At 33.6% G+C, this 72,089-nt stretch overlaps 1 protein-coding gene across 1 annotated transcript; it reads left to right on the top strand.

The window, feature by feature from the left end:
• The first annotated feature begins 18,780 nt into the window (after positions 1-18,780).
• Positions 18,781-36,490, top strand: LOC137924482 (lachesin-like). Its single transcript, XM_068767867.1, has 7 exons — positions 18,781-18,811; positions 19,787-19,989; positions 27,839-27,940; positions 28,470-28,578; positions 32,710-32,821; positions 33,988-34,166; positions 36,140-36,490. Exons 1-7 carry the CDS (start codon positions 18,781-18,783, stop codon positions 36,241-36,243), a joined length of 840 nt encoding a protein of 279 aa, XP_068623968.1. The 3' UTR covers positions 36,244-36,490.
• The last annotated feature ends 35,599 nt before the right edge of the window (positions 36,491-72,089 follow it).

Below are 72,089 nucleotides of genomic sequence, written 5' to 3' on the forward strand. Positions count from 1 at the left end.
ATATATACATTGTGTTGTATGTTATTCTTTTTTATCCAACTAAATAATCGAAGTGACTTCTGTTGATTCATCGCAATGTATATACACTCAAAGACGCACTTACATTTATGAGAATTCATTGTTTTTCTTGTGAAAGTATTTCTCATGTTAGTGTAAGAGGCAATCTGACTAATTGTTACTTCTGAAAGGGAGATTGTATGTTGTTAACTACTGCTCCATAGTACGCATTGTTGGTTTCCATTACAGAACATTCTGTTTGAAATTTTTTGCCTTATTATTTAATATTATATATATATATATATTTATGACCTCCATTTTAGGGACCTCTAGTACGGGGTGTACTGGAGGTCTGTCCGTTCTGTTAGGGGTGACATGTGTAAGCAGGGATATGATTTACAATAAATTTTTCACCTTTTTTTGTTTCCTCCTTTGTCCTTTTTAAGATCTTTTATTAATTCCTCTGTTATCTTTCTCATTCTCTGCCATTTCTTTCCATTCCTTATTACCTATAGTAATTTGCCTCTCTTCTTTCGCCTTCCTTCCATAATACTGTAATAATTTTATATTTTTTCTGTGTTATATTCCCTTCTTAGAGAAGATTTGTGGTCAATCAAATGAACTCAATGCAAATGGTATCTTAATGCTGTTAGTTACACTGGGTATGAGGTGATACAATGCTTGATGAATCTGATATAGTCCAGCTGATTGCGAATCGAAGCAGCAATGGACAGACCACATAGTTTACAGGATAAAAGACAGCCCTATCCTTAACGTTCTGAGTGAAGACCACGTAATGGAAAACGTAGCGAAAAATTTCCACTGACAAGTTAAAGTTTTCGTGATATAAAAATTCACTAAAGATATTTTTAATCACATAAAACCTTTTTTTATTTACATGCGTTTACGAATGAAATTTCAAATATTGTATATACAAAAGGCAACATGCCTACATAATAATAAGTCTCAGTGGATCAAAGCCTGTAATAAAAGCAACTTTTTATGAGGACACTGTAATTTTATATCACGAAAATAATAACGGATGTCATTTTGCAAATATCTCTATTCTTACAGAGATTACCAGAGTATTCAACGGTAGACGATACTTTGTTGATCTTGAAGATTTAATATTACCAGAGTGAAACTTTTTTATTACATGAAACGATACTTATCCTCCTATATTTCACTTGTGACACATTTTTATCATCGTTGTTATGCAACGAAGTTGCCGGGGCCTAAGGGACAGGACTTTTTATCATAAAGACGGCTGTGATCATATACACCATGATTGCATTGCCGGCGAGTGAAAGTAGTTCTCTTTATTTCATTTAAATATGTTAGGATATTGATGAGGATATTTTTTCTCTGAGTTGCTCTTACTGTAACCACGGGAAGAGACGGTGGTACTATTCCACGCGCCAGTACCACCACAGCTGGTAATTCATCACTTGAAACACACTTGTTACTACTAAATACAGAACAAAAACTTCTCCAACTCTGAGCCTGATTGAAAATTGACTCGGGAATTTTCTAGATCGATTTAGAAATAAAAGAACAGTAGACGAAGGAAAGTAAACGACTTGACACATTTCTTTGACAAATTGAAATATTTGTGGGCGATGAATGTCATACCCGAAGGGTCTAGGGTGGCAACTACAAGCCGGTGGACGCAACTTGGGTAGCTCCCCCCCACTAGGTAGACCAAAATAATTAAGGTAGCGAGATGTCCCTGGAAGCGAGCTGCACAAGATCGATCATCGTTGTGATGTTTATGTGAGATGTGTGTCTTTCATTGAGCGTTCATCGACTAAACTAAAAATGATTATGATGTAAATTACTGTTTTACTTTTTTTTTAATAAATAGATAAAATGTATAGTGCTTTGTTTCAACTTTGCCAAACGAAAAACCCGGATGAGTAAGACAAAGATCGACTAGGTTTGATCTTGTAGAGCGCTCTCTTTATCGCACAGTACTTCATCAGCTTCGTATATGATATTGAGATCAACAAATAAGGTGAATTTGTTTATAAATTGTAAATTTCTTATTTATTCTTCCAAATAAATTTCATTTCCTTCAAAGTAATCCTCTTGTCGGATAAAACATACTTTCGCCAACACTTTTTCCAATCATCGAAACAGAGGAAATAGTCTTAGTCTTGATCTTCTTTGTTTCGGTTTTTATCTACTCAATCATGTCAAAACGGCGTCACCGTTGGCCTTTTGAGTTTTCTAACTAGCCGAAAATCATACGGACCTAATTCAGGTGAATACGGTGGTTGTGGAACGATATCAGTCGACTTTTTGGCAAAAGAGTCGCAAATACCAATGCAGTATGGCATCGAACAATCGAGACTTGACGCGTTTCAAATACAAAACATCATTCAAAATGGTCAGCTGTACTAAATATACTTTTGACAAGCAGACGCTTAGCAAATTTTATAGACAGACCTGACAATCTAGAAAATAAATTACCTGTCTTACTAATATTATCATCACAGATTTTGAATTCCGTTTAGTTGTACTCGGCGATAAATATTGCAGATAAAGAATACTTTGGAAAGAGGCAATCGGCTAATTTCGGGATCATAGAGCACTATCTCTGTCCCACACTACCTATGCGACGTTTTGTCAGTCGTTGTATTTCGTGCGACAGAGATAACGCTCTACGAAGCTGAAATTAATAGATTATCTCTTTCCAAATGTCGATGAGCAATATTTATCGCCAGGTACTATAGGAATTTATTTTTCAATTTTTGGAAATAACTTATATAAATACATTGAGCTAATATCAGAGTATTTAATGGTATTCGAGTCTTTAGAACTTCAAATATTCGGTACTATAAATAACAGCCAAGCTTTTGTTCCAATATTTACTGTCTTTAAACCATTGTTCCGATTGTCTGTTAATATCAGTTATTGGAACTTCTGTTCCAATATTTAATGACTGTACGGACAATCGTTTAAACAGTAAATACTTTGAATATGTAAGCTCTGATAAAATAGAGATATCGTCTGAAAGCTTTGACAAATAATGAGAACTAAAATGAATTGGTTCAATGTTAGAGCATAGATGAATAGTCCTTTGTGTCAACCCATAACACTCCCCAAAAGGTGTAGGTGTGTGTGTGTGCGTGCGTGCGTGCGCGCGTGTGTGTGCGTGCGTGCGTGTGTGTGTGTGCGCGTGTGTGTGCGTGCCTGCGTGCGTGCGCGCTCGTGTGTATGTGTGTGTGTGTGTGTGTGAAAGAACTTCTTTGTGAGAAGTAGCAATCCTATATAAATAATGCACTAAGCGTGAATTATATAACATTGTGTTTCGATAATCGTACCCAGGACTTACGATCACAATTTTTAATCCTCTACTGCTTGGCTACAACTGATTGAAGGGTGATTAATACAGCCTCTTATAAAAGGTTATGTAGGAGATTGATATGCTTGAAAAATTGATCGTCTGCTCTGCTCGTTCAACGGATGGACGTTGGGGACTAAAGATTCTCGACGTCCACGAGCTGGTAGACGCGGCGTGGGTAGGCCCACTAGTGGACTTGCAGTGGACGTCTAACGGCTGAAAAGAAGAAGAAATATGCTTAGCATTAGAATCGTGCTGATGTTTACATAAATATAGTCAATTTATAAAAGACTTGCCAGGATCTGCTCGATAGATTCAACATTTCAAACCTCATAAGGTTTCATGTATGAATACATAATTAAAATTATGTTGTATCAAGGTATTAACATGAAAGTGATAAGCAAAGCCTATTAGATATATTAAAGGTTTATTACAAAGGTTCTATAATCAAAATACAAAATCAAATATAGTACGGAAATAAACAGAACTTAGATGACAATTTTTTCTGTGATTTATTAAAATTTGAACATACGAAACAATTTTTACTCCGCCACTTTTAAAAATGTGAAGCGAAAATGAGTATAACTAACTTTGTTGATCTTTCATAATCAGTTTTTTTTTTTTCAACAAGAAAAACTCGCCTGCAATAAAATTTCAAAAAATTCCTTCGAGCGCTCTCGGAAAGTTCCAGAAACACTCCGTTAATAGCTAATATACGATTTTAAATTATACATAGAAGCAGTTAGAATTATATATTTTGCACTTGGCTCGTATATAGGAGTCGAGCTAAACAAAATAATAAAACACAGTACAGCCTGAATGTTAAATGGGTTGGATGTTCCACTTTTATATTTTTATTTAGTGCGATGACGTCATCGTGACGGTTCATACAAGTCAGTTGTGATATTAGTCGGCGAAGCGATCGTAAAGCTTTATGACTGTGTACGTGCCTCTAAATAGTGCATTTACTCAGACTATATTTCATTTCGTATAATACTAAAGACAATGACAGATTATAGTGAACATTTTACTCATACCTAGTCTATCAACAGCCTTATGAATTAAAAACTAACGATATGTTTATGTCATTGGCCTATATTAATAACAGCGAAAATTGATTTTATTCGCTATTGTTACTTTTTCGTTATAAAAAAGAGATTGCAAAAGTATTATATGTGTATATATATATATATATATATATATTACCACTGTTATAAGTATTTGTACAGAGAGAAAGTACTGAGTCTTGTATGCATTGTCTAGTATGCCTTGACCAATGTATATTGCTAGATCATTATTTTAATTCACGCGTAGGAAATTTCTTAACATCGCTCTTTCAGGTACAATGGTCTGTGTCGATCTGACTCCTAACTCTATGATACATTTCAGCCTCTTCTTGTAGTGCAGTCAACCATCTACACTCTAACCAGGCTAAAAAAGCAATTACTCACAAGTACAAGACCTCCTCGGCCTTCCGTTATGGAAATGGTCTTGGCTAAACCGCAAACCTTATTCGGATAGGCAAAAATTGTAAATAAACAAATAAAAAGGAAAGAAAAGTGAAGTATGAAAGATCATCAGAACGTGAAGAATGAAATTTTTTGTAAAGAATGTGAGAAAAAAAAATTGCGAGGGAAGAAACGAGATAGAGCAATAAAAGTGCCAAATTATTTAAATCCGCATTGTAACGTCTCTGTGCCAAACAAAGCAGGTCAAACGAGATTATAAAAATCGTAATTCGTATGCGAGCCATTTAATCGCAGAGGTTAGAGAGGCATCGTTATATCGAAACTTCTCTCTCTGCAACGCTCCTGTAGAAGCAGAGACAGACGCTCTTTTCTCTGCTCTACAGCTCTCTCTCGCTATATTGTACTCATAGAGGCCACGCAAGGAAACCGCTTCAAGCCATAGATAGATTTAGAGAGCATCGCCTTAATGATGGGCGACGACAACCTTCGCCCATCATTCCTATCGTTTGCTCGTAGGGTGGTGAGTGACACTGTCAATAGAAACAAAACAGTATAGATAAGTAGGTACCTAATAAACTGCACATAAAATAACTAGTCAATTAATAATAGGACAAATAGAATAAGAAAAGTGTAGTAATGTATTAAGAAAGCACAACCTAATGAAAACTGTAATAAAAAATTGAATATGTAAGTAATAAAATAAAGAAAAAAATGTACCTAGCCACCTAAGAGTAATTAGATGATGGAAGGAAGGCGAAGAAAGCAAGAAGGAATGAAAACAAAATGAAAGATATTGTGATGGATTTAAGGTAAGAATAAAAGAAATTGAGAAGTATGACAGTGAGTGAAGAATAAAGATGAAAAATCTGAAAAACTTATTTGTAAACAAAGACCCTGTTCCCAACTAATTAGGGGTACGAGAAGCCTCCAATAGCGGGGGCCAAAAAAAACCGCTTCAAGCCGATCGTATGCAGCTCAATCTCTTTCTGGAGATATAGGTTCACTTTTAGCTTCACTTTAGGTGACCAGTTCATTATTACTACTGCTTCTTGTCTAGATATAACTTAAACCAGTTTGACAATCCATCTTTACCTTTAACTGTGCCTAAATGTTTACCTAATACTAAACCTTACCATAATACCACAATGCGATCGCCAACCTTGCTGCCAAGAGTGTTGATAAGTTATATTCTCTTATAGATATCTTTGCAGAGAAACCACTAAGTAAATATAGAAATGAGAGAAATTTCACTGTGTCTTTTAATATTTGGCTAACATTTTTCCTTATCTCCTGTCTGATATGACTCTCCTGCAAGTCTGACTTGCTTTAGATTTACTTTAGTCTTTCCATCTGATAAACGATTTCGTCTGTCATCTCTTGGATACAATTTCGATACCGTTTGACTCTATTTTTCTATTATAACTTTCATTATCCTTTCTATTTACATTTCAAATATATTCCTGGTAGTATATCTGTTAGTATTGTGTGCCTTAGATGTTTCTTTGCATTTAGAAATTATTTTTCTTAGGGCTTCAGATAATCTCTTTTTTGTATCCATAGGCACAGAAATGTACTTGTATCTAACATTTTAGTTTTCAATTTCTCATTTAAATTGTAATTACTTTAAAATACGATTGGTAAAATTAATTAAACAGATATACAATGCTTAAAAGATAATGATAACTGAGATATGAAATTTAATAAAGATTATATTTATAAACGTAGAGTAGTAAAATTAAATTACTTTGTGACGGAATTATCTAATTAAATATAAGTTAGGTTATGTTAAATAATATCTAGAATGTAATGTTCTCAACTCTTTACGGTTCTTATGTGTATTAAATCGTTTGTATAATGCAGGCACGGAATGTACTGCAACATTTCATTTGCATAACAATCCACTTCGTTTTGCATTTGAGTTACTCGTATGATAATGACTCTATGCTTTTTTTTTTCTTTTGCGTTTATTATCTATCGTTATTCTTAGCCAGCCGTAAAGAGCAATACGAGAGTTTTTTAAATTACTTTAATGGTCTAGAACATTAAAGACATATTTCTTTGTCGTATTTACAATACAATGTCGATTTTTTAAATTGTTTTACTTTCAACACCTTTCAGAGAACCTTTGATGAAAATCTATTATAAATAATTTAATCTCTACTCTTGATTGTTTATCGAGTCCAAGACTAAATCAGCTGCCAAAAGGCTGGGTGTAATGGAAAAGGTTAGGCAGTATTTTACACAAGAACAGCTCTAAAGTCTTTAGTTAGTAGTAGTCCGGTCACGTAGAGAATATTGTAGCCATCTATAAGATTGGTCTGCGAAGTTCCAGCTCAAATCTTTGGACTCCATACAGAGAACAGCCATGAGGCAGATTGGTAACGATGCTTTGGTAAGCGCTAAGTTACAAAGCTAGGAGCACCGGCTAGAAGTTGCCGGCTTATAGTATTCAACAAATTAAATTTTGGAGACTGTGTCACGAAATTACAACAAATAATTCCTCCAACTCTTTTCTTTTCTCAAAAATCAAGACGCATGGATACACGACATCCATACACAGTTGAAATTCCTTCCACCCTCACTAAGCGATTTGCTAATATTTTTATAGCGCGAACAGCCAAGGAGTGGAACAACTCTCCGACGTCGTTGTTTCCAGACAATTACCACGTGGCACTTTTCAATAAAAGAGTGAATAAGTTGCTTCTAGGCAAGCATGTAGCATCGTAAACCATATCATCGCTCAAGATCAAGAGATACAGAGGTCAAATGCTTTGCCTATAATGAATAAAAAGAGATTTTTTGAAAGTACTTAATTGAGTATAATTCAAGTTCTAGTCAAATTTTTGTTCGAAAAAACCTAATCGGAATATTAAATCGATTTTTCAAAATCGATGAGAACTAAAGAAACATGCTTTTGTTTATTTTGCGCTAGACTGTAATCATGCCTTTAATCAAAAACCTTCTAAATGTTTCGAGAACGCAGCAGACTGTCTAACATTCTGCATATTGGATGTCTTGTTAGTAGTAGTTGGATTATGTATTTTTAACATTTAATAGATATCGTCTCGAAAATTTTTATCTAGGAAGAAATAAACAGGAATGGAATAAGTCAAAAAGTATAGAAGAACGATAGACAAAATGCCAGGCGAAATTAAAATCTATCGAAGGTTCTAGAATGACTTTCCAGATGTGCAACCGAACATCCAGCCAGAGTAGAACAATGAAGTCTGTCAAAGGAGAAAGAAAAACTATGGGTAAATATTGGAAGCGTTACATAACAGGAGGCTGGTGAAGGCAGCGAGGTGCTCTCTTTGAAGAGACCATGGTAAACTAATAAACCTCCCGTAATACTAGTAAACCTCTCCATAGATTTACTCGTGATCGCAGTCTTCATTCAAGAGCCTTGAAATTAAAGGTGTCATCAGTTTTGTATCCTATATAGCCTGCAACTCAACTTGCAAATCGGTTGGACAATATCTGATACTTACTACGAAATATATGTATAGATACAATAAGAACATATTTGAGGCATTACTATATTTTTTTAACATGGCCACGTTTTTGGAACACCTCGTGTCTCGTCATATTGAGGAAGGGACTTTTTTAAATATTTTTATTTCAGCTTGTGTCTTTTTCTTATCACTTTTCTCTTCCGTTCTTCATAATCTCTATTACTCTTCTTCTACCGTTCCTCTCATTTTATTTCATTCTCTTACCATTCATTTACATTCCATTCACAAGTCGCCACCCTTCCTTTACCAAACCCGACTTGTATATCACAGTACAGTTTGAATTTTGATTTTTCAGAACTCTTACACTGTTTTGTTATTTATATATTTTCTTTATTCTTTTTAACAATTCATTATCTTGTCCTTATTCTTACGTCTAATACTATCAAGAAGCGGAATATATCCCAAAATTAACAGTTAATGTTGAACCCTCACAAATATCAACTCCAGTTCATGAAGATACTCTTCCTGACGAATTTTCTCTTAGTCTCGTCGAGTACGTGGAAAAGAAAAAGTTCTGAAAAAATCGATGAAACTCTAGTTAACATTCTTAGAATTTTAATATGTAAAAATTAAGGTTATACTTTATAATTTTAAAAAATGTAAAAAGCTACGTTACAAGTAAGAAAAGGACCAATATTTAGCTACTTCCGCACATGCAGTAGTAGTCGTGCAACAAAGTGCACCGCCCGCCAGCCCGCTGATAAATGCGCATGCGGCAAGCAATGCGAATTACACATCTGCCACCGTTAAATCACTCAACACGTGTTTCACCCCTCCCACCCCGGAGCATGTTCAGGAGTTAGTTATGTTATGTGCGGAAGTGGCTAAATATTGGTCCTTTTTTTACTTAGGATGGATTTAACGCCTGATTCCATTAAATATTAAAGAGCTACGTCACATTTTTACTTATCACCACCTTAATAAGTTTTCGGCAATGCCTTAAAAAGACGACACTCTTTGTCTCCTATTACGGCGATTTCAATCTCCAGGCATCACAATATCATGATACAGATTGTAAAACAATTGCCGTCCAAGGCATTTTATAGCACGTCGTTAACTTTGACGTCATCGATGTTATTTCGTGAACAAGATCCAGTGTAGTTACATATATTAACTGCCAATTAAATTTATTTTTATATTACTTAACTGTTTACTTATATGTATTGTATAAATATACATGGTTAAACATAAGTGGTAGCTTAATAGAAGAGGAATACGACTAGAATTGACACAGCTGATAAACAAGTTTCCAGAGGATGTACAGCATCCCCTGCGTATCATAATAAAAACAGTAAATCTCCAATCACAGCTTCCTCCTCCCCATAGTTGAAAAAATTACAATTAATTTTAATTTACCATAGAAATATGATATATAGAAATGAAATGTACAAACAAAACAAAATAAATTTCCAAATATTTTCCTCAAACAGAATACTAAATTGAATAATAGAAAAAGATTCTATATAATCTTTATTCTAAAAAGAATTCTTAATATAGAACAACGTAGTCGCGAAGAGTGTAAATTTTAAGCAGAAAAAAAAAAAACTTTTTTTTTAAATGTTTTAAAAAGAAAATGGAGGGTCTTTCAAATGATACGGATCAAACAATAAGACGGAGCGTAATAATTGTTAGAGCTCCATTATGCTCTTTCCTTTTGAGATCAAATTCTGAATTGACAACCATTTATTCGGCGTTTCACTTTTAAGAATAAATTAATTGAAACTCGATGGCTGTTTTATTCGATTTAAATCCATTAATTGTTAAAAAAAAAACTCTTTCATAAACCGGAGCTTGGTTTGTTTCGTCAAAATACTCACAAAAGCCTCTATTTATATAATAAAATATCTAATAAATTTGCTTTTAATAGGGATCGTAAATACACAATTGACGTTGATGTAAAATCTCCTTTATTCAATTTCAAAGAACCAAGATATTTCGTTAATAATGAACAATCTATCTTCATAACATAATTTAAGAAAAGATTGTATGTATCTTTTAGACGAGCTTCTATAAATATCTAGTTTCTATTTTGTTGGTATAAACATAATAATATAGAAATTTACGTAACCTTTCATTACTAAAACTGATTGGATCTTAGAGATTCACTTTTGTTCGACGTAACGTTATCAAAAAACTTTCAAAGCGATCGAAAATTGTGTCGAAAGACACGAGGTCAAAGATACCTGCTATGCTTCAAAACCTTTCAGATTGAGAATGAAATTTCAGGAATGGAAAAAGGAAGAAAGGAAGGAAAATTCAGATGAAATTTCAGGTTGAGAATGAATGTGTCTGGTATTATTATTAAAAAAATACTTAATCATATTGAACTATTCTGGAAGTTTTTTTTTTCTTTTGAAAGTATCGGCAAAGGTTTCACGTTAACAAAAAAAACCATATCCTTTATTATGATATATTTCAAAAGCCATCACTCGTGCAAGAAAGTTCTCGAATGTTCACCAAGCGTTGATAGATGTATCGGTAAGATCGATCTATATGTGCATCATCGATTTAACGCCATCTATTGACTTATTGCTTACCTAATAACTGCCGTAGTAACATAATGTATATAAAATAAATGTCATGCCGGAAAGTTTTTTATGTGACGATCACGAACCTCCCAAAGCCCTCTACTAGATGAACTGACGACATAGCGAAGATCACGGGACGTCACTGCGGATACATGCAGAGCAAGAACGGTAATCACTGTGATCTTTATGGGAAGCTGACGATATAATGATGATTTACTTTTTGTATACTGTTTGAACTCACTCAATCGTACATTGAGTAGTTGGAGAAGTTTGTAGTTAACATAGCAAAAAATACCCTTTTTTACCAATGCCGGAATTTTTTCCCTATTTTTGAGTTGTATTTAGATGTTTTTTTTTTTAATTACGTCACTGTTTATCAGTGAGGCGATGCTGTTCTCATTGATCCTTTTTACTAGCAGGAGCTCGGAATCACATCGAAGTCCTCCGAATGCGACAGTTGGCCACCAGGTTCACCATGGATTGGCCCACCCCGGCTCACAGAAGCACGAGGATCTCTCCTTGAGCATAAACCAGATACTCAAAGAAGCTCCCGTGCCCCGTTATCATCTGGGCCAAGACCGTATCCATCTCTTTACTACGAAGCACGTGGTAAGCCGAGACGGCATCCGGGGAGAATTTCTGCGTTGGCGATCCCGTTATTACTTCCATGTAACTCCTATTCAACTCGTATAGTGTATATAGTAACTGTTTTAGTTATTCAAAAATAATTTAAGATCTATGCGGCTAGAATTGATTTCTGATTAGTCGAATTGAATGAAAATAAGTAGTCTGAAGGTATCTTCTTTCAAACACATCTTTTCTCTTGATAAGTTACGGATTTTTTCTATTTTTATCGTTAAAATTCTTTCGATTTAATATGAATTGGCTAAAATGCGTGATTTTGAGTTATCACTAAAGTTGTATCTTTTCTTATGTTTGATTTCAAAGTGTCTTCTTTGATTTTTGAGAAGTATCAGTATTTAATTTTGCAATATCGGATGTTTTACTCCATTACCAACAGCTGAAATGACTACTTCTCATTTGAACCACTTATATTAATGATTGAGTAATTTTAGCTAATAATAAACTTTATTACATTACAATTTCGGTCATGTATTGGTTATACTAGATGTTATAATAAACAAAAACAGCCTTCCAACCCTTAAACGGTATTAAATCATCAAAAAACTCCGCTATTCTACTGCTGAGCTTTTAAAACTCTATCTTCTGTAAATATCGAATTGCTTCAATTTATAAATGGAATTGAAAATCGTTACGAAAGTTTCCCGGTTCATTGAACCTTAAAAAGGTAAATTATATTACCTTTAGAGTTTTAAATGTCGAATGTCATTACGCTAATTGAGAGTTCACGAACGGTCTGTTTGTGTGACTTGTAATTATTTTTACGTATTAACGAATTAGCGGCAAAGGTTCTTTGTACGAAAACAGCTTTGTGTAATTACATCTTAATGTGTATAGACATAACAATTATAAGAACGACAAGGTTTCTTTTATACAAAGCAATTCATGGTTACGAAAATGTAAAAAATATTTTCTCGTGTTTTTATTTTCCAGGCTTAAGATTTACTTTATTTGATGAAACAAATAACATCGCATTGTTGGAATAACACATTGTTTTATAACTTAATAAGAGAAGTGGACATTTTTTTTATCTTTGTCAATTAGGAACTGTGTTTAATCAACGCGCGAAATTATTTTGTGTAAATAATATTAAAGAAATGTTAACCTATCAATGGTTTTAAAGACAAGTCTGAACTGAGAAATAAAATAAAATATAACTGTGATCAAGTAGTAATGTGAATTTTGTTTATAAAATGCAAATTCTTTGTTTAATCTTCCAAATGAATTTTGTCTCCTTCAGAGTATACGTAGGAATAAAGCACTTTTGCCAGCGGTTTTTCCAGACCCTTAAACAGTCGGATTACCATTTCAAGGTCCACCTTGAACGTCTGCCAACTATGTAGTTGGGAAGAGAGAACAGTTGGTCGCTCAGGCCTTAAGATTCTGGCGTGAGGATCACAAACCGGTAAACGCAGCGTAAGATGTTCACCCACAAGATGAACAGCCGATTTTGTTAAGATCATTGGAAGATTGGAAAATGGGCTGATGTAATGAGGCCTCTTTTCAATGTGTTCACCTTCAACGACCAAACTCCTGTCCCTACTAAACTAAAATTGCAACCAGCATATCAGTACAGCTTTAAAATCATTTTCTAGAAATAACATCGATTGACTAGCAGGCAATGCCAATTACGCATTAAATACTCCATTACACAGATAATAAAAAAAAAAACTAAAATTTAAATAAAGAATTGAGCTGATATTCACTTTTGACATATCTAAACCTTTCTGTTGGTTATACAGAAATTTCACCATTATCCATTTCTCGCATATATAGTAAATTTACACGAGATATTTAACACTGTTCCTTTCTTAGTTTAAATCTATAATTTAACGTAAATTATTAACTAAATATTTTTATAACAAGAGTTTTTAGTTGACCCAAATATGTTGAATCTTGGTTTAACTCATTTACATGATTGATATTATAATGTTCACATGAAAAACTGTAAAATTTGATTTTAAAAGAGCAGCTGTTGAGTTTCTGGTCAGCTCTTTTCAACAGAGTTTGGAGCCGGCGGTAGCTTTCTACTTATAATGTTAAAATGATCGAGGATTCAAAAGTGCATGTAAATGCCTACTCAAATAAAGAAATTTTGAATATTTTGGAATTTTCTCTACCACCTCTACTGCATTTAAATTTACTATATAAATATATACAAGTAATTATAATAGATATGAAAATTTCTACTTATCTAGAATTCCCTACATGTTTCAAAAGGTCCCGTCACTTTGTAATACATGAGAACAAGATAAAAAAGTAACAGAGTAACTTTTACTTAATACATTGTTCGTATTAAAGGCAATAAAACTTTTTGCCTTTAGAACTAAATCAAAGAAGAAAAGTAAATACTTCATTAGTTTATAAGTTAAGCAATAAGTGAAACTTTCCGTTAAAATAGTTGGATAAAAAGATAGTACTGTTTAAGCTTGATTTTCACTGTTAGCGATAATAAATTTTACAGGCTCAAAATTGAAGAATACAACAAATTTTTTGTTTTTAATTTTTAACGTATCTACGTATTCCAAAAAAATTACGCGTGACATTTTTACGTTTCACAAATAAAAAAATTGTATAGGTAAAAAAATTATATATAAAAAAAACTTTGCTAAAGAAATTTCAATAAAAATCGTGTAAGATTTATGGGAAGTATTTATATAATGAAAATAATTAATTTTTAATAAATTTCGATCCATAAATACGTAACATATTTTAATGACTGAAATGAGAAATTAAAAAAAATCATTTGTAACACCGCTACTTTTATTGCTGATTGTATCAAAAATGTTACCTTCAGTAGATTCGTCATATTTACAGATTTCTAGTACAACTGCTGGGTTTGAAGAATTTATTTCCACAAATACATTTCGATGCTGTATAGATCTGTTTCTGTAAGCATATTATCAAATTAGAACTTGAACAAATGTAGGGATTTGTACTACAACAAAAATTTTGTTTTAAAAAGTATATTTATTCTTATTATTGAATGTTTGAATATTTCAAAATAATGTAAACATTAATTTGGGTATATAAATAATCTCGTGATGAAAGTGAGGTTTAAATGGCTCTCTTTTTACAGGTTAAGAAAGGGCGACAGCAATGTCGCTAGAGGGTCAACGATGCTTATGCGTCGTTGTGTTACTTATTCACACCGTTACAGGAGCTGGAGAAGGTTAGTATTACAATTTTAATCTGGTAATAATAATGTCACAAATGAGGAGAAACGCAGAAAGACCAAGGTTTCTACGCCGCTCTACATGACACGTCTGAAGTTGAAGTGAACGGGGCAAATAACCTGTGCAATCGATAGCCATTGGAGCTGAAAGGTTCTCAGTAAGAAAAGGACCAATATTTAGCCACTTCCGTACATGCAGCGGTAGTCGTGCAACAAATGCACCGCCCACCAGTCCGCTGACAAATGCGTATACGGCAAACAATGCGAATTACACTACTGCCACCGCCAAACTACTCAACACATGTTTCACACCTTAACTCGGCATCTTCAGGAGTTATGTTACACCGATTAGTGCCAAACACAGAGTCTGTGATACGCATTTGTGGCGGGCGGTGTATTTGTTGCACGACTACCGCTGCATGCGCGGAAGTGGCTAAATATTGGTCCTTTTCTTACTTAGGATGGATTTCCGCAAGGTACCGCCTGATTTCATTAAATATGAAAGGTTCTCGATGCGACCAGTTGGACCGTTCACTTAGTTAAGTACACAGGAAGTCGTTGAATGCAGACAGTGTAAGACTGGTCTTTCTGGCGATTGACGGAAGCCTATGTCATGCAGTGGGCGTCTATCGAGCCTCTCTAACATATTCCTAATTAATTGATTACAATTTCCCCAAAGTTCTCTACTATTAAGTTATATCACATATATACAGTACACCTGCCGGCAATCTAACATTACAGTCTCTACCAACTGCGTAATCACCCACCATTAGGCCCTTTTGCTAGATCAGTGTCAATGATCATGTGGTGGTGAAATAAAATAAACGGATGCAATTGAGAAAATCCTAATTTATTGTTCACACGACCACTATACAAAGGTAGGCGCGACGGAGAAAGAGTTTATTATGGCGGGCTTGCGTGTGCGTTGATGTGCGGTTGGACCGAGAGTGAGAGAGACGCGCGCGCCAACCGACCTCGGATCCGGGCCGCTGGCTTACGTCACATCGTTGATGCGCTAGGGCGCGCATGTTGCCGCCGCGGACAGGACAGTCCGACGTAGTGGGACTGTCCGCCATAATCACTTACTCGACGCCGAACGTCCGGCATCGGACCAGGACAGGCTGATGAACATGTCTCACGTCTGGAGTTGATCACATAGCCCCTACGTATCCGACACCAATGACCAATACCCACCGCTCAGGTAATAAGCTAGCTACTGGTATGTATAGTACTCTAACTAAACAACCGTATCCGTTGCGTACCGACTGAAGCCATATCTCTCCAGTTAGTAATAAAAAGACCAGTTGAAAAGTAAATGAAAATAGAAGAGTAAATGAAATTTCCCCGTAGATTAGCTTGTTGAAGTGGAAGTATAAAGCTACAAAGCTAGCAGAACAGATGGCTATTAAAGCCTTAAAGGTCTCTAATTGAAATCACGGACCGGCAAGTATACGACGGCCGCCCACAAGGTGGACAAACAACCTTGATAAAGCTATCGAATGCCTTAGGTTGCTTTTGACCGTTCCTATTTCAAATCTATAACGAAGGCATTAGTCCAGCATTGGACATCTTATGACTAATGACGGTGAATACATTTTATTAATCACTGCTATCCACACTAATCCGTTTTCTACCTTGAGATGAAATAAGATCATTTATACGTTCGTAATATCTCTTAAACGTTACAGGAAACTAAAAAGAATAAAAAACAAAAGTAACATTCTATTCAGTAAGTACAAAGCGTGAAAACTATGAGTTGAAATATACAAGTCTTTTCTTAGGAAACCGGAAGCATAAAAAGCAAGGAAAACATTATCGCAGCTAATATAAACTCTACCATAACATTGTAACATTGATCAGTCTACGCGATGCAAAATAATATAAAATATCAAATTAAATATTGATGTATTTTCATAAATAATTAAAAGAACAAATAACATATTTAAATCAAAGTTATTAATAAAGAAAACATAATAAAAAGGTGCTGTAATAAAACCAAATATAACCATGAATGTAGATGAAAGAAACAAGTGATGTGTGAAAGGAAATCAGAACGCGATGAATGAAAGAAATTGTTAAGAATTAATAAGATTTTTTCCGAAATTGTAACATCCTTGCCTCACAGTTTATAGTAGATTTTAGACTTATTTACTTTCTCTCTTATTCACATTTCTATTCAATTTGTCTTATTTTAGGCAATCAGGTTTCAGTAGCTGTCTACCACTATCATGACGTCATCCATCCATGGCATGTAGGCTCGTTTCTATCCGAGTCTTGCCTTTCTAAGACCATTCGCTAGTTCTTATTTCGATGCATTAAAGTAGCTCTACAGTTCCCTCTTCAATTAAGACTTCTTTGAAGATAATTTTGGTTAAGAAAAAGACCAATATTTAGCCATTTCCGCACGTGCAGTGGTAGTCGTGCAACAAAGTGCACCGCAGAGTCTGTGTTTGTCACTAATCGGTGTAACATAACTCCGGAAGATGCCCCGTGGAGGGGTGAAAAACGTGTTGAGTGATTTGGCGGTGACAGTTGTGTGATTCGCATTGTTTGCCGCATACGCATTTATCAGAGAAAAGGACCAATATTTAGCCGCTTGCTAAATATGTGTCCTTTTCTTAAGTAAGAAAAAGTGTTTTTACATTATTGTTCAATATCCGTTCATGCAGATTTATACTGACAGAAGTAATTTGCCTGTCATAAGGAATAAAAATTATTACGTAACATATTTTGAAGAGTGATTGATTGATGAACTGTGATTATAAATAGATAAAACAGCTTATGTATGTTTGCTTATATATATATATATATATATATATATATATATATATATATATATATATATATATATATATATATATATATATATATATATATATAGAATAATCCCTTTAAAGCTTTTAAACCTATAATCAATCATCTTGTATGTTTAACATTTACCTTGAAACTGTGATATCTTTCAGTGATAACGTGTTATTCACACGATATGTTTTTATTTATTAATTTATTCCTGTATACATATATTTAAAGCGGTATTAGATTAATATTTCAGTATTACAATCATTGTTAGAGAAGTTACAATTGTATTTTTTATTAATTATAATTTACAAAAGACGTGATGTTTCAAAATACACTGTCGAATGTTCACTGCAGGTTTATGACTGTAAAAGAGCAATGACAAATGAGAATACAAATAAAAACAACATCAAAGCATTGTTATTGGAAAGGTAAATATAAGCAGATAGTTTAATCAGGTCAAACGATTTCCGTTATCATAGAAACAATGCCTAGGCGAACGAACAATGTCGGTCCAACGGAGTCAAGCATTAGAAAAGTAACAATAACGATAAATATAACTGGAGTTGGAGAATTCATTGTCTGAGGAGTTCAGATTGTTTTAAATTATTTGCGATGTTAAACATTAAATACATTTTGTTAACATTCGATTATTTATCTTCGAAATTTATTTTATAACGATTTTTAATAAACATAATTGTAATGAGTTTATCAGTGACAAATAGTAATAAGTCGCAAGAGTAAACTGGTTGAAGTAAATACAGTAAGGACTAATGTTACCCTTTATGTTGGTAGACTAGAGAATATCCTCGCTAATAAAGAATGAAAGAACGTCACCAATATTCCTCAAGTTTTGCAGAAGTATTATAATACAATCCCTAAAAATAAAATATAGAATATAAGAACAATTGTAAATAAAAAAATGGCAAATAGTGTTAATAAAAATAAGTGTATATAAAACAAAATATGTAGAATAGAATAAAAATAAAAAATGTAATATTTAGAAATGAGGTGATGAAAGATAGGTATTGGATTAAAGGGAAATGTAGAAGAAATGTAGAAAGAATGAAAAAGAACGAAAGATCGTAAAATTAATGGAAGAAGGGCGCAAAAATAAAATTATTTATTAAAAAAAATTAAAAAGAAACAACGTACATCAGTCGTTGATGGTCAGAGAACAGATATCCATGCAAGGGTTTATATAATAATCGCGTCTAAAGAAAGAATATCTAATAGATTCAGGCGTTACCTTGCGGAAGTCCATCTTAACTAAGAAAGGGCCTGTACCTGTAGCTAGCCACCTTAGAGTAAGAAGATGATGGAAGAAAGGCGAGGAAAGAAAGAAGGTATAAAAGGGCAAAACAAAAGATATTGTAAAGGACAAAAGTAAATAATGAAAGATATTGTGACGCGTGAAAGAGAGTGATAAATAAAGAAAAGACAGAAAAAAAAACCTAAGAAAGCGACTAATATATAGCTACTTCCGCTATGCAACAGTAGCCGGGCAATGACTCTCGTGAATTAGTGAATGAATTCACTCGGTGTTTAGAACTAGTCGGTGTAACATCTCCTAAGAATACCCCGTCGAGAGGTGAAACACGTGTAGAGTGAATTAACGGTGGTAGTTGTGTTTCGCATTGTTTGCCGCACGCGCATTTATCAGCGGGCTGGCGGACGGTGCACTTCATTGCACGACTACTGCTGCATAGCGGAAGTAGCTATATATTAGTCCCTTTCTTAGATAAAGAAAGAATCACACCGCAATCGGTAGATCGTCAATCCGGCCCGGTCCGCGTATCGCATACATCACATATTTTAAACGCCACGTATCACAGTTTTATAATCTTGTGAGTAATATTTGTAAAAATTGTATAAAAATATACACATTTTATTTAACCTTTAAATACTACAACTAGGTATAAAGTTTTTAAAATACAATTATTTCCTATTAACTTTTTTAATTGATTGTCTATCTAGTTAATTTATTTTGTAAGTCGTACACTTTTAAAGTCATTATTTTTTTATATTTACCGTATATAAAAACATTTAATATTTAAGGTTATTATCATAAAATATACTGTGTAGATTCAAACGATTGAATTTAATCAATAAAACACTAGAAAAACAATGTGGAGTTTGTATATTGAGATAACGTAAAGATGTGTGGCATCTAAAATTAGATAACATTTGCGGTTTGCGGGCTGGGTTGAACTGACGGTCGAGTGTAGAATCTAAAATAGCCTTTTTATATATTAGGCATAAGATTTTTTTTTAACAAATCCTTTATGAATTTATATTCTAAAATAAAATTTCATTTTCAGGGCCATCCCCGTCGTTATCTCCTTCACCGTCTACCTTGAAGCCGGAACAGAACGAACTAACTGTGACGTTCCCGCCTTTAGATGAGTTCTTCGATAGCACGCCGGAGAAACATTTTGGGACAGAGAACAATACAATCGTCACCTCGCAAACAGGATCCACAGCCCTTCTGCCGTGCGTCATCAGAAACATTGGCGATGGTATCGTAAGTACTGACAATTTACTACTTAAATATAGCTTAAAACAATGAAATTTGACCGCCTTTCAAAAGTCACTGTACTGTAGGCTTTAAAAAATAATACTGTAATAATATTGCTACATAAAAAGCCGCTATAAGTGAAAGTTCCCGCGGACGTCGTCACAACGCTCAACCGTTTGCTCGTCTCGCCCTCTCGTCTCGCTCACTCGCACGGCGTGCACTATACGCGCTCTTGCTTGCGCCTTGGCAGGTAGCCAAGGCGCAGCACGTGCGCCCGCGGCCGTTGCAGTTCTCGGGGAGTCGGATTTGAACTAGGGTACGATGCGCAACCGCTCGTAGGCGCATTATTCATTTTCCGCGCACAAATTATGTTAATTATTCAACAAACGTTTTTCCACATCACAGTACTTAACACTGTGATCTAAAAGTAAGATATTTTATAAGAAATATATAATCTTTATTTATTCTTCCAAATCAATTTCAACCCCTTTACAGAAATCCGTACTAGAAAACACACTTTTTCCGACACTTTTTCTAGTCTTCGTAACAATCGGAATAGCTTTTTTCCTGTATAGCCTTTAAGACCTTCGATTCAGTTTTTATCTCCTTAATCGTGTCATAATAGCATATACTCATTGGCCTATTGATTTTTCTGAATAGCCAGAAGTCGTATAAAATCAAATCAGGCGAATACAGTGGTTGTGGAGCGCATTTTTTTTTCCAAAAGTTAAGCGATTTTTGCACCAAACAAGACTTGATACGTTTGTCTAAACACGTGTAGCTCGAGGATAGTTAAACGTAATGAAAAACGGACTCTTGGCAAATATTATAGACAGTTCTGCTAATCTAGGAAAAAATACCTTCTATCCTAATGCCTGGGAGATTTAAATGACAATTTCAATTTACTTTTTGATCATAGTCTGTATTATTATTTCGGTTTCCGCGATTATCACAATATATTTAAAAAATAAAGATATACTTCATTTAAAATAATTTATTTTAAAATTTTAACTCTAACACAAATATGAACTATGGTTATTTCATCTGTTATCTATTACCATAAATTTGAATTCTTTTTCATATTGTTAAATCATCAAATTAATATCACTATACACATTACATTGTTACAAGACCCATCACTACTTATATTTGGCTGAAACATATACCAGGTCTTTTGCATGGGGTTGATAAGGGCTTGTAGCTTAAAATACTTATTCACTTGACCCTATTTTCGTCTCCGGCTGACGAACTCAGCGGAGTCCGTTGCCTGAGTATACTTAAGTTTTCTTGAAGTTAGGTGCACTATATGTTTCGGGTGAACTTACTCTCAACTGTTAACTGAACTAAAACTTGTAATTTTCATGTTTACGTGTCGTATAGATAATTGAATTAAATATAATGTTTCATGTAATACACAGGGACACTCTGATATCCAAGTCACAGGCTACGCCTAGGTTTGACTAGAAACACTAGAGAAATCCAATGTAATCAATCATTGTATAACACATTGTATTCAGCTATTAATAATCAAACGTTACGAAATAATATTAAGTTTACATATATAATCTGTAGATGTGTAGCAAAACATACTTTAATCAACGCAACTCAAAGATTCACATTAAAAGTAACTTTGATTTTTTTTAAATTAAAATATATCTTACTTAGTCTTACAAAGTCATTGTTGTCAATATCATTTCAGATGTAAGACGTCGTGTATAAATCTGTGAGATTCTTTTTAGGGTCCGGTAGGTTTTAAGAGGTAATAACAACACGAAGTCCGAAACAGAAATGTGTACATTTCTGTTTCGGACTTCGTGTTGTTATGTAACATCTGAGCTTCGCCGGTTTTTATACTTATGTTAATGATAAATTTTATTTTTGTCAAATTCCCCTTTTCAATGCGTAGATTCAACGCGATGATGACGTAATGTTGCTTCTTTAATACAGATATAAATAAAGAATTATATTTCTGTGAAAATTCTCTTTTCGATGTGCCGCTGACGATGACGTTATGTTTCACAGTAATACCGACGTAAATAAAGAATTATATTTCTGTGAAATTCCCCTTTTTGATGCACCGTTGACAATGACGTAATATTGTTCCTATAATAAAGATGTAAATAAAAAATTACATTTCTGTGAATTCCCATTTTTGATGCGCCGCAGATGATGACGTTATATTGCTCCTATAATAAAGATGTAAATAAAGAATTATATTTCTGTAAGATTCCCCTTTTTTATGCGCCATTGACGATGTCGTAATGTTGCTCTTACAAGCCTCTTCTATAGATATATTGTAGGTTGAAAGTGGACTTCATCCTCCATCTTACAATGTCCTTCAATATTCACTTATATCTATAGTTGTTTTACCCTGCAGGCGTACGTACTCCACTGTGCTTAGCGATCAGTGGTCTCCGCTGTTCTGCCAGCTTTGTGGACTGTCTATGAACACATTGTCAATTCACTAGGCTACGTTGGTTATTTTTGTTCGTCGACGGATTTCTCTCTTACTGATTTTATTTCGTAAAGAAATCCGGAGCAAACCCCTCTGCATGGCTCCATGATCGTGAGCTTTTGAGATTCCAATGACAACTCTCTTCATAGTTCCTAGAGCACTAAGTCCTCTTTTACATTTAGCTCTTCTCTCTCCCTCTTACCCAATTCAGACCCCTCTTTGTCTAATAACACAAAAGACAGCCGGTAGTAAATATGAAGGTCACACGACCCATTTCACCCTATTAAAGTAACCATTTTAACATTTAAATTGGTTATTTTATTATATTGAAATAAGTTAATTTCTAGTACTAAATTTGGTTTCAATTTGTTTAAAAATAGCTGTTTTCATGTATGATCAACTCCTGATGTGTTTTTATTAATTCCCAATGATCAGAGACAATTCAATTTAAAAAATGTTCCCATATTACAAATTTTGTTACTTAGTCAAATTTTCTCCTTTTCTACATTAATGGCAATAAGTCACTATTTATGGCAGATACGTTTATGAATTATTTTCCATTACAAAATCTACATGAAACCGACATTATTTTGAAATTATTGGCCCTCCATACATTCATACATTTTTTTCATACCCGAGAGGTTTGAACTTCGCTAAAATAATATTTTTTGCATGTTTTTCAGAAATAAATTAATTTGCGATTTTTTTTAAATAAAAACTGCAAAACCTATTTATACTGTTTACTTTTTATCTATTAGCACAGTTAGTTTATAATAATAAAATAACAAAAAACCAATAGAAATCATTCATTTTTGGTCATAGTGTTCAAGACAGAAAAATAAGATGAGAAGAATAAAAAATCGACTTTTCTTTAAAAAATATATATCAAAGGTACTACTTGTGATATATTATGAATTACTATAAGACATTTCAAGGTTATCCATTCATTACCGGACACCCTGTATGTATATATATATATATATATATATATATATATATATATATATATATATATATATATATATATATATATATATTTATATTAAAATACTATACATTACATATATAACGCTGAACTTAATTCCGAAAGCATTCTCTACCCTACTATACTAGTTATATACATTAGACAGTACAGAGATAAATAAATAAAGGTAGGTGAAACAAGTCAATATCGTAAGCAACTAGAAATAAAATTAAAAAGTGAAATCAAATTGTGAGGGAAAATAATCACATAAAGAATCTGATGTTTTTATTTATTATTGTATTATATTTTATTTATTATAAGTATATAATATATGCTACGTGCATATGTATGTATGTTTGTATGTATGTATCTTTTGTACACATTAACTACCCATTATTTATACTTCTACTGTTTCGTGTGATAAGACTGCCCATTGTACTCTTTTGTTTATTATTATGAAACTATTTAAATGTATCCTGAAGTGTACAATAAACAATATTAAATAAAAAACACACCTTATATAAGTATACACAATGATTACTACTTACTATAATTATATATAAATATACCATGATATATTAAATTTCAATCCAGACAAACTATTAAAATGATTCCATTTTTAAAATTATGATATCATTAAAATGAAAATAAAATTGTTACAATGCGCGCAACATTTTTTTTTCTTACTTAAAAGAAATTCGTAAAAACTCAATGTCGATGAGGCGCACTATTGGATCGTCAAGATACATCTTCCCAATTACTGGCGCGTATACATTCACTAACAAAAGATCTAGTTGATAAAATGATATTTATTGCGAACGTTTCACTTAGTATCGAAAAATATAATTATGAGAATATTTAAAAAAATTATTTATATTAAAGAAATAAATCAAATTAAAAAAGTCACAACTCCTTGATTATTTTTACACAAGATCAGGGTGTGATCTAGCATAATACCGCAGAACCTATATTGACTACTAGTATACCACTGTAGAACTTGTATTGAGAACCACCTCTAAGACAACTTTAACATCTTTATTAATACTACCACTGTAAGATTAATACCATCTAGGATATTTTCAGAACCTTGATAGGTAGCTAGGTTACTACTGCATGACTTTTAGGAGCTACTAGGGTACCACTGAAATTCCTCTAAGAGCATCTGGGATACCAAAGTAGGATATTTATAGACCTCTCTAGTACCAATATTGGACTTTTATAAGACGCAATTGCATCTCTGCAGAACTTGCACAGTCCGCTAAACTACAATTAAGGACCTGAATGTGCCTCTGAGATACCACAGAAGGATCTTTTTAGACTAATATACCACTACACGACATTTACAAGTCGCTAGCGTGCTTCAGAACATGTATCAGCCCCTGTGATATCATTGTAGTGTTATAAGTTTCTAGAGTACCGCCATATAACCTTTATAGGCCACAAGAGGATTCAGGATCTTTATAGTTCCCTAGGATACCACTACCGGATCTATGTAGGTTGGCAAAGTAAAACTGCATAACCTATATTTTCTACTGGATAACCATTGAACGACCTGTATGATCCTTTAGGATAACTCAGTAGGATTTTTAAAGACACCTAATATACTACTTTAGTACTTTTATAAGCTGCCACGATACCACTGCAGGGTCCACACAGGCCGCTAGACTACAGCTGCATGACCTTTATAGACTACCAAGGTACCATTAAAGAACCTGCATGAGTGTCCAGGATACCAAAGAAAGATATTTACAGACCCCTAATATACTACTACACGACTTTTATAAGTCGCTAGGGTCCCACTGCAAGACCTGTATTATTCTCTAGGATACCAGAGAAGAATATTTATAGATCCAACTGTAGGACTTTTATACGTTGCTAGAATACCGCTGTAGAACATGTATCAGCCTCTAGGATATCCCTGTAGGATTAGAGGCCCCTAGGTTTCCACTGAAGAACTTACATAACCCACTAGGATACCAATGCAGGACCTTTATTGTTCGTTTGGATATTATTGCAGGATCTTCATAGGTCACCATGTTACCGCTGTAGGACCTTTATAGGTCTTTAGGATACCACAACGGAATCTTTATTTACCCCTAATTTATCACTTTAGGACCGAAGAATACGGCTGCAGGATCTGTAAGAGCCAATAGGATACCACTTTAGGATTTTAGGTCCCCAGGTTACCGCTGTAGGACTTGTATAAGACTCTAAAATACTAGTGAATAACACGCATATAAACATAATAACATTTTTACTAGTTTGGTAGTTAACGATACATAAAATATAATATTAACAAAATAAAGTAATTATTAAAAAATGTTGTTTTTTTTTTCAGTTATAGAGTGGTAGAACATTGTTTATCACAGTATGAAATTTAAGCGAATAGTTGTTGAATAAAATGTTATAAACATAAGCTCTTGTTTCAAATTATTAGCGAATTAGTTCGAAGTGATAATGTTTCACTTGTCAAACATTAAATTTCAATTATTTTACGCTGTCGTACGTAAAATTTGAAGTGAAACCGCTTGTTCGACACAAAAAGAATTACTTTCAGCCTAATTCGTCTCGCTGCGAGGGCATCTGGTTTTATTTAGGTCGCACCCGATTCTGATTATCCAACGAAAAGGTTCGCTCGCTCGACACTTCTTCGCTTATGAGTGAAAAAAAAATTCCCACACTATTTTATTGTGACGAAAATCGTTTGACAATTTTCTCGTTATATGTTTAACATTAAATTTGTGGTAAGCATGAAAACGTTTTTCAGATAGAATTTTTCGTTTTGCACGATATTTCTTAAGGCAGGCTGAAGGCGACAAGGACATCTGTTCATGTTAAGGGCACACCCCCTATGCTACATTTACCAGCCTGTGGTCTTTATTCCAGAATCCTGAATTTTCAGCAATCATCTGTTCTTCACAGCTCCTTTATTTTATCTTTAAATACGATTCTTCCTCGTCGAGATCTCCCAACCATAACTGAGCAACTGTGAGCTTGATAAAATAGGCAGAAATTGAGATATCACTTTTCAGCATAGACTGAACTGGTGTTTTTAATACTACTCATTAGGAATCTGAATTGATGAATTTCATAATTATTATTTAGTCTTTGATCCTAAGTCCTTTTCCAGAGGAGAAATTTTGAACCAATTAAAAAAATTATCAAAAAAAGTGTATTATTCTATCCAAAAATACTATATTTTTAATGCGTGGACTTAAATTTTGTTGATGCTCACTCAGGAAGCTAATTATTGTTGCGTACTCTTTATAAAATCAAACTTGTAAAGAGCAACTGTTGAGTTTCTCGCAGGTTCTTCTTAGCATAACTGCCTTCCGAATCGGTGATGGTTTCCTAGCTTTTGATTTCAATTGAGAATTTTCAAGTGCTTGTAATAGCATATTGGTACAAAGAATATTTTTATTTTGATAAGAAATATTTAGTTTTTTTCGATGTTTTACTTTACCTACAATCTCTATGGCTATTCTATTTGAGATATCTGTTCTTTAGTTGTTAACAACAATATGTTCCACTGCTCTAACTGCTCCTGACAAAATTTTCATGCCATCACTACTTAACAAAATGTCTTAATAAACTTTAGTTCATTACATAAAGTGTTTTGATTGAAGTCGTCAAACATCAACGCCAGTGAAGATCAATATTTGTAAAACTACCGTTTGTTCTGCTACATTGTGTTTTCGTGTCTGATGCTAGTGAATTTCAAAGCAGAAATGATTATGATATTTAGTCGATTTAGCCAAATATATGTGGGGATATATACTATAAACGCTAGATTGTGCAGGCGAGTTGGCTATAGTAATGTGGACGCTGCCGCCTGTTCTCTGGTAACTTGTTTATGCACAGTAACAATCCTATGTAATTATTGCCCAAGGCGAGAATTATATAAGATTATATCTAAGGAATTGAACCCGCGATCTACGATTGAAATTTTCAGTCCTTTAGGCTACCACTGATTTACACTGATGATGATATACTCGTATAAAAGAACGGAAAAGAGTCGGCTCAGCTATGCTGTTGGAACGGCGTTTTCACGCAGTGCTACTGCTTGTGCCTTTACTAGCTTACTAAGGTGTTACTTGGAAAGTTGTTTTGTGTTGGAAAGTTGTGTATGTGTGTATGTACGTGCGTATGTGTGTGTGTTTCTTTATACACATGTTTGTAGGTATGCACTTAACTGTACCATGTTAATAGTTGAAATAGCGACTGAAGTTTAAAAGTTTTCGGTATGCTTAAATATTTTTTCTACTGAAAGCTTTTTCTTAAATAAGGCATTTTGTACTTCAATTTAAATAACTGTAAATTTAGATATTTTAATTATATAACGTGTTAACGAGATTTTCTATCGAGTGAAAAAAATTCTTTTTTACCGAAGCCATTTTATTCGTAACAATACGTATAATTTGAAAATGTTTGCGCAGGTATCGTGGATACGAAGAAAGGATTACCATCTTCTCACGGTCGGATTAACCACATACAGTTCCGACCAAAGGTTTCAGGCTATTCATCTGCAACACTCAGAGGTACATAGACTACAATTTTTATTATTATTTTATACACTTTATAATGTACAAAACATAATAATGTAATACCTAAGAAATTCTCAACCATTTGAGGTGTAATTATAAATTAATTAAAAGGAGTGATATGAGTAAATATGACAGAAGAAAAACAAATAATAGTATGATGTCCTTACAACATATATAAATTTTTAAAAAGGATATACCGTATATAAATTTACCAAAAATTAAATATACATACATACATACATACTTATATATATATATATATATATATATATATATATATATATATATGTGTGTGTGTGTGTGTGTGTATGTATGTATGTATGGATGTGTGTGTTTGTATGTTTGTTGGTATATATATATTTGTTCCTTTAAAGCTTTTATATATTATATTAAACAGCTGTATGTTGTATAAATATGGTTTTTAGTCTAAGGGTCTAAGAAACGTGGTTCAAATTCATTAGTTCAGTAGTATATATGTATCTAATGTTGTATTATTATAAAATAATAATTTATTTCCTGACAGGACTGGACTCTGAAAGTGAAATTCGTTCAAAAACGCGACGCCGGTGTCTACGAATGCCAAGTATCGTCGCATCCGCCAACGAGTATTTTTCTACGTCTCGACGTTGTTGGTAAACCTATTTTTTTTTACTTCTGCTCTTTTCTTCTTTGTTTCGTAATCTTCTTCTTACTATGATACTCTCTTTTAGATCTATTTTCTACGTTTTACAGTTACTTTTTATTTACGTAGTGTATGTACCTTTTTATCATTTGATATTATTTATATATTTCTATCTGCAACTGAAAAGATTTAAAACCAATATTAAGGAAAATAATTGAAAAAATATGTTATTTTATCCGAGAATACTATATTAATGTTAATGCGTGGAATTAAATGTTTTTGATGCTTACTAAGGAATCTAATTATTGTCAAAGACTATAAAACTATATTTGTATAGAGCAACTGTCGAATTTATCGCTTTCGGCTCTTTACAGCTGAACTCAGCCGATGTTAGCTTCGTGTAGGGACAACATTGCAGATTTTTGTATATCGATTTACAATTCGATAGTGATTGTAATAGCCTGTTGTAATACATAATGTTTTAATTTTGATGAAATGAAGAAATGTCTTAAATATTTAATGGAATCAGGCGTTACCTTGCGGAAGTCCATCCTAAGTAAGAAAAGGACCAATATATACCTTTATAGACCAATAGTGGCTAAATATTGGTCCTTTTCTTACGAAGAAATGTCTGTTTTTTATAACAGTTGCTGCCAACATTTTATGTTAATTGAAGATTCGAAAGTGCCTGTTTCAGTCTGCCTAATCGAGCAAAGAATATTATAATTTTGATTTAAACTGGATAAGTATCAAAATCTGAAAAAAATGTACAATTATTAGAGAGATAGGAAATAAAAAAATCGCGATTTCTGTAGACGAAGTTTACAAGAAGGCTCAAGGTGGAAAGAGCAATGCAGAGGGCTATGCTTTGAGATTCACTGTGAGATCTTTTCGGAAAAAATACGTAGTACCAAGATCGCAAACATTGGTAAAAAAATTGCTAATCTGAAATGGCAGTAGGTGTTTTCTAGGCAGTCGGTGGTAATTTCCTATTTATTAAAAATATTTTACAAAAAGAATTAGTATAACAAAAGGACTAGGTAGAAAAATGTGCAGAAATTTAGAACAATCGAGAAACACTAATATTGAAACTACGCATTTCACAGTCATCAATTACACGCGTTCTTTTTTTGAACAGTTTCCACAATCTAAATTTATCTATTTAACAGTCGCATATGTATTTATCGAACAAAAAAAGTCGTTTTATTCAAATTATTTTACAAAAATAAAGCCACAGACTAACGAGCAGAATAAAATCTACAAATAAGTTAAAAGATAGTTGACTATGAAATTTGATACTATATATATATATATATATATATATATATATATATATATATATTGAGGATTAATAGGTATTCAGCTAAGTCGCGTTCGATTTTGCACTGCATTCGCCTTATCGCCCGGTTGAAAGATAAGCTTAAGTGAAACTTGATGTCCGCAATCACACCATTTGCCAACGGCAAAACATTCCAGAGCAAACCAATGGAAGTATATTTTGTATATTACTTTCAATTTAAATATACATTCCATACCGACTTTTATATATTAATATATACCTATTACATTTTTAAACTGTTAATCTAATTTTTTACGAAAATTATTTATGAAGTTATTTTGTGTTAACATGTTTTTTATGTTTTTTTTTGCCGTTGACATACAACGTGTAACGTTATAAATTTTGTCGGAGATTAAAAACAAATACATATATACATGTACATGTATATATATATATATATATATATATATATATATACAAATATATATATATACATGTATATATATATATATATATATATATTTGTATATATATATGTGTGTGTGTATGTGTAAACCTCTTAAGAAGCCTCTTAATTATTCAACTGAGCGCAACGCGGCCATTACCTGACTTCATTGATGGTTTGGTGGGTTGTTACTTATAAAAAAAATCAAAATGTGTACACATAGGTACACACACGCACACACGTACAAGCACACACGAACACACACATGCACACGCACACACACACACGCACATCACACGCCCACACACGCACATCACACGCCCACGCACGCATACAAACACACACACACTTATGTTTGGGTGTGTGTGTGTGTGTACATATAAATAAATACATAAATATATGTATATATTTATAGCTAATAGAAACTAAAAATTAACGTTTAATCACAATATGCATTTAAGGGTTAAAAGCTACTAAAAAATTTATAATCGCGAATTGTAAGCACTAAATATTTTCTCATGTAGTGTCCCTCGGTATCTAAACACGAAAGTCTTTAACCAACGTGTGTTACTGTAATGACTGCACTAGAACATGGTCTCACTCTTGGCACAATTGGCAAATTTCCAGTCGTTCAACGAGCTATACAAATGGCTGCCTCGGATAACACGACGAGATTGAATCTAGGATTTTAACGTTCGTTCGAGCAAAACTCACCGACATCCAGTAAGGTAGTGAGCAAACCAGATGACCGATGAAACTAATTAAGAAAAGGACCAATATTTAGCCACTTACGCACATGCAGTGGTAGTCGTGTAATAAAATGCACCGCCCGCCAGCCCGCTGATAAATGCGTATGCGGCAAACAATGCGAATCACACAACCGCCACCGCCAAATTACTCAACATGTATTTCACCCCTCCACGGGGCATCTTCAGGAGTTATGTTACACTGTGATTATGTCCTGATCCTGATTCCATTAAAGACCGATGAAACCTTAAGGTTTCGAAAGAGGTACACACTCAAGAACAGAAAATCTTTTTAAGACAAAGACTTAGGGGCCAAGTTACTTTATACCGGTCTTACCGGGATAGACCTAGGTCCAGTATTGAACTTACAAAGGCTTAAATGGCAAAGATAATTAGTAAATGACATAAAATTTATATATATAAATTTATCTTGTAAGCTGTATTTAACGTAGGGCATACGTAAATACGTATAAAACTATATTGAACCAAATTTCTTTTGCATATTTTATATTTTCATTCAAGGTAATCTATATATACGATAGTTCAATTTGTTTTTGAGTTTGTTGCTATTTTATAGGAAGTGACTGAAATAACTTTTGTAGAGATGAAACTAAGTAAACCCAGAAGTTGGAAGATCAAACTTATGTGGTGAAATTGTTTCACTTCCCATACATTCATTTTTTTTAATATTATAATAAGGTAATATCGTCATACGGTGTTTGGTACTAATCGGTGTAACATTACTCCTGAGGATGTCCCGTGGAGGGGTGAAACACGTGTAGTGTGAATTAACGGTGGTTTTTGTGTAAATCGCATTGTTTGCCGCACGCGCATTTATCAGCGGGCTGGCGGGCGGTGCACTTTATTGCACGACTACTGCTGCATAGCGGAAGTAACTATAGATTAGTACCTTTCTTACTTAGGTAATATGTATCGAGGCCTCTGAGCTAAAGTTATAAATAAGGAGATCTATAGAAGAACTATGGTTATCGACGTACTCTAAGAGTTCCGCTCCTCTGGAATGGCAATATGCGAGTCACATCAAGAGAACTTCTAGAATCGGTAGACGCAGCTTGGGCAGATCCTCCACTATGTAGAACGGTGACATAGTCAAGGTAGCGGGTAGTAGATGATGGGCACCGCATCGTCGATCACTTCATGGAGATCTTTGGAGCTAATATGATGATGAAAAATTAATCAAATTTACTAATTTTATTCACCTTTTTCCACAAACAAAAAATAATATGAATTGAAAACGAAACTATATTAAGTTTTGTGTTTTTAAATCATAATATTTTAAATAACATCAAATTCAAACATATAGGCGCTGTTCATGTAAAAAACTGTTTTTCCTTCCCAAATGCATCGTGATAAAAATCAAAACAAATATCTCAAATATCGTCAGAAAAAGTAGGTATTTTCCTAGTTAAACGCCTAAATAAATTCTCGGTAAAGTAGATGAAAATGTAAAGAAAATGGCATACGATCTTTTCACAGGATAAACAAGAAAAAACAAAATCGTAGAACCTTTCTCTGAAACTCAATGTACACTTGCGGGGCTGATTTTATAAGCAAAAAATTATTCGCGGCAAACATCTGTTACCAACAATACATCAATGTTACGCTTTCGCGAGTTTCACTTGACAGGCTAAAATAAATGTTCATTCGCAGAGGCCCGAGCGCAGATATCCGGCCCTACGGAGAAATACCTGAAGCCGGGGTCAACTCTACGACTACAGTGCTCTGTTGTACAGACAACAGAAGCTCCTGCTTTCGTGTTTTGGTCAGTAAATTCATTTAGCAAGATTTGTTTTGCCGTTGCTCCTCAAACTTCCTACGAAACATTTTCATCATTGATTGGTTTTTGCTACGTGTATATATAGCCTTACATTATTAAAAATATGTATATGCGAATATTGGAATACTTGTAGATGAAGGTGTTTGACAAGTGTTGCTGGTGATGTCTTAGGTATCTATGGTTGTTTACGATGAACGTTCTAAGGCTAAAGTTAACCCAGAGATAAATATAGAAGTCAAGGTTTGGAGCTGTGCTACGTGATCGAACCAGAAATGAGGAAATCCACAGAAAAAACCACGTAACCCATAGAACCTCGAAGACAATTTTCTAGAAGAATTGCTAGTCTGTAGTGGATCTGTAGTGGTCTGGAGGGGATTTGGTCTTTGGTATCAAGACGTCATTGTCATGTACTATCTATTTTATATTCCGTTCTATCTTTACCAATGTTTACTATCTGTGAAAAATATTCTGAGGTTACCTATACCCTTCTGGTATAATTTATTACAAGTTTTCCAAGGATCCTATCAATTTCGGCATAGACTCTTCTACTGTACTTCTCTATCTGGGATCTCTTACACTAAACCACTAATTCTATGCGGTTGCATCATTTAAAGCACTCTGTTTCACATCGTTCTGGACTTTCGTTCACCAATAGATCTTTCACTGGCTCAAATATATGTCCATTGAGGATAACGTGACAGTTTTACTTTTATTTTTCTATAAATCTTTAATATTATCATTATGTCAGCCAACAGAAGTTCTCTGCAAGGAACAGCTTCTTTCAAAGAATTGCTCATCTGTAGTGTCAGTTAACTGGGTTCAACACGACCGTATTCCTAACGGTTGTTATAGCCGAAAGTTTCTTGAGTGGAGACCACTATCAAACGCAACGTATGTATACCCTATTAGCTGGGCCGACGACGTATTCAAGTTCTAAGGAAGTTACTGGATACGGGCAGTATAAGACCATTCATCGTGGCGATTTTTGGGGAATGACTATGTTTTTTGGTCTTACAGATGAGATGATGATGATATATCAGAGAAATAGAAATAGTAGTGTTGCTTTTTTTAAGAGAGTAATATCAGCTTTGCTGATATTGATAATGTAAGTTGATTCACGTCAAGTGTACATTGTACTGTTTTGTTATCAGGTATCATAACAGCAGAATGATAAACTACGACGTGGAGAGAGGCATCAACGTGACGACAGACCCTGCGCAGCGGCTGTCGGATCTCCTCATACCAGCTGCAAGCGTCTCCCACGCCGGCAATTACACTTGCGTGCCGAATAACGCAGTGCCGGCGAGTATATACGTCCACATATTCAATGGTAAGAATTTTAACATACCTGAAAGCTGGCCTGCATCTACCGCGACAGCTAAGCGCAGTGTCCGTGATTATATTGGTCATATATTAAAGATATAGTAAGATTACGTCTCCTCATTTCTAATTCGATCTCGCAGCGAATCTCCGAGCATAGCCTTCTCCATTGCTTTCTGGGTCTTGAGCTTTCTCATGAGGCCTATTGAAAGTAAAATGAGGATATACAAAAAATAACCAAGATCATCAACGCTCGTTCAGCCTATAGCCATTGGGGCAGAAAGGTTCACGAGTCGCGATCACCAGCCGGTAGACGCGGTGTGGGTAGGGATGTCGATAGGGATGACGATGTGATCATGGAATATGCCTATGCTTCGCCGTGGCCGTCTTCAGGCTGAAAAGAAGAAGATTAGGTTCACCTAATGGGCACGCCACCCACTAGGTAGACCAACGACATAATTAAGATCGCTGGGTGTGGGCATCGCAGAACCGGTCATCATGCTGATTTTTGGAAGACTTGCAGTAGGCGTCCATCGGAAAAAGAAGAAAAAAGAGAAGATTATACTTATATTATAATTGTGATTTATCTGAACTTACCAGAAACTTCTGTCATACTTAGTAATCTTAAGAAACGTTATGGCAGCAAATTTATACCGTATAAATTTTCGTCAATAACTGTTTAGTAAATTTTGAAAAATACTTGAGGGCATTTATCGGAGTATTAATGACTTAATAGCGCTCGCTAAGAAAACGATTTCTCTGTTGTCTAGTGACGACACAATCCACTTCACTGATGAAACAGTCCAATCGTGCCGCGGACGAAATTGCCGGCTATTTTCATATTTATGAGATCCCGATAGTAGCGTGAATTATTCTCCTCACTTAGGCAGCAACCAATTCGGTCAGACGGGAAGTGTTTACGTTTGCGGTAACGTCTTTCAGAAACTGCTTACATTTGGGATAAAACCGCAAAGTTTTTTTTGTACTACAGTTGTTTAGTAAACCGCTTTACTATCGAAGGTAGATAAATATTCTTTTCTACACATTGTTAGGTTATTATTATTTAGTAAAATATTATCAATATAATATAAGTACATATTCAGTACGGTTCAGTATTTACTGACCTGCGAAAGTCTCCGACGTAGATCTCTGGAAACGCTGCGGTGAGATGCCGATCGACCAGCAGATCAAACGCCGCAAGTGGAACTGGATAGGCCACACGCTCAGAAAGGACCTGATCACATACCGAGGCAAGCCCTAGAATGGAACTCTCAAGGGAAGCAAAAACGTGGCCGCTCATAGTAAACCTGGCGGCGGACGATCAGTTGGAGTGACCTGGAGAGAAGTAAAACGCGAAGCTCAAGACTGCTCGGGATGGTGACGTATTGTGGACGCTTTCTGCCCCATCATGGGGATATAGGAATAAATTATGACGTATTTAATAAACTGTTCCCTATTACATATATTTTCTAGATCACTTTTTTACTTCTTGCTCTTGTGGGTAGGTAAATATTTTTGTATACTGCTCCAGATTGCAATTAAAGGAAAATTATTTAGTGAATTGCTAAGTGGGTATGGATATATTTTTTCAGAGGAGTTTAGTTTTTAGTAAAACAGTCACGAAATCTCATGTGGGTAGGTAAAGAATCTCGTGAAATCTTCGCTTTTGCGAGTACAACATTAATATGTTAGAGGTCCAGGTATATTGTGGCACTTTTTTGTACAAAGACGATCTAAAAAATTGTAATGCGTGGGATTACTTATTTACCTGACATGTGTGATATGCTGGTCAAACCGGATATACCGGACATATGTTAATGACCCAAGTATAGTACTTCTCTTCAGCACGATCGATAGGGAAAACAATATGATAATATCTGATATTCTTAATGCTAGCATTCCTTCTAGTTTGAATTAAAACATCAAGACAGGGATTTCCAGTCTAATTCGTATCTGGAAGTCTAATTCTATTGTCGTTTGCAGGTGAAAATCCAGCTGCAATGCAATCTTCCTCACCAAACCTGAACTGCTGCAGAACTGGTCTACTTTGCGGAGTTCTATTAACGGCCCACCTTATTATCCGGTGACAAACAAACTGAATTATTTATCTTCATGTACATGTAATCTCTCGTCTAATTACTATGAAGTGTATAACATAATTTATGAGTGTAATTAAATTGATGTAAGCATTGATTTTGTTAATAAATTTACTGAGATATTGCTTATAATAACAGGGACGAAGACTGTTTAATTCGGTCTTTGGTATCAAGACGTCATTGTTTTATGTACTTTACAACTTTCTATTTTATCATCCGGTCTATCTTTACCAATGTTTACTATCTGTGAAAAATATCCTGAGGTTACCTTTACCGTTCTGGAATAATTTATTGCAAGTTTTACAAGGATTCTATCATTTTTAGTATAGACTCTTCTTCTGTACCTTTCTATCAGGGATCTCTTACACTAAACCAAGGCACACTGTTTCACACCTTTCTGGACTTTCGTTTTCCTGCCTTTCGAGATTGGATCCCGAATGAAAAGATTCATAGACTGATAAAAGTCGGAGCACAGCGGATTGGCAAGTTGAGGAGGCAGTGAGCAGTATAAATAGAGTGCAGAACAGCCTCAGGTTCTGGATTGGACACTAAGGTCATTCCCAGGGAGATGGACAGAGACTTGTTAATGTCAGAAGATGAACTGATGCCATATTTTCAACTGTTCCTATTTTAAATATGTAGGAGACAAATTTCTAGCAGTGGATGTTTTACAGCTTAAATTATTTCTTTAACTTGTTTAACCTACTTTACCACCCAATATTTTTGCCTGTTTTGAACAGTAATGGTCCAGTTATAACCTATAACATTCCCTTGGTCTGGTCGCATGGCCTCTGTTATACAGGGCGTTTGCGCCAGAAATTTTTGATGGCTATGTAGTCGACCGATTTTTATTTGAGTCTCATCATTCTAAGGCCTACAAATGTGACTTCGCTTGGATTTCGGAGCCTCTTGTTTATCGTTCAGTGCTTTATAGTACCACTTTCTAGCTTCCTTATCATTTCACTTAGAGCCACGCTTACATAATGTATGACTTCTTTGGCGATAACCCGTGTTTTGATTAATATGGTTGGCCCATGCCCGTTTCAGTCTTTTAGCTGTTTAGCAAACTAAAAGAGCTAATGCCATTTTGACACTGAGGAATAAAAACCGAATCTAAGAAGGTCTTGAAGGCTGTACCAGGAAAAGAATACTCCGATTGTTTCGACTTCTATAAAAAGCGTTGGCAAAAGTGTGGTATCAAAGAGAGGATTACTGTGAAGGGAATGAAATAAATTTAGAATAAATAAATAATTTGGCTTTTATAAACAAACTACATCACTTTGTGATCACAGTATTATGTCTGTGACTTACTTCTAATGCCTGAGCCATTTGTTCGTCTTTCAATCTTTCTTTGTAACATCCACCAGCTTCCTCACCATTTCACAATAAGGAACCTTCAGCTTATTTATGGCATATTTAATGGTAAGCCAAATATCTGCTCCATATGATAAGACGGAGAGAAGACACATTCTTTAATAATTACGTAAATAAACTAAATGATTCTGGAATGTTATCATCCTTATTCAAGTCACAGAGACAAGATATCTCGGTGTCCGCGGTTTTCCTCTTTAGTTATGACCACCGCATACTCTATTAATCCCTCAAAGGAAACGGGATACTATAGCTCTGTCCTTGTATATTAATAATATATATCTCATGTGTAACATACAACAAAGAGTCTTGAGTCCAAGGATATACGTATATTTCATTTTTATACATTAACATACTTAAACACACATGCATAAAGTATCCTGACATTAAACCGACGGACATTTTACCGACAGACTGATCGCCGAAGGACCTGATCAAAAAAGTTTTTATTTAAAAATTTTAAAAAGTAATTTATAATATTAATATTTATTGAATATTATTTTAATAATTAAAACTTTACTAACATTAATGCAAAGATTACGAATATTAGTGTATATGCTTTCGGTACAGCAGCTTTTCGATCAAATTGTCGTTTCGATTTAAAGTTTGTCGGTAAAATGTCGTTCGACGTTATGTCTACACATGGATTTATTGCGCAAGAAGTACAAGACCAAGTCTTAATTTATTATTAATAACATTTTTTTAGCTGTTAAATTAATCGTAACTTTTAAGTTATAATATATATAAAAAAATTAATGTCTAGATTGTAAAAATTCGGATTTCTATGTGAATATTATCTTAGATATTATTAATGATGTATGCTAGGAAATCTCCTTTGTATCTACATAATCGATAATTTTTCATTAGTATTATAAGAATCGAGACAATTATAACAAGGATTTTTGTTCCGAAGAACGATCATAACTATATTTTGGGGAGCCCTGAGGTAGACGCAACATAAGTAGGTTTTCCCAAAGGGGGACCGCCGACATAACCAAAGTGGCGGGGATTTTCTGGATGTAGCGCAATACCGATTATTGTGGGAGGTCTGAGGTAGACGCGTGTGAGTATGCTCTCACAAGTTGCACCGACGACCTAATCAAAATCGCGGGAAGTTCCTGGGTGCAACGCAAGACCGATCATTGTGGCGATCTTTGGGGGAACTCTAAGGTAGATGCAGCATGAGTATTCTCCTAAAGGGCTACCGACGACATAACCAAAGCGGCGGATACTTGCTGGATGTAGCGCAAGATCGATCTTTGTGGTGATCTTTGGGGGAACCCTGAGGTAGATGCAGCATGAGTAAGCTCCTAAAGGGCTACCGACGACATAACCAAAGCGGCGGATACTTACTGGATGTATCGCAAGATCGATCTTTGTGGTGATCTTTGGGGGAACCCTGAGGTAGATGCAGCATGAGTAAGCTCCTAAAGGGCTACCGACGACATAACCAAAGCGGCGGATACTTACTGGATGTATCGCAAGATCGATCTTTGTGGTGATCTTTGGGGGAACCCTGAGGTAGATGCAGCATGAGTAAGCTCCTAAAGGGCTACCGACGACATAACCAAAGCGGCGGATACTTACTGGATGTATCGCAAGATCGATCTTTGTGGTGATCTTTGGGGGAACCCTGAGGTAGATGCAGCATGAGTAAGCTCCTAAAGGGCTACCGACGACATAACCAAAGCGGCGGATACTTACTGGATGTATCGCAAGATCGATCTTTGTGGCGATCGTTGGGGAAACCTTGAGGTAGATGCAGCATGAGTAAGCTCTTATAGGGGACCGACGACATAATCAAATTGGCGTAAACTTGCTGGATCTAGTGCAAGATCGATTGTTGTTGCGATCTTTGGAGGAGACTCGAGGTAGACGCACCCCACTAGGTAAACGGAGGACGCAATCAAAGACACGGGAAGTGAATGCATGCAGAACAACACCTTTCATTTAATTATTTATTTATTCATTTTTAAGCACCCCAGCAGTACACATAAAAGCACATTAAGTTACTGCTTAAATAATGGTTCCGCTATATGTTCTTTTATAAATGACACTACATTAAAAAATTACATATATAACATTGTAGAAATATCAGACAACATCAAATATAAAAAACTCAAGATAAAAGTAATCTCACGTAAAAGGAAACGTCTGACTTTAGAAACCAAAAGAGCTCTTAATTTGAAAATGTTTCCTCGGGCACGAAATTTTCTTTAAGGCTGTATGCTTAAAAACACTCAATCAAAATTAAAATATGTTATGGATACAGTGTTATTAAGATTGTTCTTAAAGAATAGAGCCTTTAAAGAAGGAATAATCTAGGAATAATCGAAGGAATAAAAATCTCGCGAAAGAATTGACGTCTATCAGCTGATATGTCGATGGTAATATTTCCGAGGTTATAACAGACTCGTATATTGAAGTGTCATATATATATGATTTGTAATACATTACAATATTATTATGTTTTAAAATACTTAATATTACTTTAAAGATTTTTCATTTAACCTAAGTGTCTACTAAATTTTAAGCTAAGTTCCAACTAAAACTTTATCAATAGGATTTTTTTTTGTTTTTTTTTTTGGCAGGGCGTCGAGTGCGCTTATTCTAAGATCTCTAAAGTAGCAAGGCTCGATAGCTCCCGGGGACCCTGGGCTCTGGCAGATTCATTCTATTTTTTTACCAGATTGGAGGGTGTTTTATATCGCAGTTTATTATATTATTTTAACACTGACCTACATAGTTAATTAATTTGTATGTTAACACATTTACCATATATTTAGACATAACATTAGCTTTCACAAGATATTTGAAGGATATAAGCTATCAATCAATAAAGTTATAAATATTCAAGTATAAAAACATGTATAATACATTACAAAATGTTAAAGATAAACTGCCGTTTGTAAATATTGGCAACTTTTAAAACACACTAGTTTACATTTTAGTTATGAATTCCATTTTTAAAATTTATAATAAATCAAAACTAGCATCGATTAGTTTTGAAATCTGTTATCATTTGTTTTAACAATACATTTACCTTAAAATTAGTTGTTTTTGCAAATAATGACAATTGAAAAACACACGTCTTTTCTAAATGTGTTCCGATACGAAAGCATTGATGTAGAAATATCATCGATTCGATCGATTGTTTCGATATCAACTTTAAAGAATTTAATCTTGCTCCTATAATTATCTAGCGAAGGAATCAATCAACAACAATAATGTATATGTATATGTCTGCATCAACAGGTCTGATGGTAGAGACAGACAGTAGCTAACCAGAGAAAATTAGTTTCAAAAAATTATGTTGCCAGTCCTTTTTTCGAACGGCAAACAAAATTTCCAACTACAATGGTATTATAATATTTAAAAAAAATCAATTTTTGGTCTAACTATGTACACAACTTTAACCACATCTAACTTTTTTCGAGTTTCTTCCTGCTTCTTCTCCACAACTATAACACCTTGCGAAACAGAGTCAAAAATATAATTTATTTAAAAAAAAATGACAGGTTGATTAATAATAGTTCTGTTTAAATTTCCGATGTAAGATGCATTAATTTTATCTTTTATTTTATTTGCAAAACAAACTATATATTCCGTACTTTTTATTAGATTGTTTTCCAATTTTACCTTACTTATACTAAGCTATTTCAGTTTGACCTTGATTAATGGGACACCGTGTATAAGCATGTTCTCTTTAGGAGTGAAAAGCATTATAGGATTGCAGAGAATTAAATACACTAGTAAATACCTAATATCTTAATGGTACAATAAACAACACTACGTCAAAGGTATAAGGAGGCAGTACATATAAAACCATACGCGCAACGGTTTGAATATTCATCAAGAATTTTCCAGGCCAAACGTCGTGCTCGCGGGGACTTACCCTGATTTCTTTTTATCCTTTTTTTAACCGATGTTTATTCATTTTCATTTAACATTATTAACAAGGGTAGACGCATGGGTTTTATTAAGTATGAATAAAAGATATACCAGGATGAGTACATCTGTGGTTACACGAAAGATGTGTCAACAAAAATAAAGTAATTTAGAATAGTAAACAGAACATTCTGTTTTAAATGTACAGAATGATAAAAAAAAACGAATATGATCTCGTTGATTCCGTTAAGAGTTCTCGGTAAACTTTTAAAACTAGTTAAAATTAATTTATCTTTCATATCAAATTACATCAGGTCAAGAGATTTCATTTTTTATTTCAAAGAAATAATGATTTAAAAAATCAGGTGTACAAAGTTGCGGATATTAAAAGTTTTGATTATTAAAAGTTTATGATCAAGCTTCTCTGGGTACTACGGTAGGCACCCTTGTGTTATATCATGAAGGATATATATATATATATATATATATATATATATATATATATATATATATATATATGTATATCCTAACTTTCATGATGTTATTCCTGCAGTATATATAGTATAGGAAAGGAAGATCTAAAATACGTTGTATAAGCGTACACGAATAAATATTTTTTTCTTACATTTTAAAAATCCGTATTTACTACATATATACATAATTAATTTTTAAATCGTACATCCAACATCGAATATATTAGTAAATTATAAGATATATCCCCTAGAAGGTTTTTGAATTTTTTTCATCAATTTATATTTGAGATATATCAAATGGCCTTTTTGTTCAGATGTTTAATTGGACACTACACAGTAATGCGTGAACACCTAGTTACACACCTAGTACACCTGTTCATTATCTCAGAAAATTTATTATAAAACATATGTCTTCTGTCTTTATGACCATTTATAAAAAGAGCCTAAAAACTTTCTACTTTAATAAACCCTGTGAATTAATAACATATGCTTACTCGTGTAAGTCAGAAAAAATAACTATGCTCGCTATGAAAGTAACTAATATCAGTTTGACCTTCTTTATAATGACAACCTTCAACTTAAACAACGCAAGGATAGACCGGAACAAACTCAGTAGGCTTTTTATTTATTTCACCACGAACGTTCTTAAGAGCAATATATATATATATCAAGCTTCATATATATATATATATATATATATATAGATTTTTTGTAAATTAAAAGGTATATGTATATATATAGATAAATAAACGTTTCAATTCCAATAACGGTAACATTTACAACCGGAACGTCTGGATGCTATGATTTTAAGAAGTATATATATTTATATATATATATATATATATATACTTCTTATATATATGTATCTGAATGGATATATATATATATACATACATACCTCTTAAAACTACTTTTTATATCTACAATGTGTAGGATACACATTGTAGATATAAAAAAAATTTACCATTTTTAATTTGAGGAAGTAATGAAATTTATTAAACGCTACTTCTCAGATATTACAATGGAAATTCCTATTGTATTTTTGCTGAAATGGATACAGGATGATTGCAAAACGCTTTTATGCTTTCACACATATATCCGATCAAACTTTATGAAGCGTCCAATACGACATATTCATTTTAAAAGGGCTTTTTACTTCTGGTAGAACAAACTCTGCAAATACAATTATTAAATAATCTTTCATTTTAATGCGTATTATGTATACGCTAGAAAGTATATACACAGTTGCGTAATAATAATAAAAACAACAATGGGCAGTCTCATCCCACGAGTTATTTTCTTGCGGACAACATACATATACAAACATTTTAGAAATACAATAGAAATAAAGAAATATCAAAATGACTTGGATCGCACTTGCCTGACAAATAATAAAGAAACAGAGAAAGAAAAATATGAATTAAAGTATAAATAATTGTCTCGCTAATATTTCTTAACAGTTTTCATAAAAATAGATAGTGAGTTAGCACGTCTTATATTTAGCGGTAAATCATTCCACAATCGAACGGCCTGCGTGTTAAAAGATTTTGCTATAAATGAAGAAGAATGTAAAAATCTAAACTTATAAAACACCTTTTTATATCTCAAATACTTTATTATTTTTCACATCAATAATACATCATCCTGTAATGAAATAGTTTTATATTGGTGCCACTGCATTTCTATTAGCATTTAAATTGAATATGTAAATATTTTAGTAATACATATTGAGTATTAAAATCTAATAATCTTGTAATGTGATGAGTGTTGCACTGAATGTACTAAATAAGTTTATCTCTGTATTCTTATTACTTGTTTAGTTCGCCATAATTTAAAAATATTACCATTTGTAAATTAAAATTTATATTGCCTATGAAATATTACAATATTGTAATTGGATTTAAATCTAATTCTTTAATATTATATCTATAATATAATTATGTATACGCCGTGTTTTAATATTCATTTTAATATTATAATGTAATATATAGATAAAATATTTGTGATATAAATTATCTCGTATAATTTGTTAATAAATGTAAATATATTTAGGATTATTATCTATATAATTATTATAAATAACTGTTCGTTTTATTGTGTTTTTATTTACATTCCCAAAAGAGTATTAATTCGAGAAAGTTCTTTTAACAAACTGTTTTAAATGTATTAACCTGTCAACTGCCTATGGCCATATCTGCCTGAAACTAAGTAGGCTTATTCAAATTAGGAACACAGTTTAAAATCGCTTGCTCTGGATAAATTACAGGCCATAGAACAATAAACAATAATAGTCCATTCTTCAATTAAAAAAAAATTGTTCTCAACATTGACACCTTGTAGCACCATTCCCGGTCAACGAAAGGTTAATGATTCGTAATATTCCGAAAATAATATTCCAAAAAATACAAGATGCAGTAATAGTAGGCATTCACATAGTTCACGAAGATAATCGATGGGGTCATAAGATTTGGGAGAGGAGACCACGGACCATCAAACTCAGTACCAATTATATTACATCAAAATCATCATACGCATTTATCAGCGGGCTGGCGGGCGGTGCACTTTGTTGCACGACCACCACTGCATGTGCGGAAGTGGCTAAATATTGGTCCTTTCTTACTAAGGAGCGGAACAACCTTCCGGTGTCATTGTCACCAGGCAATCAAAACGCAGGAGTCTTCGAGATAAGAGTGACCAGGTTTCTTCTAGGCAAGCACGTAACATATTACACCTCGTCATCGCTTAAGATCAGGCGAGACAGAGGTCAAATGCTTGTTATAAATATATAAAAAGTTAAACTATTGTTTACATCCAGATACTATATAGTACTATACCAGACATATATTATTTCTAGAAGTTTATTTTATATGACGGTTTACTTTTGAGTTCACGTTTCTATTTTATTTTCACTTTGTTTCGATTGTTTAACATGCGTTCTGTGGGCCGCGAGTTTTTTTTTTATTTCGCCATACATCTTTACCCTGAAACAACAGAGCTTTTTTCCATATACTATATTAAATTTTTTAACTCGAGCTCTTATGACTGTTTTATGTGAATTTTATTTTGAATGTTATAGTTATTCATGCATATCGCATGCTATAAATTTAAAAGATAGCATTTAGCGTAATGATATAGCTTGCTATTTTTTATGTAAAAAATAAACATTAGTTTTATATACACATACTACATACACTAATTTCTTGTGTATTTATTTTATACTATTACTACTTTTCTATTTATATAAATAAAAATACGTGTTGTTGTAAAGTTTCATCATGATTTTTCTCTACAACTATAATACCTTGCGAAGCAGAGTAGTAGTTATTAATTAAAAAGATTAAAAAAATTAATAAATAATAGATAGACCATCAATAACAGTTCTTAAAAATTCCTAAGTTGAATGAAGTAATTTTGACTTTTTTATTTTAACATTTAATTTTTATTTATAAAATTAACATTAGCTTTATATCTTACATACTAGTTTTTATATATTTATGCTATACTATTTATATTTTACTATTTATATAATTCAAATTTACCAGCGCCTGATGAGCAGGCCCCGAGTTTGACACCCCTGGTATAGACAATGTAACTAATGTGGGTATGGAATGAAGTTACACGGTGAATTTTGAACGTCGGTAGACACGGAGTTGAGACCCTTTATCTATTATTAAGTACATTTATAAGAGATGAAACCGCTGTGAAGGTGAAAAGGCTTGTTACGCAACACGAGCGGAGGACGGCATAGCGGAAACATTAAGTTTGTGGTTACAGGAAATGTCAGGTAATTATCTTTAAATCTTCCACGTATATTAATAGTGCTTCATTTGAATTAAAATTCGTTAAGGATACACAATGCTTTGTTGTTCAATATACCTTCACCTACCAACTATTTTTGTACATTTATTTTTCCTCTCGTTCCTCTGTCTTATGTAAGGACAGGGTCATTTATTTTTGTTTCATATTTTTTTACATCTAATTTTATTTTCGCACTCTACATCCATTCTTCTTAGGTTCTTAAATTCCACATTTCGTCTGTCTTACCCTTTCATTTCATTCCGATTCCTTTCTTCCGTCACTTAATTCCTTAGTTTTACTACTTATTTATTATTACTTTTGTTTTACAAAATTTTGTTTTACTGTTATTTGTTTAATGGAATCAGGCGTTACCTTGCGGAAGTCCATCCTAAGTAAGAAAAGGACCAATATTTAGCCACTTCCTTCAATTACACAACTGCCACCGTCATACCACTCAACACGTGCTTCACCCCTCCACGGGGCATCCTCAGGAGTCATGCCTCACCGATTAGTGCCAAACACAGAGATTCTGTAATTTGCATTATTTGCCGCATACGCATTTATCAGCGGGCTGGCGGGCGGTGCACGACTACCACTGCATGTGCGGAAGTGGCTAAATTTTGGTCCTTTTCTTACTTGTTATTATTTTGTTTATATTTTTTTTTTTATTTTACATTTTTTCTCAAGTCTTATTTCGTTTTATCACATCTTTTACATTCTTTCTATACAGTTTTAGGAATGTAGGTCTCGTATCTTTATATCTGATTTGTAAAGCTATTGTTTCTTTGTCAACCTTCATGCCTAACCAGCATTCTGAGTCGACCTGGAGTCGTCCGAATGCGGGACAGTGGGCTACAAGGTGGACCACGGTCTGGTCCACGCCCGGTTCACAGAAGACCCCTCGTGCTTCTGTGAACCAAGATCTTTATACACTGGCATACTTGTACATTGAAAAAACTTATATAATAAAAAAATAAGGTGAAATTATAATTTAGAACTCCCGGGTAATAGGGAAGCAGGTACATTTTTTTTCTATGGTAGGACTGTCTATAACATTTTCCAAGCATCTGTTTCCCTACTCTATTTATATTAAAAGAAAAAATTTATAAAGAGATACAAAAGCATCAGATCTCGAGTAGTGCGAAAATCGCTCAATTTTTCGAAAAAAAAGCACCAAATACTCGACTTGTATCGCTTCGCAAACACCTTATTCGTCTGTTTTGGTTTCATCATTCCTTTCCATTTCTGACCCTCAACATCCATCTGATCACTGCTGCTTCAGCTTGCTATTCCTATGGGCTTTTTCGTTATATTCGATTGATTACCAAACTCTTTATTCATATTTGGATATTTTAGAGAAAACGTAATTGTTATTGATAATGTAAAAATATTCTAAGCCTGCGTCGACAGATGGCGCTAGTTGTTCGTAAACGTATAAAACGGACACCGCGCGGTAGAATCGACATTAATAAAGGAGACTCGATAACGAAACGACATATACGTAAATCTTATAAAGATTTCTCGTTACAATAATTCAACATTAAACTACGTGAACGCCAGTCTAAACGTAAAGAACAAAATCCATTGAGACATAGTAAATTTTCTTTATATGTAATGCGGAATAAAATCGCCGTGCTTACATAGATTTACTGCCAACTGAATTGTAGATATTACATTGTATACATACAATGAAATTGACCATTATTATGCGTTATAAAATTTATTACGTTTTACTTTGTGAAAATAGTGTAACATGTTTTACATTTAAATTTTTCAGGATGCATGATTATGTCGACAATGTTACTGACAATGTGGATATTATAGCTAATCTATTGTCTGTGATACAAGTGGGAACAGCTAGAGGATGACTCATTGCCGGTTATTAAAGGATCAAAATTAATCGATCCCGAAAGGGATCAAAAGACGCCTCCCAAAAAACCAGGGAGGGTGACTAAACAAGTCACCTATAAAGTGACTCGACACACCCAAGCAAGAGGACCAAATTAAAAGAAGATACCAAGACAAGAAACAAAGGACGACGCATCAAGGACTACACTGTACACCGACGCGCAAAGAGACGCATTTAGTTTTTAAGTTGTAATTTAAAGTTGGGAACAAGTTTGTCAGATCGTTCCCTGTGTTAGATGACATTGTAACATCCTTGCAAGGCTAACAATAGGTTGAACATTTCTTTCATCTTTACTTTCATTGGACAGTCTGTACCGTGAACTACAATATTTAACGACAACATATCACAGTAGTCAGTGGTATGTATTTTCTTTTTTAATTTTTTTTTATATATTTATGTAAATTCAACCTTAAGGGTAATATTTATTTTATACAGGGCGATGTCGCTGGATCCAGGTAACGTATGCCTATCAGGGTCGATAGGTACTTGAGTCGCGATCACAAGCCAGTAGACGTGGCGTGTTTAAGCCCCCACGAAGCGGATGTACATATATATATATATAGAAAAGGACCAATATTTAGCCACTTCCGCACATGCAGTGGTAGTCGTGCAATAAAATGCACCGCCCGCCAGCCCGGAGTAACTCCTGAAGATGCCTCGTGGAGGGGTGAAACACGTGTTGAGTAATTTGGTGGTGGCGGTTGTGTGATTTGCATTGTTTGCCGCATACGCATTTATCAGTGTGCTGGCTGGCGGTGCCTTTCATTGCACGACTACCACTGCATGTGTGAAAGTGGCTAAATATTGGTCCTTTTCTTACTTAGGATGGACTTCCGCGAGGTAACGCCTGATTCCATTATATATATATATATATATATATATATATATAAATACATATGTATAAATATATATATATATGTATATATATGTGGTGCTGACTATTTCCTTAGAAACGAACCAGAGACCTACGATATATATAATAACATCAATGAACAATTTATTTCAGAATATTCCTAAAAGCATCACACGTATTTATAGTAAAAGCTTTTAAGTGCAAAGCCTCTATGGTTTACTTTTCGTTATTATAAGAGAAGACAAATCACGTTCCATTAAAAGTTTTTCCCGAGTAAATATTTAACGTCGGCTCGGAAAATCTAAATCTGATCAAAAACTGATCACCCAATTTAAACTTTATCGCGAATGTCTCAACTGTGAAACCTTACTTAGTTATTTTTTTTTGCGTTTGTTATTGACGCGTGGATGAATTGACAAATTTTCTGTAAGACTGCTTAAGGCTTTTTTATATATTTTTCCGTTTACGACAGATTTTAGAATTCTTGGAATAAATAAAAATAAATTATTTTTGTTTTTCAAAATTTTCCATTTGACTGTGGCCCGTATAGTGCATTAATGTCTGTATCTCGAACACTGGGTTCGAGCAGTATAAGTATTTAAAATATTAGATGGTTGAAAGCTGAGACGCGGGTTCAATTCCACAGATACAGTCTTAGACAATTCACACTTCTTACTTTAACACTATAAGATTTTTACTGCTCACCTTCTAGTTTTCACAGGATGATAAGCAGTGTTCAATTTGTACATTGCGATTATGGTATATCATCTCTTAGATATTTTTGGGGGTGGCCTAGACCAAGCAGTGGGCCTAGATAAGCTGCGTAGTTGAAAATTATGTTTCTAGGATATACTAACGAAGATAGATTTAAACCTTTTGTAACACTATAAAATACCTTTTCGTCGTATTAAATATTTATGAACAAAACTTTCCTTAACTCGGACCCGAATAAAGTAAGAGACAGTGAAATAATCTATCATTTAAGACATCTGGAACAGGATAAACTTCTGATCGTATATTACGAGCGCTTAGAAATAAAGATTTATTTCTGTGGGTGATTTACAAAAAGTTTCACTTATATGACCAGCTCTTCCTAATATAAAAGTTATTCCAATTACAAAAAGGTAAAAAATATGTACTAGAATATAATGGAATCAGGCGTTACCTCGCGGAAGTCCATCCTAAGTAAGAAAAGGACCAATATTTAGCCACTTCCGCACATTCAGTGGTAGTCGTGCAATAAAGTGCACCGCCCGCCAGTCCGCTGATAAATGCGTATGCGGCAAATAATGCGAATCACACAACCGCCACCGCCAAATTACTCAACACGTGTTCCACGGGGCATCTTCAGGAGTTATGTTACACCGATTAGTGCCAAACACAGAGTCTATAATAAAGTGGCTAAATATTGGTCCTTTTCTTTCTTATGTACTAGAAATAACACGAGATATATATGACTGTGATTAAAAAGAAAGGTGAATTTGTTAATAAAATATAATAGTAATGTGAGGTTACAAATGAAACGGGCAAGTCCACAATATTAAAGCAGTATAATCAATGTAATTACAAGTATAGGGTTTAGATATAGGCACACTATATTAAGATCGATACAGCGATCAATCGGCGCGACACATGCACATAGGTGTACGCTTTCTAAGCATAGCAAACGCCGAATGCCGATGCGATCGGGCTAGTAGGCGAGGTGCACGGGAACGCGGCGTGATGTTTTTATTTTTAATAAATTTTAAGTTTTTGCGAAGGACAGGGTCATTAATTTTCTTTATTGATTTTTTCTCGTTTTTTTTATTATCTTTCTCTTCTTTCAATCATCACATAATCTATGTTTTTACTTCTTTCATTCCACAATTTTCTCTGTCCTTCTCTTCCGTTGTATTCGCCATACATCCATCCTCAAACACTACATTCTAGGCATCTTTAATAACAATTTTCTTTACATCTTAGCTTAGCTTTTATGCAGCTTTACTTTGTATTAAATATATATATATATATATATATATATATATATATATTTAACGGAATGAGGCGTTACCTTGCGGAAGTCCATCTTAAGTAAGGTCTAAGTATGGTCGTGTATGGCGGTCCGCCAAATCACTGGCAGTTGTGTGATTCGCATTGATTGCCGTATACGCATTTATCAGCGGGCTGGCGGGCGGTGCACTTTGTTGCACGACTACCAGTGCATGTGCGGAGGTGGCTAAATATTGGTCCTTTTCCTGTATATATATAGCACAGTTTTTATCTTTTATTCTACTTATTGCAATATTTTTATTTACAATTAAATTTAATATCTTTCTTTACTTTAGTGCTTAGGGACAGGAAAGTTGAGTTTCGACCACGAGACGGTAGACGCAACGTGGGTACGCTTTCCACTAGGTAGACCGACCACATAGTTAAGATCGAGGAAAGTTGCAGAATACGAACAGCTCAAAACCAATCAGTGAAGATTTTTGGGGGAGTCCTGTGGTTTGCTTCGGCGCCTTTGGTTAAAATGACGCTGATGATAATGATATATTCTTTGTTCAGACCAAAACGCGATTATAATTCTCTAAATCGTACTATGTCCTTATATATCTAAATTTAATTGGTTTCAGACACAAGTACCGTCTCAATGCATAGACGCCCGCTGAAAGGCATAAACTTCTCACAAATATATCTATGGGGGAATATACTATTATCATCACGCTTGGCAGGCGAGTTGGCATACGCAGAGAACACTGCTTCTTATTTTCTGAAATGTTTGTGAGTAGTGGAATATCTATATAATTACTTCACAAAGTATGAATCATATAAGATTACTAGCTGATCCCGCAAACGTTGCTTTGCAAAAAAAATTAAAGTTTTATTATTATGTACGTATTGAAAAATAAAAAATAAGGGTTGATCGTAGAGGGGTGAAAATTTACGTTTATCATAAAAAAAATAAAAACAAAAATTTTTGTCTTAAAAAAAATTTTTTTGGTGGACCACCCTTAACATTTAGGGGGATGAAAAATAAATGTTGTCCGATTCTCCACCCTGGCCGATTCACGAAAATCGGTCGAGCCGTTTCGACAATACCCAATACAAGCGATCAATATAAATGATTCAAAGTGAAAAATAATATGAAAAAGAAATATTATTTCCTGTACGGAGGAAGCATTCGGGAAAATTATGTGGAAAACCATTTCAGACATCTCAAGGTTTGCCATCCGGTTACTCGTTTCTAGGAAAATATATTTATCTGTCACATTTAATGTTGGTTCCTTAATAATCCATGTTCACGTTTATATTATATGATTTGTAATTACATTTACGTTATATTTTCTTATGGACTTACCCTGTAATGAAAAACTTTAAGACTATTTATATTTATTGTTTCCTTTCTTTAGCAAGATGTCATTGATGTGAAAAAGAATGAAAAAAAAAACCACGAATCACACTATAACAATCTCACGTGTTTACTATGTAAATATAGTATTTTCTTTGTACAAAGCTTTTAGTAATGATATAGTTATATGTTATAGTTGATATATAAAAATATTTTCATTGAAAATTATTCATTCACTTTGCGTCCGTCTACTTGTTTTATTCCATACCACAAGATAAGTCACGAGAAGACAAATTGAATCTAGGTTCATGTCATTTACTCTCAAAAGAATCCTTTTTGTATAACTTCAGAGATATTCAAGTCTAAATTGGTTAAGAAATTTTCACATTATTATATCAGAATTTGTTATTGTTTTATTTCACCCTTTACTAGATTTAATGAACAACAAAACATTTTGATTGATTACCTTTGTAAGTTATATATACGTAACCTTTGAAATTATACAACAAACTAAATTTTTATAGAGAATATTGCTTCTATTGAACTGGGATTTCTTTATTAATATAATTTAAATAAAATAACAGAAGAATTTTAGTGACCATAACCTCAAAACTTCAAATTTGATGATCATAATTTCATAAGACGTCCGCTGCTATACATGCCAAGCAAGAAAAGGAACAATATTTAGCCACTTCCGCACATGCAGTGGTAGTCGTGCAATAAAGTGCACCGCCCGCCAGCCCGCTGATGGAGTTAGTGACTCTGTTTGGCACTAATCGGTGTAACATAACTCCTGAAGATGCCCCGTGGAGGGGTGAAACACGTGTTAAGTAATTTGACGGTGGCGGTTGTGTGACTCGCATTGTTTGCCGCATACACATTTATCAGCTATATATATACATATGCTATACATGCGTCACATCAGCGGCCGCATCCAAAATCTTCCAACAAGCTTAACAAGGTTGTCTTTCAACCTTGTAGATAAACCTTCTTGGCTGTTCTTACCAGTACGTGGTTTCCACTCCAGCTTAAACCTTCGGCGGCTGCTTTACTGAATAATTACTAAACATTATGATGCTATTATGTTATATTATATTGGTATGCCCGGGATGCTTTGTTCTTACTACTGTATAAGTAAGTATAGCAAGTTACTAAACTTAAAGACTCAAATGTGTTTGTTAATATATATTTATTTTAATGGCACCGTTGTAGGAGTCCTGGTGTACATTCCCCTGTCTGATGTACGCAGGGACAAAACGTTCTCAATAAACTTTTGTCCTTTCTTATTTTCATTTTCTTTTATAATATATAATATCTTCTACACATCTTTCTTTTATTCGTCACATTATCTTCCATATCATTCCATGCTTTATTTTTTTTCCTTTCGTCTCCATCCTTACTTCTCCTTCACTTCTAGAGTTTAATTTTGTTCATAATAATATTTTTCCAAATTTTTAATTAACATTTTTCTTTTAGCTTTGTTAAATACTACATCACGCACTATCACAGTTTTTTTACTCGTTTTAGTTTTACGCGACTAGGATTTGTTGATTTTAATTACCTTGTGGTTGAAGATTAAGATTAAATTAGATTGCGCATGCGTAGACCGATGCATTGACAGATAAGCGAAAGCATTTTGACAACTGTGATTATTTCGCTACAACCTTACTTAATATCTTTTTACAATACTTCCAAAAGATTTGGCGTCTTTCTTCTTTCTCTAATGGCTTGGTAATGTTTCTCTTTTCTACTCTCTCCTGAACCCAATACTCATAGTCACAGGTGCACGAAAGATTCTCCTTGAGTTCAAACCTATGCAGGTACTCAGCGAATCTCCCGAGCATCTGGACCAAAACCGTGTTCAGCTGTAACTGTCGAAGCTCGCGGTAGGATGAGACGGCTTTCGTGAAAAACTGCTTCGTCAATGAAGCCGTCTTGCCATCCACATACCTCTTATACCATTGACCAAGCATATTTAGCCTAAGCTGTCGCTTGACAAATATTTATTTATATTCTAAATAAGAGGACGCGTTTAGAAATTTCAGCGTCCGAATCCAGGGTCCACTGATAAACTTTAGAAGGTTATCTGTCAAACCTTTCTTCACACCATACCCTATGACCGAAATTCTTAGCTGCCATTAAATCTTCAAGTCAATTATTTTATACTTCGATCACTCTATTAATCTCAATATATTTTAGGTTGGTTTTGAGATATAATATCTCTGTATTAAATTAATAATAAAAATCGATTTCTCACACTACAACATCGTTGTAACATATATACATTTTCACGTTGTTTACGCGGCTTTATTCAAGTACAATGTTCCTTAAGTGGAACGGTCGAACTTAAATCAAATATTTACGAACACAAGACAAAGTGATTTGTGGCCTGTTATCCTATTTCTATCATTGAATCGATACGTGATGTACATTTTTAATATCTGTTTTATTTCATGGAAACATTTTACATAATTTATTTTACTTTGATATAAAAACATAGTGGAATTATACTGCGATATCATTTGCACAAACTACAGAACGCACAGAAAGTTTTTAAAATAAAAAAATATGTGCGGAATGCTGGCAAGTTATAATTTATATTGAAAGTTCTATCATTTAAGAGTAAAAAAGTTATGTTCCAAATTTAAATTGCCTTCTTCTTTTTTCCTACCAGGCTTATGAACGTGTGACGTAAGAAAAACATATTTGTCTATTATATAGCTGCACAATAGACTTTGATATAAAAACATAGTGGAATTATACTGCGATATCATTTGCGCAAACTACAAACCGCACAGAAAGTTATTAAAATAAAAAATATGTGCGAAATGCTGGCAAGTTATAATTTATATTGAAAGTTCGATAATTTAAGAGTAATAAAGTTATGTTCCAAATTTAAATTGCCTTCTTCTTTTTTTCTACCAGACTTATGAAGGTGTGACGTAAGAAAAACATATTTGTTTATAATATAACTGCGCAATAGTGTCACAATTCTAATTTAAAACCTGATAAATCATTTAATTATATGTGACGTTAGTTGGCCGAGTTTAAATGTAGTCGCTTGAATTTATGCGACTTTTTTATTATTATTTTGCAATATTCTGTTATAATAATAAAAACGACATCACGCCAATAAGTTTAGGATATGCTCCGCCATGTGGAATTTTACACGAGTAGGGTCCAAATATTCACGTATCATGACTAATTCTCAGAGCCTGCATATGTTTAAACTCAGGGAGAGTCCCTCATGCATTTGGTCAATTGTTGACCCTTATCCTGGCTACGAACACATGCGGAAATACAGATGAATACTCGAATTGTGGTCAGCATCATACGTCAACTTTAGAGACGACATATGTCGCCCCCTCTATTTTAGAAAGCAGTGATTCAAAAAATAATAAATATCAATATAAACTATCAAGGTTGGAAAGGACATAGTTTGAAAACCAATGTAATTAAAAAAAAACTAATAGCTAAAAAATGCCGGCGCATTTTTCTTCGTTTATAATCAAATCTTTTACCACACAGGCCGTTCGATTGTGGAATGCGTTACCGCTGAATATAAAACATGGTAACTACTTATTATTAAGAAAATGATTAAGAAATATTTATTATACCAATGATTATTTATCAATAAAATCATTTCTTTTTTATTTCTCTCTTTCTTTATTTTTTTCTGCAGCAAGTGTTATTATCTTTGATGTGTTTATTATTGTATTATAAGTACATATGAATAAGTATATGCTACATATGTTTCCATACTATGGTTATCTGAAATAAATTGCCTCGTGTGATAAAACCGCCCATTGTAATTTTTTCTTTACTATTATGCTGCTAGATATATATATATATATATATATATATATATATATGTGTGTGTGTGTGTGTACAATAAAGAATATTAAATTAAAATAAAATCATTTCAACCGCCTCCTTTATAGGTGTGATTAAAATTCTTCTAATTTTCTCTCCAGTACATGGTTTACTTAGGTTTAGGCCGTTACAGTTGACATAACCTATGAAGCAAGGTAATGAACCACAGCTATTAAAGTATTTCTCTTGTAAACTAAAACAACTAACAATCTTTCTTAATTATTATTTTATTTAATCTGGAATGATAAAACGGGCAGAAAATCTTTCAAATATCGAAAAAAATATTCATCTTTTCATCGCTACAAAAGATGATTCAACTGTTCATTAATTAAAAAGATCGCACATGTTTTTATCGCCATAAATGATCATCATTTCGTCACTTAAAGGATTTATTCTTTTATTAACAACTTCAAAATTCTTTTATCGTTTTATTATTTAAAAAGAATAAAATACTTTCGAACTGCTTAATATAATAATTAATATCTTCGTTAGTAAAAAGACGACACATCTTTTCATCACTCAAAACATGAATCATCTTTTCACCGATAAAAGTGATGATGATTCATTTTTTAATCACTTATAAGAACAATTCATTTTCCTTCTATGAAGCTGTGTCTATATTTTAATAGAAAAATTTAAACTGAATTAAAAAAAAATAACATAGTCAAGTTTGTACAAGTTGGATAGTTACAAAAATAGAGCTTTAAATTATTTAATAATTACATTAAGAGAGTAGCGCTTGAATAATTAATTAATTTTAAATCAACGCTTATTTTAATTATTAATGCCGCATTAAATATTTATTCAAGTAGTAATTAACGGAGTATTAATTTGACAGACCGTTTTTTGTTCAAACTAAAGTCGAATAATTTTTCAGATTTTTTTTTCAATGATCTTGGTTTATTTTGCGAAAGACCTTGTAATTCTAAATCAATGTGACCAAGTTTTAATATTTTTATTCTCAATATCAGAAAGTTTTCTGTTGAAAATCAATCTTTGCTCTATTGGATTGGTTTTGCCGTATTTGATGCTAGTCATTCATATCGCAGCTAATTATAACTTGGAATCATCAGGGCAAGAGTGAGTAGGTTTCTTCTAGCCAAGCATGTACCATCGTAGACCTCGTCTCACCTCATATCGAGCCTCAACACCCAATCCTAGGGGGCGGCCACGCGCTCCCAAACCGCAAAGAGCTTGGGCGAATTGAGGTTGAATCCAGATCCATCCTTGGCTAGCCTATGGTCCACGCTGTCGTCCCAAGCTGCATATACACAACATCAATACTACACAGCTCTACTCGGGTAGAGCGGTTTACTACGAACGTCATCGTACAACTGGAATGCCTCTGCCCAACTTCTGTTTTATTTTTAAGTTCACAGACCCTTCCGCTCCGTGAACTCAGTTCCGATGAAGCTGTTAAAACCCTTGAGGTAACAGCATCAATTTCAACCGAAACCAAGCAAGTTACATCAGGCTTTCGTCGAGCGCGGTGCACCAATCATACACCACACTAATACTTAAGAGACACCGGAGGCTGTATGCACACACTCGCGTTCTATAGAGGACTGTTAAGGTCAGCCCGCGTCACTCCTGACCACGGTGTGGTCCTTGCTTCGCTAATTTATACAATACTACAGTCACAACTATATACACCTACACAGGTATAGACCCTCTTCGTGCAAACGTGTTCGTTGTAACTGGAGTACGAATTACCAGAGTAAAATCTTTCAGCTGACGAAACTGTTTCTTGTTGTTGTTGTTTCTGACAAGGCTAGCAGCATAACTTCAAACATGCAACATAACCTTGTTATCGATTATCATCAGGTGATTCGGAGGACTCCGATATGATTCTGAGCTTTTGTTAGAAAAAAGGTTAGTCAGGACAATATCGCCTCAACGATAAATGAAAATGAACATAGGCTTACGTTTCTCAAATACTGCAGGGCCATAGTTGAGAACGTGGTCAAAAAAAACAGTACTGAAAAATAAAACAGGTCGGGTAAGAATGTCAAAACGGGAAGAAATGAAATATAAAATTAAAATGAGAATTGTAAACAAAATATTAAGATAATAATAAAATATATAACTGTAATAAATTTTAAATATTACTGTGAAAAATTTAATAACTAATATAAATGAGGAAATAGCAAATTAAAAATGGAAAGCCCTGTACGAAACCAAATAGAGGTTTACGAGAAAATAAGAATATAAGAAAATAAAAAAGAAAAAAAAAACATCAGACGAGACAGAGGTCAAATGTTTCCCCTATAAACGATACAAAAAGCTCAACTCGACTCTTTTATATTTTCAATTCTTCATAATTTGCTACACATATGCCTCCTCCAAATATTTTCAAAAAACCGGTTGGGGGCAGCCTGCTTCCGGCGTCTTTATACGATAATAAGTTCATCTGTCAACTGGCTTTGAAAGTCTTATGCTTCGGCCCTCGTGACCAAATTTCCTTAATCGCTACATTTTTATTTTTATTTTACCTTTCATGCATCACTTTCTTTTACTTCTCATGCGTCATGCCTTTTTTTCCCTCACCTTTTACTTTCCTTCACGCTTTTTATTTTACCATTTTGTTTATCTGTATATTAATAATTTCGCTCATAATTTTGTACTTTACATATTATTTCTGTATAATAATTTTTATCAGTTATTATGTATTACAGCTATTTTCCATTACCCTTCCTTCCAGTCTACACGTTCGCTACCTTGTCCGCCCAATGCCACTCCAACCTTCTAATCTTCTAGAATTGTATGACGATCTAATTTATATCCCTTGTTAGCAAGGCTATATGAAGCTTTTGATTTTTTTTGAAGTGAAACTTTTTAAAGCATCCGAACCCAGGCTAAACGGCACGAAAGCACGTATCGTTTTAGACTGCAGAAGTTAAGCTCTCTAGGTAAGTTAAAAGCGGTTAAAATCGAGTATCTCTCATTAACAAGTACGATTTTATTGACACTTTCATTTGTAACGGTCGATCGTGCATACCTGAATATTGTAATTTTTAATTATTTTTGATGTTTAAATAGAGATAGTTGTGTTTTGTAAAGCGTAAAAATTAGTGCGACACATACTGTATTGAAAGTTGTTCTCGAAGTTTCGCTGCGAGATCGGAACAGAAATACGAAGTACGCAGAAAGACCATCATCACCGACGTAACTGGAAGAATTTTTCGTCTGAAGTGATAGTGGAATTAGCATTAAATATATTAAAAACCTAATTGATTCAGGCGTTGCTTTGCGGAAGTTCATCCTAAGTAAGAAAAGGACTAATATATAGCTACTTCCGCTATGTAGCAGTAGTCGTGCAATAAAGTGCACCGCCCGCCAGCCCGTTGATAAATGCGCATTTATTAATAGCTATGTATTAGTCCTTTTCTTACAAATTATTATTAAAAAATATTAAAATTATATTATATATAAGTTTAACTAACAAAACTTGTAAACAAAATTATTACAGTGCAAACGATATTTGATATCACTGTATTAACAGTGTTGAGGATATTGTGAAAAGAGATAAAAAAACTCCTTAAATTTTGAAAGAAGTTAGATCCGTGTCGTTTCCAACTGGTCCTTTTAGGAATCTTTTAGGAAGCCTGTGTCCACCAATAGACGCCTTCAGCTTGAAATTATAGTAATGATTAAGTTACAAAAAAAAGTTAATGTACTTGTTTAATATTTCTCCATTGAAAGGGCTATATTCACGTCACGTCGATGTCTCACTAAAATCGAATCGCGTGCAGCGCAAGAGCAGTCAGGGTGATCCATCGGCTGAAAATAAAAAGAAATATCACTGATTTTTTATTAAAACTGACATTATTTTTTCATTTTATACAATACTGTTTGCTTTTACCTATATTACGAAAGTATCTAACGTAGATAAAATATATTTAACTTATTTTTTATATCACGGATACAATAATACGTTTCTTAATTTATTAACTTTTAATCTCTTTTAATCTCTTAATTTTTTAACTTTAACTAATGGTTTAATTTTTAGATTTTTTTTAATCCAGTCAGACTTATACTTTAGTCCCGTATGTTATTTTTGTTTTCATTTAATACTCTTTATTGTACACACTAGAAAATGTAGAAATGTTTACGTAGTTGCATGATAGTGAAGAAAAAGTACAAATAAATCTTTTTATCGATATATTTCTTTAACAAATTTTATAAAAAAACGTTAGTTTATTGTGGTGTTTTTTTCGGAGTTGTTGAAATAAAAGCACTATTTGATACTAGTTATAATGTTTGTAATCAATATGACGAAGTTACAGTAATTAAATTCGCTTTTAAAAGGATAAGACTTTCCTCGAGATTTTCTCCGAAATTGAAGAAAGAAGGAGATCCGTAGACAAACGAAAATAACATGGCCAAACAGATTGGCAAGTTTAACTGCCAGTGGATAGGCCATAGAACATCAAAGCTGATGGCCAGTACAACCTTAAGGTTCTAGAGTAGAGACCACGCACCACCAAGCACAGAGTAAACCGTCCACCCACTGAATGAATAGACAATGTAAGACTTTAGATGCCAATTCGGTTCATTAAAAACTTATCTGGAGGCCTATCTCTATCAATAGACGCCATTAGCCTGAAATTATGGTACTAATGAAGTATAAAATTACTGAAATATTAATTTATTTTATTGTAATATAAATGATAGGCATAGATTTCTCGAATACTGCAGAGCCATAGTTGAGAACCTCATAAAAAAACAGTATCGAAAAATAAAACAGGTCGGGTAAGCATGCAAAAGTAAAACAAGTATTGTAAACAAAATATAAAGATAATAATAAAACATATATTTACAATCTTGCAAAAAAATTGATAATGATTATAAGAAATAAGGAGCATATTAAAAATATAAATCCCTGTCCAAAATTAGATAGGAGTGTACGCAATATATTAAAAACAAAAAAAAACATAACGATTATTATTCGCATAAAATTATCCTCACATACAAACATACGGTTGCGTGTTATTTTGTTATATATAAAATTAGGTACAACTATTCCTTTGTGGTTCTTTTAGATGTGAGACGGGAATTCCCCCGAGTAGTTCTTGATTACACACATATTTAGTACAATTTCATTAATGACAAATATTTCAGCATTTAGTATTAGGATGTGCCTTTTACTCCTCCATAAATTCCTTCAATCATCATCTTTATATCAGCTGATATACGCACCACTGTGATGATTCCTTTAAAGATCTCCACGGTGATGGGTGTTATGTTGACCTATCATAGGGTCCGATTTCCCGTGACTTCACTATGCCTTTGGTTCATATAGTGGACGGTTTACTTACACTGCATCTACCAGCTCCTGGTGTCATTTCGACCACAACCCCCCCGACGAGACGAGTACTTTTCCGAGCTATATCGTGAACCTATGTATCAAAACACGTAAAATATTTCATATACCTGTATGTATGTATAAAATACTTTTTTAATAGACATATAAATAATCACAATCAAAACTTTGGATGGAATTTTCCTGTAGTAAAAGTCACCACGGAAGGGTTGCAGAGGGACTTAGATGGAAACAATTAAACAAGAAGCATTAACTCCCGAGAAATGCCATTGTTTTGCTCCGGCTTAGAATCTAATTACCGAGTCAACAATTCCTTGCGGAAATGTTAAAATGGGTTTTCCACGAATTAAGTGTTTTCATATTGTTTTATTGAACGGTAATCAATTCAAACAACAATCACAGCGTCATGTAATTTTTAAACGGTTTTATTTAGTTCGACCCGTACGGAATTTGTTTGGGTCAAAATTAGAAATTGAAATTTAAGCACCTTCCCGTTGTCAGATTGATCTGAAATTTGGTACACACATTTAATTTAGATGACAACACAATATAATAAAATCAATAATATTATAAATCTAAGATGGTAGCCAATACAAAATGGCGGATTACATATTTTTCCTTAACCCCCTCAATATTGGTATCAAATGAAAGGGCTACACTAGTAAAACACGATGATTATGTCAAAATTTAAAATTCAAGATGGACGCCGTTCCAATATGGCGGACTAGGTACATATTTTTCCACAACCACCACAATATGGATATCAAAAAACCGTTTAACTTAAAAGTTTTTTAGATGTATTTATTACGTGAATAAAAAAATGGTGGTTATTCGCAGAATTTTTATTTCGCGATAAAATCGGCAAAGGCATAATTTAAAAGATTATTTTGGAATAAAGTAAATTTAAAATATACCGCACGTATCAATTACAATAAATTTAGACGAAGAATTAAGTTCGTCTGAATTTGCAGTGGGCAGAAGCATATCGCTGTTCCAACCAATGGCCAAAGAGTCCAAAAAATTTTCGAGCGGCATTCGTAAAATGGTAGGCACTGTATGAGTAGACACTACAGTTTAGATCCATACCCCTGTTTGGGGACGTCTTTTTCTCCCCTAGCCTACCAAAAATACGACTAGACAACTACAAAAATACGACTTGAAATAAAATAATATAACAACTAATATGTAATTGAGTATTCCAAATTGTATTGTTAATATGTATAAATTTTAGCTATATTTACCCATAAGTTTGAAATTGTAAAAATTATAAAACGCTGTCGTGCCTCGCAGCTGGGAGAAGAAAGATCCGTATCAAATAGCGGCAACCCTCTTCCAACTGTCAGCGTATAGTTTAAGCGAAAAATAAATATTAAAAAAAAACACTAGAGATACAAATTAAAATTAATAAAAAAATCTACCAAAAAATAGGGACTTTAAGTATTTTGCAATAATTTTTTTTAAATATATTTTATTTACACTTGTCTTTCACAATTTCTATTTCTCTATATTCTTTCTTCCTTCACATTGTCCTATATTCTCTTTTTATTTATTATTTTTTTCGTTTATTTATAATACGAGTACTTTTTGTTTATTACTCTTTTCGTTTATTCACAATACTTTCACATATCGCCTCTATTGCTTCGCGTCAAGATTTGAAATCACTGTTTACTATTTAATTTTTTTATTCCATATAATTTTTTTCTATATTAATTCCATTTTTTAAGTATTACTTTGTTTATAACTTCAATCATACTTTTGTGAAAATATTATATATATGTCAGAATTTTTTGTCATCCATCAGGGAGGCTATCGTGTCACTCTCCAATATTCTCTCCAACTCCTCTTCGCAATCTGTTCTTTCTCCTGCGAATTCGGGGCAGCTGGTTATTGCGTACACCATAGTCTGGTACCCAGAGTCACAGATGCAAGAAGTACTCTCTTTGTGTCTACAACTCAGACACCCCACTTAGTGTACCGACATAATTAAGGTTGCGTGAAGGCTTCAAGTGAAGGGAAAGCATAGAACGTACAACTTTGAGGTAGAAAGATGTTTGATGTAGGCCGCATCCAACAGAGCCTTTTGGAAATCTATATAAGAGGCCTATGTCCTGAAATCACGTTGATTATAAACTATAAGCTTAGTTATTTATCATTATGTTCTTACATAATTAATTACTAAATGATTTAACCTGTAAAATAAAATGAATAATATATACTCGTCGAAAAATCTACGATAAAATGATTATAATCGACATACGACAATGATCCATTCAATTTTGATAGATTCGGTAGACATGTTTCCGCTCCGTCCGACATGTTTTATTATATTTCGAAATCGTACAAACATGATACGATATATCGATTCCCCAGACAAGTATAGAAATCAAGCATCAAGCAAAATGTCTCTTGAATCAATTTTATATATTGTCAACTGATTTAATATTTTGGTATCTATATAGACGAGAATTTAATCGAATACGTACTATAATACCACAATGCGATTGCCAACCCGCCTGCCAAGCGTGGCGATAGTATATCCATGCCAGATGCCAAAAGCTGTGGGCGCCTATGAGCTGAATTATAAGAAGAAGGATTTTACATTTCAATGAAGTTTAACAAGAGTTCGCGGAGCAGAAGGGTCGGTAAACTATATTAAAAAACTAATGCATCGTGTTTCAGACTCTACATGTGACACTCCGACTTACGTGGAAGCGGTGAAGGCGAGGCTAACCTGATCGTATCTATGTTAAGTGTAATGTAGGTAAAGTGCGATTTTTTATTATTATTAATTTTCACTTTTTAATATTTTCTTCAAATTCTAGGTTCTCAAGTATTATTTGCATTTATTTATTTTATATGTTTATCACCATATTGAATGAAATCAGGCGTTACCTTGCGGAAGTCCATCCTAAGTAAGAAAAGGACCAATACTTAGCCACTTCCGCAGATGCAGTGGTAGTCGTGCAACAAATGCACCGCCCGCCAGCCCGCCGACAAATGCGCATGCGGCAAACAATGCGAATCACACAACCGCCACCGCCAAACTACTCAACACGTGTTTCACCCCTCCACGGGACATCCTCAGGAGCTACGTCACACCGATTAGTGCCAAACACAGAGTTGTTCACACATGTTTATCACCTCTTGTGTTATCCTACTGGCGAATTTCAGAAACGGAGGGTGACTCTTTTCATCACCCATCCAGAAGGCGATGTTCTCCGCCTCAATTCTAATCCCTACCTCAACTTCAATATCATTCCATTCCTTCGAATATGCAGGACAGCCGGTGACAAGATGCAGCACGATCTGGTCCACCTCCGGTTCACAGAAAAACGGGGGATTCTTCTTGAGCTTGAACCGATGAAGATACTCTGAGAATGCGCTGTAAACATCTGGACCGTGTACCGTGACCAAACAATGATCTACACAAATAAATAAAATTGGTATGTCTGTTTGTAATATTAAAATAACCGCTTCTTACTATGTGCATATGAATACGGTACACATAAATATAATATTATTTTTAATTTTTTTATATCTTTTTGGCTGATTGTTCCGGAAAATCTCTGAAAAGACTGCACAGATTTTTACGGGACTTATTGGTTGCTGTCAAGCTGTTGTGGTAAAAAATTAACTGAGGCAATATTTTTAATAAAACTCGAACGAAAGAAAACTAAAAATGCTAGATATTTTATGTTGAATTACACGTGGAAGATGTCACAGGCATAGCTAGTAACAAATAAAAACGTAGCAAATTGTTACGATGATTAAAATAAGTGGTAGCTTAGCAGTAGATGACTGAGACTTGAAATCATAGTTCGCAGGTTTGATTTCCGAGATACAAACATATATAAAGAATTACCACTGCTCACAAATAAATTTCCAAATGATGGTTATCAGCGTCTTTTTCATAACAAAATACTAAACTATGATCGCCGATTATGATATGTCTCTCTCTCTCTCTCTCTATATATATATATATAAATATATATATATATATACATATTGGAGATCTATGGGCTAAAACGACGAACCATCAGTTGCCTAAAACTATTGATCTATTAAGAAAATATATAGAATCTGTATCAAAAATGTAAGAGGTTCCTGAGATAACACAGATCTTACAATCCCGCAATGAATAATATACCCTATAGCATTAACATAAAACTTACTTTTGTGTATGACGACAGCATACACTGTTTACGACTACTTTTAAAGTAAGAGGGTAGTTCGCGGCCCATTATTCTGAAGTGTTCTGGAATATTCGATGGGTATAAAAGCGGTAGTATATTAGTGGGATATAGTGGAATATACGCAGTGTAACTGTGGTATTCTTATGCAGCAATAATCGGTAAATCAACAAATGAACTCTAAGTAAACTGCCTGAAATGTAACTCGAACCTCAAGTGATCTGTGTGTTACGATTTTGTAAATCGAACGTCAAGTGATCTCTGTATTACGATTTTGTGAATCAAACGTCAAGTCAAAACTCTTTTGCGGGCAACTGTTTGCGGTAATACAATACACTCTTATGAATAGTAATGCAACTGTTGTGATATTAAAAATGTAAATCAAGTGCGATATAGATGGTAATAAAATGAATAATAATTAAGAATAAATAAATTGTTAGACAAATGATAAAAATAATACACTTTAAATTATTGAAAACTGGAGGGAAGGTGATGAAAATGAATTGATGTATGGAAGGAATGTATGGAAAGGAATTAAAGATATTGTTAAGAAAATTAGAGAAACAAATGAAAGACATTGAGAAGAACGAAATATGAACATGGAAGTTAAATATAATTATTGAAGCATTATAGTGTAAGTAAAGAATCTGACCACCCATGAAAGGGTTGAACGTGAGGTCCCAAAAACAGAGACCATAAATAAATAGCTTTCGTGTCATTTCTCTTAATAATAACATAAAAAATTTAAGAAGTTCATTAAATAGAATTTTGTAATAATAAATCAACAGGATGTATAAATGTAAGAATATTAAAAAATGTAGCATCTCCATATATTTTTTGTTCTCTTTTATTTAAAAAGTGTGACAATAGATGCTTTCTTTAGCGTCTTAATCCATTGGAATTGGAGCACGTACAAGTGCATTATTTCGCTGAATAGTTAAAATTTTTCAAACATAAAACAATTCTCGTTTATTCCTGCTTGGAAAGTTGCAACTGTGATGAAACTTTGGTACACACAATCTGTGATAATTAATGTAAAAAACTATGATCTAGGAATGTAGATGATGGAAGTTTATTCAAGGAAGAAGATGTATGTATCACGTTGCTTTTTTATTTATATAAATATATGTATAATAAAATAAATCTTTGTATAATCAGCTGAACTAGATTCGCAAGTTAAGAGGTGTGAAATGTGAACAGATGATCGTAGTAAGGACAGAAAATGTTATTTATTTATTTAATATTCTTTATTATACACGATAAGATACATTTAATAAGTTTTACAATAATATACAGAAAAGTACAATGGGCGGTCTTATCACACAAGGCAATATTTTACAGACAACAAAACAAGTACAAAAAAAACACATACTCACAAACTACATAAACACACATAGACATACATACATACGTATATAACATATATACTTATAATAAAAAAAGTTTAATACATATTATAAATATAATACAATAATAAATAAAAACATCTAACTGACTTCGATCAGTATTGGTTCGATCGCACTTGCCTCAGAAAGAAGCAAGAAGAAAAAGAAATGAACTAAGAGATAGATAATTATAGGTCTAGTAAATGGTTCTGAACCTTTTTTTTGAAAATAGATAGCACGTTACATGCAGGCCGCTTCTTACCGGTTTTATAATTAATCTGTGGTGAAAAGTTCTGGTACTGGTGGTCGAAAAGATGATTATGTTAAGTGTTATCACTTTTAAAAAAATATATTTGCAAGTCAGTTTGTTAATACAGATGTATAACAGTGAAAATGCAATTGCATGAGATGTATTGTAGGTTTCGCAACTCCAATTCAGGTTTCATGGCCAACTTTTTCTCCGAACTTTTTCAATGTGGACGCATTAAGAGTATATGCCGCGTGATTAAGCCGCATGTAAAAAGTTTTGCAACAGACCAGCTCCGTCTGAAACTTTGTTCCAATTCCAAACGTCGGTTTGTTAGTGTAATGAATATAGACTTTCTTTTTTTTAATATACAACCCTCTGATATAATGAATTTTGATTTTCAATATTAAAACTCTGTTATACCTCAAAAATGACGGTAAGATGAATGGAGATATCTGAAAGAAATGTAAAGAATGTTACAATTTGTGATGCAAGAAATATGAAGAAGAGAAAAAAAATCGTGAATTGTGGAAGAAAAATAAAAATTTAAAGCTGAAAAAATTATTAAATGTTACATCACCGTACAGTTTGTTTTACACACACACACACGTGTTCGTGCCTGCCTCTCTCTCTCTCTGTGTGTGTTGTGTGTGTGCGTGCGTGTGCGTGTGTGTGTGCATGTGAGCGTGTGTCCGAGCGTGTGTGCGTGCGTGTGTGTGTGTGCGTGTGTCCGTGTGTGCGTATGTCCGTGTGTGCGTGTGGCCGTGTGTGCGTGTGTGCGTGTAATGTTTACTAAAAGTTTCCATGTCTTCTTTTTCGTAAGTATAAAATCAATAATTTTAACAGTTTTTCGATAATTTTCCTTACCAGATTTACAAAAGTTATAATATTGCTGATATAATATAAAATATATAAGAAAACAAATTGATTTTCGTATTACTTTTCAAAGATATTCATCGGCTTTCATGTCCTAGTCATACAATTGTAGGAACTCCCGTTCACTTGAACCGGAGGCCGCGTTAAGAAAATAATCAATATAGCTTTCAAAGTGTACAAAAGTCTACGGAAATAAATTAAGTCGTGTTTGTATATAAATCTCTCTTCTAAGTTGAATTTCATTGAATTTTTTCGTATACCTTCGTAATATCATCCTTTCAGGCTTTGTGTATACTTTATAGAAAATTGTATATACAAATTTTATTTCAGGCTTGAAATCAGTCAAGAACTGTGGTACAAATTACACAAATTTGCCTGTAATATATTCTATTATATATACAAAAAGAAACAATCTGAGAAAGTAACTAAGCTTAACAAAAAAAAAAATAGAGTGCGGTAAACCAAACACCAAATGGTTAATGACCGGAAAAATGAAATATAAATTGTAAAATAACAGTATCCAGGAAGAATGTCGAAGGATGAGAAGTGATGTGTGAAAGGTAATGTATGAAAGAGAATGTGATGAAAAAGATGAAGAAGTAGTAAAAGATATTGAGACGGAAAAAGGAGGACGAGAAGATAAATTATTAAGAAAAATTTGTCAATGTTCACCTACGACAAGATAGGTAATATAGGCTCCAAAAATAACGAAGCCATTAAAAAATGTATGTGTATATATGTATTTATTTACATTCAGGTTAAAATACATAATATATTAAGTCAAGGCGTCACACCAAACACGACTCCCTCAGTCACTATAACTCCAATCTCCTGAACTATATACGTTATTTTAGTTTGTCTACGGATTATCCTCTTTGGACTTGTACGTAATAAAATCCGCAAGTTGTGTGAGATGAAGGCGATCACTTTATCGCAGGGCTACTTAAATATGAGATATCTGTCCACGCAGTACCGACTCCAGAAGCTATCTCCCTCCATTCTCCTAAGAAGTAGTATGTCAAACAAAGCGCTTACTTCTTCTCAATCTCTTTAGCAACGATTTATCCGAGTCACGCAGCTGCGCGGTGACGTCTCTTGCCTAAGCGAACAAGTGACCACAGGTAGAAAGTTTGAACTAGTCAGATAGATTTCTCTAATATTTACCGTAGTCAAGATATTTACTGGAACTTTCTGCAGAATTTCAAGTTGGATAAATAAATAAAAAATATAAAGAAATTGTGATAGACTACTAAATCTATATATATATAGTTTTGATATAGTGCTAAGAATATTAAGAGAATGAAAAAGGTAGAAATAAATAAAAACGTAAAAAGTGTAACACTTGTAAAGTCCGATGTAGGAAGGCGACGAAAGTGATATGAGGTATGAACGTAACAAAGAATAAAAAGGAATTAAAGAATATATGAGGAATAAAAAAAGATAATATCAAAAAGATAATATAAATAATTATCTAATAGATTCAGGCGTTACCTTGCGAAAGTCCGTCAATAGTCGGTGGCCCTGTGGAGGGGTGAAACATGTGTTACAAGTTTTATTTCATAATTAACGTTGTTTATCTATTAATCTTTATATTTTATCACTATCTGTGCCTGCGACTTTGAAACATTTTAATACATGATTCATTTCATATCTAATCAATATTTTTTTACACAATGCTACAGGTCAATGACTTCTGGCAGTACAGTCTTCTAAGACAGGTAGGTAATAAAAAAATGTAAAAAAAAAACGAATATGTTTTCTATCTTTGCTTATTACATAATACTGGCGGTAGATATAAAAGAGGAGAATAATAAAAAAAATCTTAATTTCGCTGACGACAAATGTCTAATCGAAAAAACGTCTGACTGTCGGTGAAGAAAATATTAAAAACCAGAATGCACCAGACTGTAAGATCCTTTTGCAGGTTTTTATTTAAATTCTCCTCTGCGATATTTATTTACTTCTAAAATTCATTACAAGTGTTACTGAGACGTCGGTAAAGGTGTTTGTTGCTTCGTGAATTGCATTTTTATTTTTTTCTACAAAAGTGTCTCCGAACATATTCGAATTTAAATTTAATTCTTATCGATGTATCATTATTTATTATAGTAAGTATTCTTCAATTTATTTATCTATGAAAAATATACAACATTTTACTATTTGTACACTTATAAAATGTTATTAATTAATATTTTTTCATAATTATGCTATGTCAATGTCAAAATTTAATGCTTAATTAAAAATACAAATCACTACACTTAAAACTAAACTTTGTTTATTTTTCTTTTCTGTCTTATTGTGTTTGATAAGAGTAAAGAAAAAAATTAAGACATTCATCCTTCATAGTTTAAATATAAACACATTTAAGTTACCTGAAGTAAGTGACGAAGAAAATTGACTGGTTATAGCCTTCAACAGTAGATGAACATTAAGCATAATGCTATGTAAACAAATCATATCACAACGCACATGTGATTACCTAATGTGAGACTATGCTACGCTATCATCAACTTCTTCATCGTATCAGCCGATATAAGCCTACTACAAGGTAAAGACTTCCTCCAAAGATTTCCACAATGACAGGTATTGCACTACTCGCATCCAATGACTTGATACGACCTCAACTATGTCGTCGGTCCACTAGTGGGATACCTACCCACGCCGTGTCGCCACTGAAGAACCATTCGGCCCCTCACACATATTCTATATAATAAATATATTGTTACAAAGCACGAGTTACAGAACCCTCTAAACAATAAACACGGAACCCTAGGATCAAGAAGTGCTATAAACACGCGTGACTTTAAAGTTATAGATTTTTGTGTACGATTCTCGGAAACTATAATCGCATACTATCTCGAACTTACAAGAACCTTCTCCGTAGTATAAATAGGTGTACTCCCCATGCCGACAGTTTGGTGTTTTTTTTTCGAGTTATAAGATTAAGATCTACGATAAGTGATACAAAGTGACTATTTGGTAAGTTATTTGGACGAAGTTTGGACTAAGCGAAAGTATACTTTGTGTTAAAGTAGGATGACCATCTGATTTGTAAATAAAGGACTCCTTGTGAACTAGTGTGTTTCATTCCGACCCAGAACCCATAGTACGTAACAATGTGTAATACCGTATTTGACATGAATTTATTAAATTACTCGTGTTTTACTATAAATTACTGTTCTTCAATAAGGTAGGTTGCCCACGCCGTGTCTGCCGGTTCATAGTTGAGGAGAACCTTTGGGCACCAACGGCCAACGGTCGCACGAGAGATACGCTCCATCCACTGCCACCTTATACAAGCAATTCTTCGAGCTAAGTCAGCGATCTTGTTTCTTCTGCTACTCTCATTTTTGATTAAATTATTGTAATTATATTTATTTACATTATAGGAGATAGACAGTAACAAAAGGCAGTAAGAAAGTACAAACTTAGAAGCTTAGAAATATAAAATTAATTACAGTTGTTACCTTATAGCTATCTCACTGAGAACACATAATGATTTATAGTCAAACAATGAAAAAACAAATAAAAATAAAAACATTACTAGGGATTTTGACATTACAGGGATCAAAGACTACGGTTAATACATCTACATTATGTTTGTTTATATATTTATATTATATTTATATTATGGTTAAAATTGCCTTGTACATACTCAGTAATTTGGAACGAAATTGTTTTTTAAAAGATACGAGAGAGCACGAGAATATATCAATATAACTAACATATGAATTGTGGAGGTCACACATTCCAAGAAATAACACGGGTATTCTCATAATATTAATTTCAAATATATTCAACACATAATGATTATGTTGAGAATATCGTTTCCTTATATTTATCTGCTACAGCAATTTGGAACATAATTATAATTATTTGAAACTCTATTCACGTGTGTCAGACAGCCTGCCAATATGGAGTTGCATGGGAACAGCTGGTGTAAGCTGCTTATATCTAACCTATAAACCTTTCAGTATATGCCAATATATTTGAGCAGGTAATTAAGATGATAATGTTAAATAAATCATGCACCCCTTTAAAGTCTTAACACTGATGTGTGAGTTATATAACTAATCACCCTGTATAAAAGGTGTACATCAATTTGTGCGTAAGAAAATTTGCAAGATTCTAATGTAAAAAGTTTCAGAGTTTTTTTTCTTTGTTTTGATAAATACAAACGGTTGTCACTAAATATAGAATAATATACTAAATCGTAGTATTAAAAACAATTAAATTATTGTGCCGTTATAAGGGAAAATAATTTCCTTATAATTATTAAAAGGGTAGTGGCAGATGGCGACAAAAAAAAAGGCACACAAAGAA

This window comes from Battus philenor, unplaced genomic scaffold (genome assembly GCF_028537555.1).
Source record: "Battus philenor isolate CCGP_79_NKW_IND1 unplaced genomic scaffold, ilBatPhil1.0.hap1 SCAF_24, whole genome shotgun sequence".
NCBI classification, from domain to species: Eukaryota; Metazoa; Arthropoda; class Insecta; order Lepidoptera; family Papilionidae; genus Battus; species Battus philenor.

Bases quoted from the DNA above. Each gene is read 5' to 3' on its own strand.
- LOC137924482 (XM_068767867.1), top strand. From the start codon at position 18,781: ATGATGGAAGAAAGGCGAGGAAAGAAAGAAG. The intron at 19,990-27,838 runs GTAAGTACTGAC...ATGTTTGCGCAG, and splicing joins GAAACATTGGCGATGGTATC to GTATCGTGGATACGAAGAAA. The intron at 32,822-33,987 runs GTCAGTAAATTC...TTTTGTTATCAG, and splicing joins GCTCCTGCTTTCGTGTTTTG to GTATCATAACAGCAGAATGA.